This window comes from Engystomops pustulosus, chromosome 7 (genome assembly GCF_040894005.1).
Source record: "Engystomops pustulosus chromosome 7, aEngPut4.maternal, whole genome shotgun sequence".
NCBI classification, from domain to species: domain Eukaryota; kingdom Metazoa; phylum Chordata; class Amphibia; order Anura; family Leptodactylidae; genus Engystomops; species Engystomops pustulosus.
The window spans coordinates 152,013,162-152,077,860 of NC_092417.1; the positions used below are offsets into that span (position 1 = coordinate 152,013,162).

The 64,699-nt window shown below is 43.7% G+C and overlaps 2 protein-coding genes across 6 annotated transcripts; one reads left to right on the top strand and one right to left on the bottom strand.

The window, feature by feature from the left end:
* Positions 1-12,246: 12,246 nt before the first annotated feature.
* Positions 12,247-45,016, bottom strand: SYVN1 (synoviolin 1). 3 transcript variants are annotated; one of them, XM_072118306.1, is made up of 16 exons: positions 44,893-45,016; positions 27,930-28,085; positions 26,328-26,420; positions 25,465-25,617; positions 24,367-24,415; positions 23,223-23,326; positions 20,645-20,771; positions 18,866-18,965; positions 17,867-17,932; positions 17,268-17,384; positions 17,007-17,176; positions 16,785-16,916; positions 16,580-16,702; positions 16,304-16,490; positions 12,700-12,827; positions 12,247-12,611 (listed from the first exon to the last, which is right to left on the bottom strand). In XM_072118306.1, the coding sequence occupies exons 2-16, from the start codon at positions 28,056-28,058 to the stop codon at positions 12,478-12,480; spliced, it is 1,812 nt and encodes a 603-aa protein (XP_071974407.1). In that variant the 5' UTR covers positions 28,059-28,085; positions 44,893-45,016; the 3' UTR covers positions 12,247-12,477. The 3 variants fall into 3 exon arrangements, with proteins under 3 accessions (XP_071974407.1, XP_071974405.1, XP_071974406.1); XM_072118304.1 differs by lacking the exon at positions 44,893-45,016 and adding an exon at positions 31,650-31,822; XM_072118305.1 differs by lacking the exon at positions 44,893-45,016 and adding an exon at positions 31,292-31,421.
* SPDYC (speedy/RINGO cell cycle regulator family member C) lies at positions 44,821-51,146 on the top strand. 3 transcript variants are annotated; one of them, XM_072118307.1, is made up of 7 exons: positions 44,821-44,974; positions 46,878-47,121; positions 47,379-47,437; positions 48,284-48,369; positions 49,183-49,354; positions 49,427-49,727; positions 50,862-51,146. In XM_072118307.1, exons 2-7 carry the CDS (start codon positions 46,914-46,916, stop codon positions 50,921-50,923), a joined length of 888 nt encoding a protein of 295 aa, XP_071974408.1. In that variant the 5' UTR covers positions 44,821-44,974; positions 46,878-46,913; the 3' UTR covers positions 50,924-51,146. The 3 variants fall into 3 exon arrangements, with proteins under 3 accessions (XP_071974408.1, XP_071974409.1, XP_071974410.1); XM_072118308.1 differs by having other exon boundaries at positions 44,877-45,005; XM_072118309.1 differs by lacking the exon at positions 44,821-44,974 and adding an exon at positions 45,165-45,307.
* The last annotated feature ends 13,553 nt before the right edge of the window (positions 51,147-64,699 follow it).

Below are 64,699 nucleotides of genomic sequence, written 5' to 3' on the forward strand. Positions count from 1 at the left end.
TACAGACAACCCCTAGTTACAAAAGGACCTCTGGATGTTGGTAATTTACTGTACTTTTGCCTTAGACTACAATAAACATCTGTAACAGTTATCTAATGTGTCGGAAATTAAGCTTTAATCCTGGTTCGTATGACAACTCAACATTTTTAAAATACAATTGCCACAGAGACCAAAATAAATGCAGCTGGGGTTACAATGATAAAGTATACAACTTACATACAAATTCAACTTAAGAACAAACCTGCAGAATCTATCTTGGGACTGCCTGTACTGTTACCAATTAAAACTAAAAGACCAATATTCCAAACAATAGTATCATAGTATCATAGTATATAAGGCTGGAAGGAGACGCAAGTCCATCAAGTCCAACCTTTAAGAATTAAATAAAAAAAGCAATATATAGAAAGGGAAGCACATACGGGCACAGCCGGCACAGTAAATGGTAGCAAACAGTCAGTAGGAGCAGTAGCAGAATGTGTACGGAGGAAGTAGCTGTGTCACTAAGGTTGTGCTCTAACTTCCAGAAGTCGGCCAGTATATATCGAAAAGGAATGAAGAAAATGGAGTGGCACTCACCATGCGTGATAACAGTCTTCTTTTATTCAAAAGTTCATATAAAAGGGTACACAGGGGGGGCACACAGAGCCGCACAGCCGACGGGCCGTTTCGCGCCAATCGGCGCTTTCTCAAGGCAGTGACGGCGAGTGCGTGCGCCTCACCGGATATAAAGGGGAGGAGGCGCGCACTCGTCGTCATGGAGACAATAAACAATCACACGGAACTCATTCCACCATAATAGAACACCCAAATCTAAACAGTAAAGGTCTAAATCACTACGATACAGGGCGGAGATAGCTATACAGGTAAGAGAAGGTCTAATCCAATGGCAGAAAAGGGAAAGTGTGGATAGGTGTGGGGGACGATGCCTACCCCGTGTTACCTGTTAAAAACACACATTAGTTCTCAGCGGGGACATAGTATCATAGTACTTTAAGAATTAAATAAATGTTTTATCCCCATAACCCGTGATACAAATCAGCCCAATCGGAAGAAGGTTTCATTCGTCAGGCGGTGAAGGAAAAAAATGGACTTTTTCAATGGCGCAATCCGGTAAAAGTTCCAGGCATACTCGATGCCAATTTATTCAAATGACATAGGTTAAAACAATAAAAACATAACAAAAAAGAGTAAAAGAGACAACGCGTTTCGCGTCAACCTATTGGACGCTTCATCAGGTCTGAAGTATGTTGGTAACTCAAAGAGTCTTATAGCCCTCTACCAGGAAATGATGTCATGATTGACAGCGCATCTAGCCATTCATATGTTGTGATTTTATCAACCCATCAATGGCTAATTAAAATAGTAATACTTACATTTATAAAATAACCATGCAGGTGCTCGATATACAGATACAGGTGCTAAATATACAAATAGTTCCTACTAAGAAAGATCAGTCAGCGGAGGGACGATAGATCCCCTAGTAAACGATGCATGTGGACTGCAATAGACATGGTGCACATTGGAACGCTACGGAGGACGTCGGGTGTGCGGAACGCATTACGTCACTCACAGGAATCCTAATGGTTCATGGGTTTGACACGATCGATGAATATACATTTTTATCTTATATTATAGCTTCAGAAATTTCTTTTAGCCCATCAGGGCTAAGTGTCTGCATTTTAAAAATCCAGTAAATCTCCCTCCTACAAAGGGTTTGGTAACGATTATGCACAGTATCTGAAACATGATCAATAGGGCTAATCTTCATCAATTTCTCATTTTTCTGATGTTTACACAGAAAGTGCTTAGACAATCCATGTTTTAGAACTCCTTTTTTAATGTTGCATCTATGTCCCGTGATGCGGTTGTGAAGTTTTTGTGTGGTTCTACCCACATACTGTAGACCGCACGGGCACTCTATAAGGTATATCACATAATCTGACTGGCAGGTCATGGTTGTTTTAATTGGAAAGCTCTCCTGTGTAACATTGGATTTAAAATGGGTAGCATTATTGTTGATGTTTCGGTAGCAGAGACATAATTGATGCCCACACCTTCGTATTTTGGGTACAGTCTCTCGGGTACTCATTTTTACTTTATGCTGTCCTTTGTTGTGTTGTTTTATTTGACTCGGGGCCAACATATTTTTTAAAGTAGTTGCCCTTCGATAAGTTACAATAGGGTTAGCAGGAATGATAGCTTTAAGGATCTGATCTTTCTGTAGGATGTGCCAATGCTTCTTCAATATGCCTGCTATCTCTCTATAATTATCGTTATATCTAGTGATAAAGTTAAGCGGATATTCCTTAGGGTCTTTATCTATGCTTTGTGTTTTATTTTTTGACAAACATTCTTGTTGGGTAAGGGTGCTAGTTTTACGATAGGCTTGCTTTAAAACATGTAGTGGATACCCTTTGTCAAGAAAGCGTTTTTTTAGGATTGCGGCTTGTTCTCTAAAAACATGTGTATCGGAACAATTTTTCCTGATCCTTTTATATTGGATAAAGGGAATGTTGTTTTTCCACTTTTTAAAATGCGAGCTTTTATAATTCAGGTAACTATTTGTATCTACCTTTTTAAAAAAGGTAGAAGTGTGAATAGAATTATCTTTGATGTACAATATAAGATCTAGAAATGTGATGGTGCTCTCATGATGTTCCCCAGAAAATGATATACCCCAGTTATTAACATTGAGATACTCAATAAAGGATTTGGCATCCTCTGCTGTTCCTGTCCAAATGAAGACGAGATTGTCGATATACCGTCGATAGTAGTATATAAACTGTTTGTATGGATGTTCTGACAGCAGATATTGGGTTTCAAAATTCCCCATGAACAAATTAGCATATGCGGGTGCTAGTTTGGTCCCCATTGCGGTCCCGCATTTCTGGTGGTACAGAGTATTATTATACATAAAATAATTATTTTTCAGTACTATTGTTAGTAGTTGAAGAAGTAACAGCTTGAAATTCTCTGAGAGGGAGGAGTCTTCCTTCAGAAATTTCTTTACACATTCAATACCTCTATGATGTTGGATATTAGAAAATAATGAGGTAACATCTAATGTTAGGAATGAATAACTGTTTGGTAAAGTGAGCTCGTTGATTTCATGGATAAGTTGGGTCAACTAGTTGGGAAAAAACCCACTCCCCTTACTACCCAACAGAGTGAGGCACAAGAGGAGCTCCTCCTTCTCAATATTAGTACATACTCCAACACCTCGAGCCCTCAAAAATACCAACCAGAATGTACAGATTGTGAAGAATTAGACACACAACCTCCTAGCAATATACAACTCTCTAGCAATATGCAAGATACCCTGAGATCGGCATTACCGATACCAATAAAAACAAAGAATATAGAATCTTTTTTTCAGCCTCTCCCACAACAAAGAAAAAGAAAAAAACCAAACGGGGGACACGAGGAGGACACAGCACTTATAAAAAAACAACCGGGACAGACAAAACAAGCACGGTAAAAATTTTCAATCTTACCGATTATGTCCTTACCCCTGATGAAATATCCTTGTTGTCCAAAGGCCTGTCTTTTTGCCCCAGCCAGTCAGCTAATGATTTTGAATTATTTTTAGATATTAATTCTTTCATTAGAAAACTAACAATTAAACGGCATTTTGCCATAACAGAAAAATTAGCCAATCGCAATCCCCCATTAAAAGAACGAGATCCCGAGCATAACATTACGGACTCACCATATGAACGCTCGATAAAGGTTCATAACAAATCGAGATTTTATCCCTTACATAATCAGGGATATTACATAAGAACCTTTTATGAAATGATATAGGACGATTTCAAGTCCCTTGTTAAGGGCTGTAATAATAGTGATAGCACCTCTAAGAAAAACAATATTATTCCAAACAAACTGACTAAATCGTCTAAAAACCTTACAAGAAGAGAAACTGAAGCACTGAGAAACCTTTCAGCGAATAGGGACCTAGTGTTTCGTTCAGCAGACAAGGGGGGAGGTTTAGTCATCCTCTCCCACACGTATTATGAATACGAAGCCACACATACAACTATACAGTGGTTAAGGAGAATCCGATTCCTCATCTAAAGAAATACATCAAAACATTATTGGACCAAGCCACCACATCTAAAATAATTACTAAAGATGAAGCCAAATTCTTATTCATACCATTTCCTTCCGTGCCATATTTTTATTTTTTACCAAAAATCCATAAAAATGACAAAGAACCACCTGGACGCCCCATTATTTCTAGTATAGGATCCATCACTAGCAATATCTCCCATTATGTTGACATCTATCTGCAACATCCCCCACCGGGGCCTAGCCTTTTCTTGGGGCCTGGAGTCAGCCGGGGCCCGCAGTACCTGAGTGGCTGGCGGTTGCGGCCTAGGCACGCTAGTGTCACGGTGCTTGGTATGGGAAACCGGAGGGCTGTCCTACAGCCTGGCAGGTCTCCAGCAGGGTGGTGTTGGCAAGAAATGATGAGGGAGAGGCTGCTATAGCGGATCTCCCTGGGGCAACCCTTTGGTGTCTAGAGTATAAGTCTCTGTGTGGTGGACAGGGTGCCTGTGATGATGACAGCCGGAGTAGCAGGGACCAGACGGAGGCAGAGGTTGAACAAAAACAACTTACAGTTCTTTATTGGAACCAACAGGAACCGCAGCAACGTGCTTTTAACAGAGTAGTGGAGTGCTGAGATGTACTTGGAGGGAGCCACAGGAGGTAGATCGCCAGCCTGGATGCAGAGGGCAGGCTGGGAGGTAGCTGTGTCCTAATAGGAAGCTTCAGCTTGTCCTGGAGTGCTTCAGGTATCACCCTTGAAGGTAGGATGATACCCCTTTCCTCTCTCTCTCTGTCTAACTCACTGCTTGGTCTGACTTGCTAGTCTTTCAGACTCACTTCTCTGGCTGAACTGACTGTTGGAAATCTCCAACCGTCACTTTTTCTCAGCTCTTGGTCATGTGGTGGTTACTCCTCCAATTACATCCCAGCTTACAATACATTAGGATAATACATGTGATTGGATGACACATCTTACATCACATCAAAGAATTAACTCCTGCCTTGCCAGGCAGGATCTACCACTGCAGAGTTCATCTGTGTTATCTAGTGTTATGTAGTGACATGCTGTGAGGCTAATCAGACCCTACACAGGCTGCAAGCTACAGGGTGGGACGTATTTGCAAACACAGCTCTGCCTTGCATCGGCGAGGGTGTTGCATATCTCCAACCTTATGTTATCAAACTCTCCAGCTACCTCAAGGACTCTGATCAACTTATCCATGAAATCAACGAGCTCACTTTACCAAACAGTTATTCATTCCTAACATTAGATGTTACCTCATTATATTCTAATATCCAACATCATAGAGGTATTGAATGTGTAAAGAAATTTCTGAAGGAAGACTCCTCCCTCTCAGAGAATTTCAAGCTGTTACTTCTTCAACTACTAACAATAGTACTGAAACAGAACATCCATACAAACAGTTTATATACTACTATCGACGGTATATCGACGATCTCGTCTTCATTTGGACAGGAACAGTAGAGGATGCCAAATCCTTTATTGAGTATCTCAATGTTAATAACTGGGGTATATCATTTTCTGGGGAACATCATGAGAGCACCATCACATTTCTAGATCTTATATTGTACATCAAAGATAATTCTATTCACACTTCTACCTTTTTTAAAAAGGTAGATACAAATAGTTACCTGAATTATAAAAGCTTGCATTTTAAAAAGTGGAAAAACAACATTCCCTTTAGCCAATATAAAAGGATCAGGAAAAATTGTTCCGATACACACGTTTTTAGAGAACAAGCCGCAATCCTAAAAAAACGCTTTCTTGACAAAGGGTATCCACTACATGTTTTAAAGCAAGCCTATCGTAAAACTAGCACCCTTACCCAACAAGAATGTTTGTCAAAAAATAAAACACAAAGCATAGATAAAGACCCTAAGGAATATCCGCTTAACTTTATCACTAGATATAACGATAATTATAGAGAGATAGCAGGCATATTGAAGAAGCATTGGCACATCCTACAGAAAGATCAGATCCTTAAAGCTATCATTCCTGCTAACCCTATTGTAACTTATCGAAGGGCAACTACTTTAAAAAATATGTTGGCCCCGAGTCAAATAAAACAACACAACAAAGGACAGCATAAAGTAAAAATGAGTACCCGAGAGACTGTACCCAAAATACAAAAGTGTGGGCATCAATTATGTCTCTGCTGCCGAAACATCAACAATAATGCTACCCATTTTAAATCCAATGTTACACAGGAGAGCTTTCCAATTAAAACAACCATGACCTGCCAGTCAGATTATGTGATATACCTTATAGAGTGCCCGTGCGGTCTACAGTATGTGGGTAGAACCACACAAAAACTTCACAACCGCATCACGGGACATAGATGCAACATTAAAAAAGGATTTCTAAAACATGGATTGTCTAAGCACTTTCTGTGTAAACATCAGAAAAATGAGAAATTGATGAAGATTAGCCCTATTGATCATGTTTCAGATACTGTGCATAATCGTTACCAAACCCTCTGTAGGAGGGAGATTTACTGGATTTTTAAAATGCAGACACTTAGCCCTGATGGGCTAAATGAAATTTCTGAAGCTATAATATAAGATAAAAATGTACATTCACCCATCGTGTCAAACCCATGAACCATTAGGATTCCTGTGAGTGACGTAATGCGTTCCGCACACCCGACGTCCTCCGTAGCGTTCCAATGTGCACCACGTCTATTGCAGTCCACATGCATCGTTTACTAGGGGATCTATCGTCCCTCCGCCGACTGATCTTTCTTAGTAGGAACTATTTGTATATTTAGCACCTGTATCTGTATATCGAGCACCTGCATGGTTATTTTATAAATGTAAGTATTACTATTTTAATTAGCCATTGATGGGTTGATAAAATCACAACATATGAATGGCTAGATGCGCTGTCAATCATGACATCATTTCCTGGTAGAGGGCTATAAGACTCTTTGAGTTACCAACATACTTCAGACCTGATGAAGCGTCCAATAGGTTGACGCGAAACGCGTTGTCTCTTTTACTCTTTTTTGTTATGTTTTTATTGTTTTAACCTATGTCATTTGAATAAATTGGCATCGAGTATGCCTGGAACTTTTACCGGATTGCGCCATTGAAAAAGTCCATTTTTTTCCTTCACCGCCTGACGAATGAAACCTTCTTCCAATTGGGCTGATTTGTATCACTCGACGCCGGTAGCTACCACTGCCGGTTAGGACTTGGCAGCACCCGACACACACTATACGGTGTTGTGCCCGGACGCACAACCCCAAAAGGTGAGCACCCCTCCTTACGGATTTTAAAATACATATTGGTCGTTTTTATCTGCACCAGGAAGCGCCTGTCTTTTTCTCTTTCCTTTCCATAACCCGTGATATTTTTGCTCTCCAGAAAGGCATCCAGGCCTCTCTTGAACATGTACATAGAGTCCGCCATAACAACCTCCTGCGGCAGAGAGTTCCACAGTCTCACTGCTCTTTCAGTAAAGAACCTTTGTCTATGGTGATGGTAGAATCGCCTCTCCTCTAGGCGCAGAGGATGCCACCTTGTCCTGGTCACAGGCCGAGGTATAAAAAGATCTTTGGAGAGATCCTTGTACTGTCCGTTCAGGTATTTGTACATTGTAATGAGGTCTCCCCTCAGTCGTCTTTTTTCTAAACTGAATAATCCCAAATTTTTTAATCTGTCAGTGTATTCTAGTTCCCCCATTCCCCTAATAATCCTGGTTGCTCTCCTCTGCACCCGCTCCAGCTCTACTATATCCTTCCTATATGCTGGTGCCCAAAACTGTACACAATATTCCATGTGTGGTCTGACCAGGGATTTGTATAAGGGCAAAACTATGTCTTTATCATGAGAATCTATTCCTCTCTTGATACATCCCATTATTTTATTTGCTTTAGCAGCAGCCGCCTGGCTCTGGTCACTAAAATTATGTTTACCATCCACCAATACCCCCAAGTCCTTTTCAGCTTCAGTTTTACCAAGTAATTGACCGTTTAGAACATAATTATACTTTTTGTTTCCATGGCCCAAGTGCATAACTTTACATTTATCTACATTAAACCTCATCAACCATTTATCTGCCCATCCCTCAAGCTTCCACAAATCCCTCTGTAATGCTAAACTATCGACCTCAGTATTTATTACTTTACACAGCTTAGTATCATCTGCAAATATTGAAACTTGACTGTGTAAACCCACTACAAGGTCATTAATAAAAATATTAAAAAGAAGTGGCCCCAATACTGACAACTGTGGCACTCCACTGGTAACATCAACCCAATCTGAGAATGTGCCATTAATGACCACCCTCTGTTTTCTATCACTAAGCCAATTACTTACCCAAATACACAGATTTTCTCCTATTCCCAGCAGTCTCATTTTATATACCAACCTTTTATGTGGCACGGTGTCAAATGCCTTTGAAAAGTCCAGATATACAACATCCACAGCGTCCCCCAGATCCAGTCTTGAACTTACCTCCTCATAGAAACCAATCAGATTAGTCTGACAGGACCGATCTCTCATAAACCCATGCTGTTGCTGTGGGTCGCTCCAAACTGCGACCCACAGCATCACCACAACATGAAGAGAATGCCAACATCCTGATAATGAGCACAAGACTCTATACACAGAGCAGTATTACCAATAATTTACCACATATAAACTCCACCTACTGATGATCTTTACCACCATATTGTTATTATACAAACACCACCGAGCAAAGGGCAATATCACTAATGACACCTCTGTACGAGGCCCGAATAATAACATTACATCCTCATTATCACTTCTACATAATTACTAAATAATACTGCAATACTATATGATAACCTACACACAGAGCAGTATCTACCAGCATATAGTGACCATATAGTAGTAGGTACCAGTCCTGCACAGAGGCTGCAGTGTCATCCAATGACTTACAGGTGACGTCCCTGATGCTGTCTCCTCCCTTCTGTCTGATCTTCCAGGAGACTTCTTCCATCCATGACTCTCTGCGGGTTTATAAAACAGACATGGTCGGCATCATCCTATATAAACCTCACACCTGACCCTCACATACACAACTGACCACACTGTACCCCGACATATATCATATATACCCCTCACACCACAACTTCTGCAAAATCCGCAAAAAACGGCACCACCCAGAGCTCCATACACCAAAGTATAAAAAAGTTATTAGCGCCAGAAGATGGCAAGATCCCCAAAAAAATTTTTGTACAGGAGGTTTTAATTTTTTTAAATGTATGAAAACATTATAAAACCTATATAAATTTCTTATCCCCTAATCACACAGACCCAAAGAATAAAGTAGACATGTCATTTGGGGTGCACAGTGATATCCGTAAAATCCAAGCCCACAAGAAAACGTCACAAATGCGTTTTTTTTTTACCAATTTCACTGCATTTGGAATTTTTTTCCCGCTTCCCAGTACACGGCATAAAATATGAAATAACAATATTTTGAAGTGTAATTTGTTACGCAGAAAATAAGCCGTCACACAGCTCTGTACATGGAAAAATAAAAAAGTTACTGATTTTTGAAGGTGGGGAGTGAAAAATGCAAACGCAAAAACAAACAAAAAAAAAAAGAGCTACGGTGTGTCAACCATTTTATATATTGGGCCTTAAATAATTTATAAATATACTGGTACCCCCATAAAGAATTATTGAATATACTGCCCCCATGATAATTGAATATACTGCCCCCAATAATGTATTATTAATAATTTAATAATACCGTATTATAATTCATTATTGTATATATTCGGCCCCCGGACCCCACCATCTTTTACTGCTGTTAGTAAAAATAAAAAATCTTGTACTCACCTCTGGCTCCCGCGTCTTTATCCTTCTTCCTGCGGCCAGACAGGAAAGGATGCGCGCCCGCGTGGTGACGTCATCACGCGGCCGCGCATCCAAGTTCAAAGAGCGATGTGCGCCAGGGTTGTTCGGAAACGGCCGCATCGAGCACTATAGAATCGCGGGCAGGAGCTTCCTGTCCGGATGGACGGAGGCCCCTGCCTTACTGCTGCTTGTCAGCCGGGCCCATGGTGGCGCCGAGAAGATTATCATTGGCGCTATTGCAGCGCCAGGCCGGGGCCTCTGAAAAATAATCCGGCTCTGGGTGACTGGGACAGGGGCCCACCGGGGAATACCCCGGCCCCCCGCCAGGCCAGTCCGAGACTGGGTGGTACTATGAGGGGTGCAACAGGGGTACATCGAACGCCCGTTCTCATGATCCGTGGGACTCCCATCACTTAGACCTCCATTGATCAGCAAGTTAGAACTTATCCTGTGGGAAAACCCCTTTAACCCTTCACCAAACAAACTTGCTGGTAGTAGCAACCTGTTATATTGTTTAAATAAGGCTTCATGCACAAATCGTGTGTGCACTGCATGCGTTTGCGACCCGTCTGATCTGTTGCCCTCTGGTTTTTAGGTGTGTTTGTTAGATGTTTTTATCACATGGGTGTCAGTACCGCTCACACCGCCAATCTCCATAGCAAATGACAGCAAGCACCGTGATCCTGCCCAGTAGAGGCCTTCCTGGTAGAAAGCAGTGAAATGTTTTGGTGTGCAGTATAAGTAATGTAGTAATTCACAGGCGCCCCCCATTGGACAGTTTTCATATTGTAGCAGATAGATTTTTATGATCTATTATTTTGTCCTCCTATGGACAGTGACATCACGGTGGAGCTCCCTCCGCAGAGGCTGGGGATGGGTGCCATACACTTGCATCCGTCCCCCATATGCTATTAGGCCTTCACTGAGCATAAACTACACTAAGCAGGATAGAAAGATGTTATTTTCTGCAAAAGGATGCCCCCATCCGCCAGTATATGCTATGGATACAATTCAGTGTATATGCCGGGGGCTCTCCAGGCGTATGTATACACTGAAGGTATCCATAGAATATGATGTCAATGTAACCTAAATCGCACAGTGTCTAATGATTTGTGGCTTACTGGTCTCTAACCAAAATCCGACCTGATCTGTAATATACAGGACTGTATATTACCAAGTCACACTCCATTACAATGTTTATATGATTGGCCTCAGGACATACATGAGGCCAACGACCAATTAAATGGCTTTATAAAGGATGAGATCAGTGACAAGCCATTTCCATCCACTCTGTGGGCAGTGTAAATGGCTGACATGTGTATTTGGCCTACAAGAGCTTTATCTATGAGGTTATATTTTGTGATTTATTCATTGGGCGCCTCCAGCAAACTATCAGCGGCACAACTCTAGAACTTTACACATCGCTACATCATTACAGACTCCACTGACGTGTAAGGCCCACTTGTACACGGACATATGCCCATACAGCCGCGTGCACAAGAGAGGAGGGTGAGCACGTCTATGGGGCCGTGAGTTAGTAGTTAGATTACATTACAATCCATGCATCATACATCAAACTTTAACCAGGGACCACAATAGTTAAAGGGGTTGTCAGAGTTCTGAAAAAAAACTAAGGGTGGCCGGGAGGGGGCTGCTTAAAAAAATAAAGTCCTACTTACCTTCCGGTAGCCAGCGCTGCTGTCACTCCGGTCCGGGCGCCATGTAAACAAACATGGCCGCCGGAGCAGCACAGGATTCAGCTTCCGGGCAGACCCGACAACCTTCCGGCCCCCATACACAATGCTGTGAATAGGGACGGGTAGGCGTGGCCGGCCGAAAGCTGAATGCAGTGCTGCTCCGGCGGCCATGTTTGTTTACATGGCGCCCGGACCAGAGCGACAGCAGCGTTGGACACTGGAGGGCAGCGGAAGGTAAGTAGGACTTTATTTTTTTAAGCAGCGCCCTCCCGGCCACCCTTAGTTTTTTTCAGAACTCGGACAACCCCTTTAACAGGTAGGATTGCACCAGGTTCAGACTACAGTGCTCTGGATATGCCATTCATTTGATTTTTTTAGTTTGTACTGTTGCCTCACTCATTGCGGATCCAACTATGGAAAAATAACACATTCCAAAAACATATTCCTATGTTTGGAACCAATGGAAAACCATTCCAAAACATATTCTATTCTTTTGGTGCATAAATGTACATTGAGGATCACATTGCTGGTTCTACTTGGTTCACGTGGGTTTTATTCAGATCCCTTCTATTATTCTGTATGTTCATCTATATAAAAATGTAATTTCGGATTAAATTAAAATTTGTGTAAAGTAAAAACAAACCAGTCCAATATTTAAATTTTACTGAAACAAGTCCAACACATTTAAATGAGGCGGCAAGGTTCCCTCATCTCACAAGCGTTTCCATGAAGAGCCTGAATTGTGTCCTTAAAAAATATATATCTATAGAAGTCCAGGTTAGGTCTCGTCAGGCTCTCATTCAAAAGTCCAAAAGAAGCTCGTCCTCCGATCCGTACACACAGTTCATTTGTGCCATTGAGGTCAGAAGGAAAAGCCTCAGTGAGAATCGGAGGCGCCCGTTTCCAATTTCTGAAGTCTACGTCTTCGGAGCTCTGCAGCGTCTGGTTCTTCTGTTGAAGTTCCGGCTTCGGAATCATTGACAATCTCTTCTATGACGGATTCTTCTGGGGCTGTTACACAAAAGGGATCGTTTTAGGTTAAATAGGAAGTTGCTGCAAAAACATTGACATGCGGTAAGCAAAATGGAGGCATAAGTACCTGGCTGGGAGGAATTGGGGACATCAGAGGGTAGATCCGGAGTAGGCGTTTCCTCAGGCTGAGTAGATGAGACTAGATCTGTGGTGACCACTTCAGTCTGTGTGGAGGGCACAGGGGGGCGGGGAGGTCTGTTGATGGAGAAAAAAAAAATAGAACATAAAAAGATCTAAATCTAATTGAATGGCCTTTCACCATTCCACAGCATAGGAAATCATTTACACCATGTTCATACATAGTAAGCTTATGGCATCCAAAACGTGCAGGTGGAGCAATAGTATAAACTTGTGTCCTACTGCTCCATTCAAAAGTATTGTCAAAATTAATAAGGTGCTCGGGTATCTCCGGCACTCCGACAGCAGATAGTAGTGCCGGAGATAGCAAAGCACTGTGCTCAGCAGTTACTGACAATCTCATAATACTAATAGATCAGCACCAGACATGCTTGACCTGCTGCTCCAACCATTGAAGGAGTTTTCCCACGAAGAAAAGTTAGGTCCTATCCATGGGATAGAGAGCCTAACTTGGTGATCAATAGGGGTCTCAGTGATGAGTCACCCACAGATAGCAAAAACGAGGGGTCTGTTGGACCCCTTGTTGCTCCACAGACTAATGGAATCGACTGCCGCGCATGACTGTTCTGCTCCATTAATCTCTATGGAGCTGATGGAAATTGCTAAGCGCAGCACAGACGGATCGTTTTCTCGATCCGAGGAGGTCTCAGCATTGAGACACCCACTGATCAGCAAGTTAGGCCCTAGCCTAAGGACCTGACTTTTGTTCGTGGGAAAACCCCTTTAATAACAGGACTCCCCATTCTCTAGGATTGCTGGGGTCCTAGTAGCCAGACCCTCACAGATCACCTTGTTATCTTTTATCCGGTCATACAATCCCTTTGCAGCTTTCAAACTGCCCTAAAACTCAGATCATTAGTTATATAGTAGGAAAAGTGGAAAAAATAAAATAAAATTTTTATCATACGAATCAATAATATAGATCTAAAGGAATAGCGCGACTGATAATCCATGTACCAATTACCTAGCGTATGCATTTTCTTACATAACATGGAGAAGACGCTGCCAGTCTCACTGTTTCGCTGCTTTTCTGTTTATAAAAAAAAAAAAAAAAAAAAAAACACAACAAAAACCCCACACCCATATACAGGCGGTCCCCTACTTAAGAACACCCAACTTGCAAAGACCTCTGGATATTGGTAATTTGCTGTACTTTAGTCCTAGGCTACAATAATCAGCTGTAACAGTCACAGGCGTCTGTAATGAAGCTTTAGTGTTATTCCTGGTTCTTATGACAATCCAATTTTTAAAATCCAATTGTCACAGAGACCAAAAAAAAAAAATGTTGACAATGATAAAATATACAGTTCCGACTTACATACAAATTCAACTGAAGAACAAACCTACAGAACCTATCCTGTACGTAACCCGGGGACTGCCTGTATGTATGTATATACACCTAGAAAGAGCATTCTGTTTAATCCGAGGGTGTAGTTTTCACCCCATAACGCCACTGCCCTTTTTCATTTTTGTGTTTCCATTTTTTTCTCCCCAGCCTTAAAAATCCATTACTTTTTTAGTATTCCATGCACAAGGATGTATGTGGCTTGTGTTCTGTGCAACAAATTGTCCTTCCTATACATTGTATTTAATATTACACTCTGTCTACTGGAACGTTAGGGAAAAAAACTAAATTCCAATTGTGGTGAAATTGAGGAAAAACACATTAGTGTCATTTTCTGGTGGGTTTCCATTTTACTGTCACCGTGTGCTCCACGTGACACATTTTATTCTTTGGGTTGATATGATCACGGCCATTTATATAGGTTTTATTAAGTTTTAAAATGAAAACCTTTGGCAGAAATAAAATAAATAAATAAAAATTCAGATTTTGCCCATTTGTAAAGCTAATAACTTTTCCATACTTTGGTGTATGAAGCGGTGTAAGGAGACATTTTTTGCGTGAAATTTTCATGGTTACTAATTTGGGGACTGTAAAATTTTGAATAAAAAGGTTGTATGTTATACAAAATGGCGAAAGAGTGGCGATTCAGACATTTGGGCGCTATTTTCCATTACGGGGGATCACCACCGGAAATAACCATTTTATTTTGGTAGATTTGGCATTTAGGGATGCAGCAATACCCAACAGGTTTATGATTTGACTTATTTTTTATATCAGTTCTAGGAAAAGGGGGTTGATTTGCACTTTCAGTTTTATTTTTTTTAAAAATGACTGTATTTTTAGAACTCATAAGGTTCTTGAACCTTAGGGGGCCTGATGACTCCCACCATATACCACAATACTACTATATTGCAGTAAATGGGGATTTTGCAGTACATCTGTATGGGTCTGTTACTTGCAGATACTGCCTATTGTTTAAAATAAACTCCCAGCTGTCATGGCGATTGTTTGCCGCGCCTTGATGAAGTGATGGGGTGCGATGATTGGAACCTAGATAGCGGCACCCTTGCGCCATCAACATTTAAATGCTCCCACCACCTTTGTTGGTGGCATTTAAATGGTTAACACCCCCAACTGCTGCCAGCACGCATTATGCAGCAAACACACAGTGTGTATAAGGAGGGCTCTTCATACTCCTCCTACTACTGCAAAAGGACGTTCAGGAAAGTCCCAATGTGGGAAGGGGTTAAGCACAAAATTCTATTTTATGCATTTGCAAATTTAAAGTTTATTTGGCTATACAAAATGCCGCCTGCAAGTGCCTCCATTTTTATTACCAAACCCTTTTATGGAGTGTTGCTTTGTTAGCAAGTCAATGCATGCCAGCCCTGTTTGTTAGTTAGCCCCACTCATCAGACTGAAGGCATATGTGGATTAAGTAATGCTCCAGGGTGACCTGTGTGGATCTATACGCAATTATCAAGTGGCCTCCAGGACTGCGGGAATTTTCTCTAAATGATTTAAGCAAAACAGTCCTCTTTGTCTTTTCTGCTCACTTATTAGCCACCCTTTTACTAGACGTGAGCGAGTTCATGAGATCATTAGTGCCGATTTCTTCCAAACAAACTCAATGCTTTTCATTTTAATGAAACTTAAAAAGAGGACCTTTCCTCGCCTCACACATGTGGAGATGGACATGCCCTAATCTAGGGGCTGCTACACAGATTCACAGGCACTTAGAACTGCTGAGATAGCAGTATAGATATCTGACCATTATCATCCTTTCTGCTGTCAGAGAGGAGGGGTTGGAGCAGAGTAGAGGAGTGTGCTGTGATAATCTTCTCTGATATGTAGAAGATTATCATAACACACGCCCCCTCCTAGCTCCTCCTCCCTGACATTGGTCAGATACTGCAACTGATATCTCAGTAATTCAAAGTGCCACCAAATCTGTGTAGTAGCCCCTACAGAATGTCAGAGTGCTAATCCCCTCATGTGTGAGGTGGTGAAAGGTCCTCTTTATATACAACTTATGTTACACTAGAATAGTAACACATACTACTGTATATGAAACATATAATAAAATTGAATGTAATCCGCCACGACAAGTTGCTCTAATTTATGTTCTACAACCATGGTATAGAAGAAGGTTGGGCTACTTGTATTTGAGGTTTCAAATATTTCTTACCCAATGGTTGCCAGCACTGTAAGGTACTGGTTTATCTGTAACATGGCAGCATCTAGAAGTGTATGGATGTTCTGAAGACACTGAAGCCTGGCTTCCAGATTCTGCCTCTCATGACCCTCCATTGCCCTCAACTCCTCATCCGTCATGCCTGCAAAACCAGCAGGAGGCATCGGCATGGGAGGCAAACCTAAGAATATTACAGATAATCAATCATGGCAAAATAGGCATTGCTACATGGTTACACAAAGAGATTGGAACAAAGAAACCTTGCCTTACCAAACGGTGGAAACAGTGGCATTCCCAAAAATGGAGGTGGGAAGGGAAAGCCTGGAAGAGATGTCCCAGCTGATGAATCCGAACCACCGGTGGTAGAGCCATCGCCAGGCCTAGGAGCAGAAGCTGCAATGTACAGAAAATGTCTGCATTGTGGGTCTCCGGGTATAGTTATAGGTTTACAGAGCAGAAACCAGTTATGTCTTACCAGTGGAGCTAGCAGCATTGGCTTCTTCAGAGGCATTGGCTCCAGGAGCCCCAGGGACAGGTGGAAAAGGACCCATCGGTGGCCAAAGTGGAAACATTCCAGGAGGGAAAGGCGGGAGCATTCCTGGAGGAACTGAAAGTGGATGAAAAACATGGCATAAGTATCTAAAGTGCCTGGTAATCTTACAGATATCAACCATCTCGAGCAATGAGTGTGACATACAGTTTGGTGGTGGTGGAATAATTGGAGTCTGTGCAGGGGGTGCGTGTGGCTGCTGGGCAGCGTCAGGCTGATCTGCAGGGGCCGCAGTATGAGTCGGGAGAGAAGCTCTGAGCACATCCATCCGACAAGTGGGACAAGTTTGTTGCCTTTGAAACCAAGAACGCAAACAGCTGGAAGGGAACCAGAAGTCACATTAACATTTAATACAAGCATACATTTTATATAGTATTTGCAGGTAAAGCGTATACATGCTGAACTCACCTGGTGTGGAAGATGTGGTTGCAGGGAAGTCTCTTAGCTCCGGTCACCATCTCTTCCCTGCAGATAATACACACATTGTCCATTGCCTGCAACTCCTCTGGTGTGGCATCTGGATACCTGTAGGTGGCAGGATAAGAAGTCATCATCATTATCATTTGCTTTGTAGCATATACCAAATTATTTATAAAGAGATTCAATACCAAAAAGTATAGAACGGCCCTCAAAATTTTATCAGTTGAGGGCCCAACCTCTGGGACCCTGTATTACAATCACAATGCAGGGGACTTGGCACTCCTAAGGAGGAGGTACAGTCATCCTTATTGTTAGAGCAACCTCTAGGAAACTTAGGGCATATCTTAACAAAAAAGGGGACATACTGCTGCTCCCCTTCAGTTTGCTGATCATTGGGGTTTCTCAGTGAGCTCCTTCTAACGGATGTTAGAGATTTGAGATTTCACAGTTAGGAAACGGATGTGAGATTTTTGACTGTGCATCAAACATAAAATTAATATTTTACGTGTATATACTTATATACTGCAAGTGTAAGCTAAACAGTATTCTTAGGAGAAGTATACTGTAGATATAACCAAGTTACTCACAGGGTGTTCATGTTGCGGATGGCTCTTCTTGACATGATCGCATCAGTGACGGCTTTCTTAAACTGTCTGCAAGGAAATAAAGAGGAGGAGAATGATGATATGGGAAATGTCCTTTTAATCAGGGATATAAGTCACTTTGTACAATTTGCATTTATAATTAGAAAAAAGAAAGGAGAACTCCATTTTAGATTCCTTCATCACGACTATACACAGAGCAATGTAAGGAGATCAGCTCAGTTAAAGCTTTCAAGACATGATAACCAGTCTAATGTCTTATCTAGGCTCCCAATAGCTTCAGCTGGTAAGGAACAGGCATATATAACAGTTCATAATGCTTCTTTTCCACCAAGTTTCTGGATTTGTACCAACAATCCAATGTGGGAACATGACCAACAGCCAATTCTTCCACAGAGCTATAAAGCCCGCTGTGTAGATGTCTCACCCCTGGCTAAGATGAAAGGGACATATCTTGGTAGAAAAGGTCATGGTTTAAAATAAGAAACCAACCACTAAAATTGGGCCACAAAATAGGATTACAGGCAGTCCCGGGGTTACGTACAAGATAGGTTCTTTAGGTTTGTTCTCAAGTTGAATTTGTATGAATGTGTAAGTCAGAACTGTATATTTCTTCATTGATGCAGAATTTTTTTTTGCCCCAGTGACAATTCGATTTTCAAAATTTTGTGCTGGGACCAAGGATTATCAATAAAGCTTCATTACAGACACCTTACAGCATAGGACTAAAGTAACACCCAAAGAGCTTCACCAGAGGTCACATGGGTAGGAGAGGTTTGATTGCTATCTAACAATACACAGGATAGGAGAAAACGCACTGATTGCTGGAGACCCATAGGAGTGTCTGGCTACTGGTGGAAGCAAATATCAATTATTTTTTAAAGGCTCGTAGAAAAAATAAAAAACAGCTAATCTGTTGGACGCCCCCTTTAAATATTTCAGTGTTTGGACACGGCCTTATAACTGTGTAATTAATTCTCTTACCTCATTGCCAGATACATTGGTCGGATTGCAAATAGTGGGAATGTGTGGACTTTTACCATGATGGTCATAAAAGCCATGTACAGCAAAACCTTTATAAAACCTGCGATGGAGAATAGAGAGAGAATTGGTGAGGAACTGTATGAACCGTACTGAGCCTCTAACCCTCATCTCTGCACTGGGGCCAATACCACCACAGCATCTGATACACAAAATGTATAATATTCGCTCACATAGGTAGCATTTATCTGTGGGGGGGTGGGGGTCGCTGGACCAAAACTGCAACTGATGCACGAGGCAGAAAACCTGAGGAGCAGTGCATAAGACAGGGATTTTGGTTTAAATGGGTTTTCTGACAACCCAACATATCTGTAGGACAGGTTCTAATAGGGTTCGCATTGGTAATTAAAACGGTTGTCCCTTCTTCCTTGTTCTTTGCCAACTACTCAATTGTAGTGCTTAACTATACTGCACATGGTGTTCTCAGAAAAATAAAGAGGATTATGGCAAAACTATATAAGCTGTGCCCAAAGGCTCTTTAGATACCGGGGAATGGAGCAGGTTAACTTCTCTGCACTTAAGGGGGGGTTCTGTATTAGAACATTAAGAGTTCATATAGGATATTAATATCACATTGGTGGTGGGGGGATTCGGTCCATTAACAACCCTCCAATTAGCTGTTTAAAGGGGCTATGACACTGTTGATTGTGAATGAGGATGAGTCCATCTGCATGCAAATTGATAGATCCATCAAACTAACATAGGACGTGCCCAGAGTCCTACCCCTACCACCTGTACTAAGAAAACTGCACAAAAAGACATGCTCAAACACTGGAGGGAATTAACTTGGCAAAAATCAAGTCTACTCAGTCCATTGCTATTCAGAAAAGACAAGAGCCAGAATAAGGTATCTGCACATGGTCAGGGTTTGATCAGTATTTGTAAGGCAGAACCAGGAATGATTCAGATACAGATCATTCTATTACACCCCTTCTCCAAGTCCCACTTCTGGTTTCGGGTTACAAATACTGATGCAAAATACTTTTCTAAGAAGCTACATCCTGTTAATTTCTGGCACATTTCTACTGGTTCTTTGTGCAATTCCTTGGGCCAAGTTATACTGAATCCTTTAAGGTGGTTTCACAAACAGTGTAATCCACTTGTGATCAGGAGTCCTGTGTCCCATCCATTGCTGGGATGGGATCCTTGCATCTATGATACAAGTAATCCCTGGTTCCCCATCTGAAGAGTAGTACAGATTCTATAATCAATTACGCTATAGTGCTCCTGCGACTAGATCAATGCCCACATAACGGCCATCTGAATGCACCCGAAGGCTTAGGTGTCTGCTCTGGCTATTTTCTTTTTAGACATATTTTTGGCATAATACCTTTAAAGGAAACCGACAATCACAGATGTACCTAATAAGGTAGACTCAATGGTAGGTTCCTGCTATAATTCTCACACCATAGTGTTTATGTGTAACCATCACATTCAGTAGTTTCAAATAAAATCCTTATCTCAACTCAGGCTACTGTGATCGCGGAGTAGCCCTTACTCCCAACTTCACCGCGAGGCTACTTCATGCCTCCGTAGCCTCTGCCGATCATTTACATATATCAAATATAAGGATTTTATGTGAAAATATAGAATGTGATAGTTACACAAAAACACTATGGGGGTGAGAATTATAGCAGGTACCTACCATCGGATCTACCTTATTAGGTAGGTTTCCTTTAATCAATTCCCTCCACTTGAGTGTTGAGCCGGCGTAGTGCTTACCAGTCAGAAGTTCAGTGTATAACATGTACACGGCTTTATTATCCCATGGGTTCTCACTCTGAAGATCCACAGAATGAAGGACGTATTTTATGAAGACTGTGAGGATCATGGTCATTAGTATGGCATACTGCAAAATTTAGGAGATACATGAAAACAAATTGGAAGATTTTAACAAAATGACACAATTCCATCAATCTGGCATTTGCATACACATTACTGGATTTACAGAACTTCTAGACAAAACAGCAGAAAATCTGGTCATATTATATGTGAAATGATCAATATGATTTGACTTTTGTGCTCACAATAAAAGAATTTAGTTGTTACAGTGTGACATTTTGGGCCAACTCCTTTAACCCATCCACAGGAGATAGCAAAGTGTTGTGTTCCCTGCCTCTAGAAATCCCGGAGGAGAACTACTAGATAGGGTGAGGTTTCCCTGGATCAAGCCTTTCACAACAAGAAACCTAATGTCCAGTGCCTACGTGCAACTTGCTGAGGGCTGGTGTGTGCTTCCCTGCCCAAGGCTACATTCACACATACATACACACTGCACCGTATGCCCATTGCCAGCCAATGGGGGACGTATACCGTATTTTCCGGGCCATTAGGCGCACCGGAATATAAGGCGCAACAGTCCGATGCGCCTTATATATGTAATAATTCCATATATAAGGCGCATCGGACTATAAGGCGCAGGGTCGGGGGCGTGGCGGAGGTCCGGGGGCGGAGCGGAGACCCGACGCCGAGAAGAGACGCGGAACGCGGGGAAGGTGGAGAATGGAATACTTACATAGGTCCCCGCTACCGGAGACAGCAGATCTCCAGCGGGAACTGCAGACCACGCGGCAGAAGTTGTTCGTGCCGCATGGTCTGCAGTTCCCGCTGGAGATCTGCTGTCTCCGGTAGCGTGGACCTATGTAAGTAGGGTCCGCTGCCCTCATATAGGTCGCACCGGACTATAAGGCGCACTTTGGATTTCCAAGGAAATCCAAGGCTTTTAAGTGCGCCTTATAGTCCGGAAAATACGGTATATGGCTGCCTTATATACATCCCCCAACATTTGTGTGAATTCAGCCTAACCCAAGATTTGGGAGGATTTCTGCAAAGCTGTATGGTTGTTGGTGCTCCTCACCTACAATTTCATTGAATAACTAAAAAAAAAAAAAAAAAAAAAACAAAAAAAAAACAACTGTCAAAGTTGGAGTAGCTGAAGTTTCTGTGCAGGACACAGTACAAGAGCTAGAGGAGGGACCTGGTGGGTCTGCAGCTTTGACATTGGGAGACGTCCATCTGCCCTATACTGCACTTCAGCATCGTGGGGGTGAAAAGATTCAGGAAGTCTTCCAGAAAATAGAATATATTTGGAAGTCCATGCTGCAGAGAAACAACCTCTGCTGTGAAAGAGTGGAAGGCATTGTCCAAGAGAGACATGGAGAGAAATATAACGCGAAGTTGGAGGAAGCATCTAACAAGGTAAATAACCAGTGTTCTCTGCAGGCAAACAGTTTGTGCATTGTGCAAAGTTACTTAATTGTTCTATTTATTTATTGGATACATTTCTCTTTCACCTAAAAGTTGTCTGACGGGATAGTAGAATTCCTGGAGTTGCCTTGTGCAAGTCTAACAATCTGCACCATTAAATCTACCAGGGACACTTACTCCTAGATCCAAGCAGTGTGACTGTGATAATCCTCTGATATTTGTTATCCGTGGACTCCATCCTTCTAAAATCAACAACCAGTGTTTTGCATTAAAACGATACAAGACAGCGGGTGAGGAGTTTCCACAAAAACGCATATGCGTTCAGGCCGTGGCGTGTCCCCGTGTGCTTCGATTCCTTGTCTATATGGAGTCAAAGCGCTATGTGTGACAGCACCCTTAAAGTACAACTATGAGCACTACGACTCGTAAAACTGGACACAATGGATTTACAGTCTAAGGCTAAATTCAGAGGAATGTGTGCCCGCCGTACCATAGCACGGCGCGAACACACTGGTGCCGTGGAGAGGAGGAGGGAGTGAGCCCTTCTCCATAGAGAAACATTGCACATGGTGCCATATTCCAGGGGAAAATAGTACATGTCCCATCTCTTCCCTGGCTACGGAACGGTGCCGCACATGTGCTACACCGTACAGATCTATACGGCACTGTGCGCCCATTGCCGGGCTATGAGGGACGTCTGAATGCAGGCTTACATGAATGGCAAAAATTCACATATTGTACATAGTAGTATTGCAATGCGGCTTTCCATAGAAGCAATTCGGAGAACAATTTGTATAAAAATGTGTCCTCCTGGCCAGCCACTGCATCATAGGGATCCTGGGATGAGTAGGGAGGAAAGATCCCCATCATTCATAGTGTTATAAGATAGAACTGTGATATTGAAACAAGGGACATAAGGGGGTGAATCACTCCATTGTTATCAATATGTGATGTCACTGCGGTGCATTTGCTTTATAGTTTATTGATTCACATTGCAATTTATGCCGTTTCAACTTTCATTCCAATGAGATGGGAAGTAGGAATTGCTTGGGCGGTAGTGCATGTGTAGATCTGATAACAAGTAGTAACTTACCTCAAATCCAAATACCAGCTGTACGGAGGCCCCTCTGGTGACCAAACTGTGATATGCATGTGATACAAAGAGTACGTCCAGCACACCCAGCAGAAGCATCAGCGCTACGAGGAATGGACACACGGTAAGTACATATAGTGGAAGCAACAAATACAACTGTGTACAACTGTGATGTGATATCCATTTGGAGATGACTACTGACCACACAACTGTGGTACCCAGCTATACAATTCTATATATAACGAAAACTGTATGCAAATCATAACAGCCGACAGAAAGGGAAGTGATACATCTGGTGGGTTACACATAAGGCTACAGTACTCAGCCTTGCAAATAAAGCAAACAGCAGCACAATATTCTATCCAAAATATTGCCCCTAAAAACAGCAGCGCAGTCATAGACGTTTCTTAGAATAATGTAGTGTGCTGTTCCTCTGTAATCACCCCCCTGGGCACTTTCACATGGCAGTATTCCAATCAGTATTCTACATCAGTATTTGAAAGCCAAAAGCAGCAGATACAGCAGGTCCTTACAAAGTCCTTGTAAGCATTGTCAGCACTCATTGGGGGAAATTTATCAAGCTGCTTAAGAATAGGGCTATATTCACACGACCGTATGGGGGACGTATATACGGCAAAAATCTGTCCCCCATAGACGGCAATAGGCGCACGGCACCATATGGGAGCGGTACGGTTCCCGTAGACTGGAGAAGCATAGGACATGTCCTATCTTTCTCAGGAATATGGCGCCACTATGGAGGCTCACCCCCCCCCCCTCTCCCCGGCGTGGACGTGTGCCCGCCGCTCTACAACTGATTTTCTTGTCATTTGTAGGCTTTTTTTAATAACTTTTTTTTCTTTATAAAACTATTCTATCAAGTTAAAGTCTCACATGTCAAGTAAAAAAATTAAAAAAAACATTTATTTTTGCACAAGTAAAGCGTTTCCAAAGATATGGTCATTTCAAGAAGCGCATAACAGAACTGCAAAAATTGACCTGGACATCCAGGCACCACCGGTCACAAAGGGGTTAATGGTGTCTAACTTTACAGCTCTTATTTTTTATATGGGAAGGCAAATATTTGCTAAAACAGACAATCCCGGAAATGTAACAGAGGATAATCTGCAGAATCCTTGACACTTACCGAGGATACGGAAATGAAACAACCAGGAAATGTTTGGACTGCGCTCCATCTGTAAGAAAACAGAAATATTAACATTCATATAAAAGTGGTCAAATGCATGGCGCTAGTAGCGGACCCGGATATATGTCCAGGTTTGGACTGACCCTCTGGTGAATCCATTGGTGGGGCTTAGGCCCTGCATGAGTTGTGCAGAACCCTCACAGCACATCATACAGATACTATTCAGCATACAGCACCTATGATAACATGGGTAGATTATCTAGGAAATTTCCCAGTTTTTTTTTAGATACTGCAGATGCTTTAGAAGACATATAGTATCTCCCTTGATCTTCAGAATTGTGAATCTTTCTACTAACTAAGGCCTTCTGTATTCCTGGCTCACAGAGCCATCAAAATGTACCATCAAAATCCAGGTTCACTTAATCCAGACACAGTGACTGTGGGAATTGTCTTCTATTTCTTATCCATGGCCTCAATCCTTATAAAATCAAACTTTTATAAATATGATAATGAACCTGAAGGGCTCTGGTGGGCGTTTCCTGAGCCCCTCCATGCTGTGGCTTTACAGCATGTGTCGCTTCCTCCCTCCCCGTGCAAATCCTGCAGCTGCTAGATTACACACATAGAGGTTCATGAACAGACATGTTCTGTATCTACAGCAATGATTGGCCTCTGGCAACACCCCCAGTGTCTTTCCAGGCTAATCAGCATAATTTTAAAGTTGATCTTAGAAGGAAGGAGGCTATGGATGTCAAATAAAAGAAGATTACCACAGTCACAGTGCCTGGATCTATAATGCTTGATTTTTGTAGATTATCTTAAAAGACAAAGGCCAGTCAGCAGGCTACTGACAGGGTTCCCAGGACTAGAACAGTGCAAGGAAAAAGCTAAAAAGCAAGCTATGGAACTTACAAATGGAACTGGATAGCGGAGAGCCCCATGTAATGATTTCAATGGTAGGCCTTAGCACTCCCATTTGACCCTACAGAAAGCTGCACCAATTAAGCCCTATGGTAAGACAGATACACACAAAAAAAAAAACTCATGTTCTTTAAACTACATGAAAAGATGGTAAATGGGAAGATAAATTATTCTTACGAAATCAACACGATCCTCCGCCAACCAGTGGAAACATTTTAGAAACAGCAAAAGAGTAAAGAGGGCCACAAATCTGGGGCTGAAGTCATCCCGAAACACGGTGAAAGCCAGACAGGTCTCTGTGACTGCGTACCACGAGCGCTCCAGGAGATGCTGAGGGCAGGGAGAGACAAGTGACAGCATATTAATGAGCAGGAAAGGCAAATCTGCATGAAATAAAGGGATGGTCCCAATTAGGACTGTGGATGGAGTATAAGCTGCTGATGGGCGGTGCTATGACAAAACAGAGGACTGACCCAACTCCCCTGAGTGAATGGGTTCCCTTCATCGGCAGGGGGTCCCAGGGCTGATCCCCCTGTCACTTGGCAAACTATCCAATACAGAGTTATTCTTGGTTGTATGGGATAGTTATAAAGCCATTACATTACAGTGGACATACCGGTAGAAGTCTGTGTAGTAATCACTACATTATGAACCACTAAATGGACCTTCAAGACCTGAATAATTCATACAATAAGTGGCTTCTTAGCTGGAATCAATATCAATTTTAATGCATTACAAAAATGAAGCAATGATAATTAACCTCTGACCCAAATCAGTAAAAGTGTATAAATCAACAATACTTGCAAAAATAGTTTTTTTTTTTACTTAGATCTTTGATAAACTTAAGCAATTAAAATGGTAACATTGGCAAATCCATGACTTAGTAGCACCAGGGGATTATCTCTATAAGTGGATGTTGTGTAATGCACTGACTATATATGGTCCAATACACATTAATGACATTCACAAAGGTTAATTGTATGATAGGAGTGGGTCCCATACCAGTCTTAAAAATGCGTGACCCCAGACACAAATCTTACCTCCATCTCTGCTGCTCTCAGCTGACCAAAGAACACCTTGCCCATGAACTTTCCCAAGAGGAAGACAAGGACAAAAGCTTGTATATAAAGAACCTAAGGGGAGCAAAAAATATATGCAAGTGAATACATATACTATCCATGTGCTTAATAGAAACTTGGAATCACAAACTAAACATTTTCATGGCAGTTGATGAATGTTGGGCGGGGAAACGCGTCAGGTGTAAATGTCATTGGCATTTTAGGTTCTGTTCACACCGCAGTAGCTTGAAAAACAGTGAACTGTATTTTAGTAGAAGTTATACGACTTCGGCTACATTCACACAACCGTCGGGGGGAGATATACAAGTTCCCCATAGACGGCAATGGCCACACGGAGCGATACACGTGCGGCACTGTACCACTCTGTACACGGGGAAAAGATAGGACATGTCCCATCTTTCCCCGTGTTACAGAGCAGTGCATCTCTATGGAGAGAGGAGGGGTCACCCCTCCTCTTCTCCATCACAGCAAACTTATGCCCGCCACACAATTGATTTTGAGGACATTCACACGACCATCATGAGGACGCATATAAGGCTGCAAGCTAGCGGCTACATGTATGTCCCCATAGCAATAGGCTCCCGAAGGTGGTGAACATGTGCTGTGCGCCCTACAACCCAATAGAGTAAATAAATGAAAATGCAAGGAGCTCCTGTGATGTAGCCAGATCGGCCCAGGGAATTTAGAATAATTTTTATTCTATATTGCCGCGTATGTACTGCGGCGTTATAATTAAAAAAAAAAAAAAAAAAAAAGTCAAACTTTTTAGGATGTCTACCATCTGTAATACTGTTCTGTAAGGATAGGTAATTAAAGGGGTATTCCAGGAATATGAACGTCTGATACAAATACCCATGTTGATATAAATAAATGAAAATAACAAAAATGGAGCTTAAATAGCTTGATTTTATGATTCACAAAATGTTATAACCTCTAAAGTATGCAGTTATCTCCAAGTTGGCCGCCACCGTAAACCACAAGTCCCATGATGCTTTAGTTCTCAGTAACTCCTTCTACCTCTCATGCTCTGCTCCCAGTGATGATGTAACTGCCATCACTGCACATTACCTCAATGATATGACATCTCTCCATATGGCTACATTCACACTGCCGGTGCCCGCTGTAACGTATCACGGTGGGCACACGGCAGTGCCGGCGGAGAGGAGGAGGTGGAGAGCGCCATTCACTCCCGCCCCTCTCCATAGCAATATATGGCGCACGGCGCCGTATTCCAGAGAAAGATAGGACATGTCCTATCTCTCTACGGGGTACTGAGCGGTACGGTGCCGCACATGTACTGCTCCCATTGGGCACCATGAGGCTACAACTGACTACAGCCTAACTAAGTGGTGATCACATGACCTGCAGGTGCTTAAAGGGCCAGCAGCATTTAAATTCTTCATTACAGTCACCAGCATTTTTCTGCTAATATTTTATTTTAAGGACCCATTTGTATATGAATTATGCAGATTCCTGGAATACCCCTTCAATAGTTTTGGTCTGCAAAAACCCCTTTAAGCATCTCAGGCCATCACCTATAAGTATTCCACTGGGTTTACTCACAGCCATACTGGGACTGGACTTGGTCAGATACACAACTGTAGGGTAGAACTGGTGCTTGAGGTAATAAGCGTGGGCCACCACCGCGGCAGTAAGGGCCAGGCTGGCACTCGTCATTACGGCTGTCCTCATCTTGACGGTCAACGGAGGGGCGGGACCCTGTAAAGAATTAGAAATGTAATACTTTATGTACACAACAACCTCCAGAGCCTGGTTATAATACATTTGCCTACAGACCAACCCGGAAGTTGCATGTTGACTGATGCATTTCTAAGATAATCTCTTATGTGCACAAGGTGAGCTCACGTCACTGCCACCAGCAGGTATTCTGTAATCACCAAACATCATAGACTTCACATGTCCGGGTAATAACTAACTAGACTCTTACATGTTCAGCCATGACACTGTGGCTCTTCTTACAGAGGATTCGGATGTGACAGTCACTTCTTTGCTCTGACCACAGAGGGCGCTGTATAATAACTTACAGTTGTTCTTACCCATGTTCTAGCCTCTACCGTACCCAATGGTTGGATGCACCATTTCTCTGTTTGATAATATGGATGACCTATAAAGGGCTGATGATCGGATTGTAGTAGTGCAGTGTAGCTCCCATTATTAGGATAGGTCATCAGTGTCATTAACCTAGAAACCCTTCTTATACACTTTGGAAGGGCACTGGTTCTGGCTCAGTCCATAGTGGATAACAGCTGGTCACCACGGTGCCAGGTGTCACACTCCTATTGGTCAAGTACTAATGACTTCTTCTTAAGTCTGGATAACCCTTTTAAGCCTGCATGGGAACCAGCTATTAGACCACTAAGCTACTAGTACCTACAGGTAGTATATGAAATATCCTTTAAAAAGTAAATTTGCTTTTATGCATTATGAAACAAACATACTTTGAGAATGCTGTAGCTACACTGATGCAGAAACATATCTTGTTTAATCCCTGAACTTAGTGGTTTGCTGAAAAAGATAATTATAAAATTATGATAATGAGGCTCTGTTGCCCAGTCTTCTCACCCTAATTATACACTGCTCCAGCCTTATCCTGTCTAGCATAAGCCGAGAATGATGTAATCACTGTCTTGTCCCTGACAGGCAGAAGTAGTCAATCACCGAACCCTCCGATAAAGCTAACGAACACTGTTGCACCGTACCTTCAGAACGCAGGACCGCAGTCAAAGCGGTCTGGTGTATTCATGAGGGGGAGGGACTAGGAGGCACCAGCCTATGGAGTGGGAGTGGAGGTCGGGGGGAACAATCAGTGCCTCCTTGTTCCGCCCCCTCATGAATACACCAGACTGCTTTGACTGCGGTGCGGCGTAGCAGTGTTTGCTAGCTTTATCAGAGGGTTCCGATAAAGCTAGCATTTTATCACTACTAAAAATTGGGAAACACTTGAAGCTGCTTACTTTAGCAAGCAGCTCATAGTGCGTTTTTTATGGGCGACAGGTCCTCTTTAAAATAATATCAGGATTGTGTTTCTAGTCGGAAGAGAACAGGAGACATCTACTCTTAAAATTATGAGAATTGAAATCTGTATTTAAAAATGCTGATACTATATTAAAGAGGGCGATCTCCTCTTTAATATGACACCAGAATTGTGTTTCTAAATATGACAGTTCTGTAAATATAATTGTGTCAAATTTGACACAATCACCATGTATGTATATATTTGCTATCCGCACAGGCATGTGCAAATAGGACGCACATAACCATATGGCAGTCGTGAAGGGGTTAAGCATCTACACAAACACCACCACAGGTATCGTACATGAATATACACAGCAGTGAGCATCACATCACAATATACCGAAATAAACCCAGCAATCATAAACACCACATTGAAGATACAGAGGCAGCAGCAGAACATACGGATGCAGTAGTTTGCCGTAAAAACACTGGTTTCACTAAAGCATGAAATCCTTGCACCTGCAGGATACATCTGCTAACAGGACAACTCCACATCTAACCACATTGTTTCGATACGTAATAGTCTCACAGGCGGCCTCATCAAAATAAAAAAAATTTCAAAAAAACATTTTACCAGAAATCGAAACAATATTAGAAAATAATCATCAGAACTGTAATAAAAGTATCCATAGCATCTGATATAATAGAGATTATATTTTCTAGACAGATTATCAATCTAAATCAGGATTATCCAAAGAAGTAATTGATCAGCATCAATCAGTAATGGTCAATGTAAATGCACTGACAGACACTTATGTAGCACCTGCCCAATGAGGGACTGTATTCATACTGCTGGTTGGAATAAGGGACATGTGACACCCACCAATCTGGAAGTTGTGGTGGTACCATAAACTGGACTGCTCTACAAGAGGAATAACAGAGTAAGGGCCAGTTCCCATCTGCGTTTTAGCTTACATATAATAATTCCTTTATTTACATAGCGCACACAGATTACGCAGCGCTACACAGAGCTTTGCCAAATAATTAATCAAGGATTTTTTCCCCATTGATGTCAATGGGATTCTGATGGTGTCCATTAGTATCCATTTTTAGATTTTTCAGTTATTTGGGTGGATAGCAAGAATAAATATACAAAAAAAAGAAAGGACGGCTGTAAAATAATGAAAATCAGAAACTAACGAAAAGCAAGCATTGGTTTTAATTAAATGGCTACTTTTCTATCAATGGATTTGTCCAGACATCTTTTTAAATTACAATCCGTATTTTAAATAATACGGAAATTGCAAATGGGAGACCCAAAACGCACATAGGTACTGGCCCTAACAATGTAGTTGGGTGTTACTGTTACTTTGCCAAAGGGGCGTATCTCTATAATCTGAGACTGGCAGCACTTATTGCCTGGACAATGCCAGGCTCTGTGACAGGCAGCCCAAACTTGTAACACCAAGATACCAGCCTGTTAAACTATTTCAAGAAGAATAACAGAAGAACGGAACATTAGAGGTGTAGAAAGCTCAGAAGAGCTACGCCATCCCCCAGACTGAGATGTACACTACCCTGCCAAACCAGATGACCATGATACTTGGATGCTGAACCACTATTGGTAAGACAACCAATGGGTTCTATGCCTGGATTAAAGGGATTGCTCAGAATGTGAAGGGGATATACACACTACACATCAGCACTGCAGCCAGTCATCGGCCTCAGCGGCACAAGACTGATGAGGCCAGTGGTTGCCTGCAGCAGCAATGCATAACCCACTATAATGACAAGAGACATTACTCTGTGTGTGATCATCCTGCAGCCACCCCCTGCACTCTACATCACCAGAATAGATCACATTCCCAAACCCTATTGCCCATCCCATGTGCATCACAGCACTGCAGTAAAGCGCTGCCCCGTGCCCCCGCACATAGAAAAAGCATTACCCCGGCCAGTGACAGATGATCCGCGCTCTTCCCAGCTGTTGCTGTCACTAACACCCCAAAACAGGAAGAGGTTAAGTCAACAGACACCTCACTTCCGGTCGGAATGTTCCACGCGCACAATTCTCAGGGGTGGACACGCCTTTGATTACGAGGTCACTTACCCATTACACAACTTGGCGGGTGTATATTTTGTATGCGAGATATTTATCCCGTGTACCATATAAAGATACACATTTCTGTCCGTTAAACGTTGTCGTAGTTTTCATTAATTTTCCTTTTCTTTCGGAAATGGTATCGTCCCGTCAGTGCCTTACCTGAAAGGAGCGTACCAACTAAAGCATTGATGAGGGGGGGTTACCTGATGCATCAGCGGCAGAGCTGCAGAAGCAGGAAAGTGGCTTTAGTATGTGACAGGATTACGCTGTAGATTGTAAAGATGCCGCCATTTCCTGGGAAGTGGAATAAAACCCTAAATTGGCTCTGCTCTCCTGTCAGGTTTCCTATGAGCCTTGACCGTGGCTGCACATGATTGGTCCGCCTATTAACAGCTGGACCAATAGAAAAAAATATTAAGGATGGAGAAGCTGACGCGGTCTAATAGACGAGGAGATGTTTCCACTGGTTGCTAGGTAGAATAAGGGAAGTGTTACACTAGGTCTCCACACAGTTCTGTATCCATAGTAGATGCAGGGATTGAGCTGAGGTTTCATCATGCAAGAGGTTACCTCACACATTATACAGCAGTGGAAATTAGATAGATTTTGCCTTACAAAAACAACATAAAATAAAACTGTGGCGATACAACGCAGAACACCAGTGAGGGGGAGACATCAAGCTTTGCATTTTAGAAATGCAAACGCCACCGAACAATAAGGGTGATGGCACACGTGGCGTTTTGAACCAGTTTTTGGCCCGTTTTTAAGCAGTCTGTCAAAAAACGCATGCGTTATTGACAGGTTTGACCAGTTATCTTAATCGAAACTCGTTTTTGACAGACTCCTGCGTTTTCAAAGCTTACGAAAAAGGGAAAAAAACCGCCATGTGTCACCGGACTAATGAAATGCTCGTGAATGCGTTTAGAGATGCATTTAACCCCTTAAGGACGCAGGGGTTTTTCGCTCATTTCTCGCTCTCCACCTTCAAAAATCCATAACTTTTTCATTTTTCTGTGTACAGAGCTGTGCAAGGACTTATTTTGTGTGCAACTAATTTTACTTTTTCGTGATGTTATTTATTATAACATGCCAGGTACTGGGAAACTGGAAAAAATTCTAAATGTGGAAAAATGGAAAAAAAAACCCTGCATGTGCATTACGTTCTTGTGGGCTCAGTTTTTTACGACTGTGCACTCCAAATAACACCTCTACTTTATTCTTTGGTTCGGTGCGCTCACGGTGATACCAAATTTAAACAGGTTTTATTGCGTTTTAATACATTTTCAAAAATTAAACGAATGTGTACGAAAAAGAAAAAAAAATCTGACGCTAATAACTTTTTCATACTTTGGGGTACGGAGCGGGGGGAGGTGTATTGTTTTGCGAAATGAGACGACTTTGGGCGCCATTTTCCGTTATGGAGGTCACTGCTGGCTATAACCTTTATTATATTTTGATAAATCAGGGATTTTGGGACGAGGCGATACCTAATGTGTTTGTGATTTTTACAGTTTATTATGTTTTATATCAGTTCTAGGGCAAGGGGGGTGATTTGAATTTTAAATTTTATAATATTTTTTACATTTCTTAAACTTTTTTTTTTCACTATTTCTTAGACCCTCTAGGGTACTTTAACCCTAGCTGGTCTGATCGTTCCTACCATATATTGCAATACTTCTGTATTGCAGTGTGTGGCGTTTTTGCATATGATTCATTACAAAGAGCTACTGGCTCCTTGTAACGAATCGCCTGAAACCATGCAGTCTCGGGCTTAGGCCGTGGTCACAAGTACCGCTAGGCGTCTGTTCATAGCACGACGCTAGCGCCAGGGCCGGCTCCAGGTTTCAGTGGGCCCCTGGGCGAAAGAGCCTCAGTGGGCCCCTAAGCAGTGAAATGTGGTGGCATTAAAAACGCTGAATCTTAAGATACAAATATAGATATACAACATCCCCCCCCATCCCCCACGGCTCCATTTATTAAGTATATACAGCAACCAGGCTCCATTAATTAAGTATATACAGCCCCCTTCTCCATTAATTACGTATATACAGCCCCCCCAGGGTCCATTAGTATACAGCACCCCAGGCTTCATTAATTAAGTATATAAAGCCCTCCAGGCTCCATTAATTAATATACACCCCCCAAGCTCCATTAATTAATATACACCCCCAGGCTCCATTAATTTATAAATATATAACCCCCCCAGGGTCCATTAATTAATATATACCGCCTTGGGGCTTCATTAATTAATATATGACCCCCAGGGTCCATTAATTAATATATACCCCCCCCAGGGTCCATTAATTAATATATACCCCCTTGAGGCTTAATTAATTAATATATACCCCCAGGGTCCATAAATTAATATATACACCCCCCCCCCCAGGGTCTATTAATTAATATATACCCCCTTGAGGCTTCATTAATTAATGTATACCCCCAGGGTCCATTAATTAATATATAACCCCCCCCCCCCAGGGTCCATTAATTAATATATAACCCCCCCCCAGGGTCCATTAATTAATATATACCCCCTTGAGGCTTCATTAATTAATGTATACCCCCAGGGTCCATTAATTAATATATACCTCCTTGAGGCTTCATTAATTAATATATACCCCCAGGGTCCATTAATTAATATATACCTCCTTGAGGCTTCATTAATTAATATATACCCCCAGGGTCCCTTAATTAATATATACCTCCTTGAGGCTTCATTAATTAATATATACCCCCAGGGTCCATTAATTAATATATAACCCCCCCCCCCCCCCGGGTCCATTAATTAATATATACCCCCTTGAGGCTTCATTAATTAATGTATACCCCCAGGGTCCATTAATTAATATATAACTCCTTGAGGCTTCATTAATTAATATATAACCCCCCCCCCCCAGGGTCCATTAATTAATATATAACCCCCCCCCCCCCAGGGTCCATTAATTAATATATACCCCCTTGAGGCTTCATTAATTAATGTATACCCCCAGGGTCCATTAATTAATATATACCCCTCTTCCCAGCCTCCATTAATTAATTAAATACACATTATTAGTGGCCAGAAAAAAAAATAAACGCTAACTTACCTCAAGGGCTGAGTGCGATTTCTTCTTCATCTCTTCTGGGGCTCGACGCTCTTCTGCTACATCTTCAGCACAGCGTCTACTGTGCAGCAGCAGGGACGGCATGCAACAAGCATGCCGATGTAATTGAGTATGCTTGAATTGGCAGCGTGTGCTGTGGGCCCTTTTGAGACCTCTGGGGCCCCGGCACTTGCCTGGGTACGCCGGGTGCTGGCGCCGGCCATGGCTAGTGCACAGGGGGAGGTCCTCGGCCCGAGTGCACATGCGTTTCCAGCGAAACGCATGCGATCGGCTTATCAATCGTATGTGTGTTCGGGCCGAGGACCGCCCCCTGTGCGCTAGCGTTGCGTTATAAACGGACGCCTAGCGGTACATGTGACTGCGGCCTTACAAAGACACAAGGCTGTCATGGCAATCGATCGCCGCCTCCTGATGAGGTATCACCGTAATCGTAGTGATCTGTAGAATAAAGATAATATAGTATTTTTAGTGTACGGTGTACGACCCCCAAAAAATACGAAAAAGACAGTAAACCAAAATTGACAATTTTCTTTTCACCCATACATTCAAGAGTTAATAAAATCTCATCAATAAGCTAATGACCCACTAAAATGAAGTATTTGTAAAGTGCATCTCATGTCGCAAAAAATAAGCCCTTATTTGTCCAAATTGCCAAAAAAAATAAAGATTGTATAGCCAATAAGAAGTTCTCTGAATGGCGCAGCTTCCTCTCCATGCCCTGGCGTGTGCCCATACAGCAGGTTACCACCGCATATGGGGTATTGTTATACACGGGAGGGATTGGGTATCAAATTTTGTGGAGCGTTGCTTTTGTGGAGCATCAACTGTGATGTCAGCCGCTGTTGACGTCACAGAGTGCGCCGGGCGGGCCTTCCGCACGGAGCTGTCGCAGCCCTGAGCCGGCATGAAGACAGAAGAGGCGCGGCCACGGAGCTGCCGCGGACCTGCGGCATGAAGATGAAGATGAAGAGGAGCTGTCCGGGCCGTCGGAATGGTGAGTAGTAAGTTTATTATTTTTTTTTACCGGCAACAGGGGGCTGGCAGGCTGTATACACAAAGGGGCTGGCAGGCTGTATACACAAAGGGGCTGGCAGGCTGTATACACAAAGGGGCTGGCAGGCTGTATACACAAAGGGGCTGGCAGGCTGTATCCACAAAAGGGCTGGCAGGGGGGCGTGTCCTAGCAGCTCATGGAGTAAGACGTGTCCTCTGCAGCTCCCGCACCCGGTCACCTACTAAGCGCTACATCAGCACCTCCACGCTGGCAGGACACACCAGAAAGGGTCCCAAACGGGGCCAGACCACCACGGGATCCTCCACAACTGCCGGGCAAACGATGGACCGCTTCCTTGCCAGTGCCGCAGGATCCAGTCTGCGGACTGCAGCGGCACCACGCGCTCTCCCACCACGTGCGCGGACTGGCGCGAACAGAGCAACAGTGGCGGCTCTCTCACCGTCGGACCTACCCCAGCCAGACGGAGTCAGCCGCACATCCCGGGACCCGCTGTCCTCACCGGACCTGACACCGCAACAGGAACAGGCGGTAAGGTGCTCCCCCCCGATCAAACCTCCCCAGGTCAGAGAAAAACCGGAGGCCCGCTCCCGGCCGCCATCTTGGGCCACAGTGGCAGGGTTGCAGGATGCGATCTCCCCCTTACACATCCATCAGGAGGGTGGAGGTCGCCTAGCAGCCGGGACAAGAGAGGAGGAAGGGGGACCCCCACAGCTAACACCGGGTATTATGGAGGACCCCAACATGGAAGAGTTTCCCCCTCTCCTCTGCAGGCAGGAGACTCCCCACTCCACAGGGCAAACCAAAATGGCCTCCCCCTTACACATCCACCAGGAGGGTGGAGAGCCACATGAAGAGGAACCCCAAACTGGGTTGACCCGCCAGAGCAAGACCTAAGCGCTACCCCATCACTGACGGGGCTGATCACTAGGCCCGATCCATGGCAATCCTCGCAAAGCTCAGAATCATCGGCGGGCTCTCCTGCCAGACTTTCTTATGCCTTACCACCAGAGCTACATACCCTGCTCCAAGATTTACCAACTAAGTCGGATTTCAAAGGGTTAATTACAGATGTCAAAGACACTTTTCGTAGAGAATTAAATTCAGTCAGACATGACCTGCGCTCCCTAGTGGACAGAGTGGAAAGCATAGAGTCGTCCCATGATGATACCAGAACATATGTGGCGCAGCTGCAAGAGAATGTGGCCACCCAAGCTGGGGTGATCCGCGACATGAACCGGCATATCGAAGACCTTGACAACCGGGGACGCCGCAATAATATACGAGTTAGGGGGGTACCTGAACCAAGAGGAGCAGAGAACGTCAAAGGCCTCCTGGAAGCTTTATTTAACCAAATTCTCGACCGACCTCCAGCCCATAAGATAAAGTTTGATAGGGCCCACAGAGCCTTAGGCCCACGCGGCTCAGCGACAAGACCAAGAGATATAGTGTGCTGTGTAACGGACTATGAGCTTAAAGAACAGATTATGATACAAGCCAGGAAAATGGATCCTCTAATCTTTGATGGTGTACAGATTCAAGTCTTTGCGGATCTTTCCTGGATAACGCTTCACAAGCGTCGTCAACTAAAGCCATTGCTACACAAATTGAGAGAGAACGGAATCGCATACCGCTGGGGATTCCCCTTTGCCTTATCGGCTACTAGAGATGGCCACACTGCGCTACTACACACCTATGCGGACTTGCACCCCTTCTGCCAGGCGCTTGATTTGGAAGTCCCAGATATCCAAGATTGGGAAATATCTCCACCCCCAAAAGCCCCACCTCCCGAATGGTCCCAAGTGCAAAGGAAGAGAAATCGTCCACCATCCAAGAGCCCGCCAAAGACCATGAACACCTGATCCCACGACGGCCAGGGAGATTCTGTCCCTCAGATCTTATTCCAAATAGTCCTGTCGGTCCTTCGATGCCATGGTGACCGGAGGGGACTTGTAGAGAGACTTCTACATGAACCAAAGTTCTACATTTTTGAACTATATCCTTAGAAATTTAGATTAAAATTTTTCTTTTTATAGAAGATATGCCTTCCTTCAATACAGGGTGTCTATGGGTGGTCTGGCGGAGCCTGTGGTTTCTTTGCCATACTCACAGACCATTACATAGCATACCCTCACCAACACTAGTTTGTATAACCGGTGCTTGGTTACGGTTAACATTTCATATGTTATTTTGTCTTTACCATATTTCCTCCCCCACCTTCCCTCTTGTATCTACCCCCAGGTATCACTTTCGAGTGTCAAATGACAGATGGATACCAGTTTCCGGCACGAAGCAACTCCTGACTAGCAACAACACCCGTCCCACTGGGGACAAAAGGTACCACTGGCTCCCCCTCCACATACCGCCAGCACAATGGTTAAGTTATTGACGTTAAATGTGAAAGGGTTAAACTCAAATGCTAAAAGACGTATGGCCCTACTAGAGATGCGGACACAAGGGGCTGAAGTGGTGTTCCTACAGGAAACCCACTTCGATGCATCAGGGTCATGTGCATTTGCAAAAAGCACATACCCCATAGCGTATATGACCAAAGGGGAAAAACGTCGAGGAGGGGTGGCTATACTAGTCACAACCTCCTGCCCTCTCCAGATAACGGACACAATACTAGACCCCAAAGGCAGATACATTATCCTTCACGGGTCTTTTGGGGGAATTCCCATTACCTTATGTAATGTCTACGCGCCCAAAACGGGCCAAATTCAATTCCTTAAATACGTCTTCCGGCGACTATCCAAATTTCCCCCAGCAATGCTACTTATGGGGGGTGACTTTAATTTACCGTTCTCAGCATATACAGACCGCCTATCAACACAAAACACCCCTCCCCCCCCTGCACTCCTCAGACTCACAAGAGATTTCCGAACACTGATCAGACAGCAAGGCCTTTATGATCTATGGAGGATAGATAACCCAAGGGATCGCTCCTTTTCTTTCTACTCTCCACCACATGGTACACACACTAGAATAGATTATTTCTTTGGCTCCATACAGACATTACGCATAATGCATAAATCTATCTTGGGCCCAATAACATGGTCAGACCATGCTCCCTTAACTTTAGAATTAAATGCTTCTAATTCACACGTAAGGAGGTGTCATTGGAGGCTTAATGAGTCTCTTCTGAAAAAACCGCTCCAACGGGATGCATTGGCCGCTGTCATCAAAGAGCACTTTCAGTCCACAGCAGACCATATGTCGCTGCCAATGTGCTGGGAGGCCCATAAAATGATGGTCAGAGGGAAATGCATATCATTGGCAGTGGCCATGAAAAGAGAACGCACTAAAACCCAGACAGAACTACAGTCCCAACTACGCTCCCTGGAAAGACAGCTCCTAGTGAACCCGACCAGACCCCTCCTTAAGAAAGTAGTGGAGGTCAGGGCCAAATTAAAAGAATTAGCACTTGAACGCACAGAGAAGCTTTTGCTATATATATATAAGCAGAAATATTACGAGAAAGGTAATAAGGCTCATACCCTCCTAGCTAAACAACTGTCGGAGAAATCCGGCAGATCCGTAGCACACTCTCTCAGGCGTTCAGACGGATCCATAACCTATGATCCACGGGAAATTTCAGACATATTCCATGCCTATTACTCTAAACTATACAATCTGCCTAATTCACTACCGCTAGATCCACTCTTACGGGATTCCCAAATTGATTCTTATTTGCAGTCGTGTGATCTTCCTCGCCTCCCTTCGGAAGCAGTAACCTCCCTCAATGCCCCTATAGATGAGGAAGAGCTGGCGGAGGTAGTGAAATCCCTGCCAACCGGCAAATCACCGGGGCCTGACGGACTTACTTATTTATATTACCAGACTTACCAACCACTCCTGGCGCATCACCTACTTAAGCTATATAACGCCTTTCTACAGGGAACACCGGTTCCGCAAGAAATGTCCCACTCACACATTACCCTAATACCTAAACCCGACAGAGATCCTGTAGACTGCTCCAATTATCGACCGATAGCTTTATTAAATGCGGACTATAAAATTTTCACAAAAATACTAGCCAACAGGCTCATACAATGGATCCCTCAACTAATCCACAAGGATCAGGTGGGCTTCGTCCCGTCCCGCCAAGGAGGGGATAATACTAGACGGAACATAGATTTGATTGAGGTAGTAAATAGAACCAAAAGTGAAGCTCTTCTTCTAAGCCTAGATGCAGAGAAGGCTTTTGACCGCCTAGGGTGGTCTTTTATGTTGCGGACTATGAGAGCCTATGGCATACGTGGGCCATTTCTGAATATCATAGGAAATCTGTATTCCTCCCCCTCTGCCTCAAACTACCCCACATTACGTCCCCTAGATTCCCAATCCGTAACGGGACGCGTCAGGGCTGTCCCTTATCCCCCCTCCTATATATTTTGTGTATTGAACCGTTGGCGGCAACTATCAGACGATCGGTTGATGTTAAAGGAGTGCTAGTGAGGGACAAAGAATTCAGACTCTCATTATTTGCCGATGACATACTACTAACCATCAGCCAACCACATACCTCACTTCCTAATTTACACAGACTACTGGAAGCTTACGGCAGGTTATCTGGACATAAGGTGAACATCAGCAAAACGGAAGCCTCACCCCTCAACCTCCCCCAAAACACTTTGGCCTTACTGAAAACTAACTACAACTACAAATGGCAGACAACAGCCTTGAAATATCTGGGGGTTAAACTCACTTCCACATATAAAACACTTTATTCTCAAAATTACCCTTCCCTTTTTGACTCATTAAAAAGCCTACTACACAAGTGGAACGCATTACCGATCTCCTTCTTTGGAAGAATTACGGCAGTCAAAATGTCTATTCTCCCAAAGCTTATGTATTATTTTGAATCCCTACCGATCCCAATACCCATTAAAATCCTCAGAGGAATGCAAGCCTCGCTTATGCAATTCATATGGGCACATAAGCGCCATAGATTAGCACGAGCACTCATGGTACAACCCAAAGATAGAGGAGGCCTTGGGGTGCCCGATTTAATTAAATATTATTGGGCTGCACATCTGCGAAGAGTCCCGGCCTGGTCCACTCTCCAAGCCTACTCCAAATGGATGGAGATAGAGAAACTGTGGAGCGCCCCGGTTCAGCCCAATGCTTTCCTCTGGGCTACCGCATCGACTCCACCGACTATACAACTTTTAGGCCCCATGAAACATACCAGGTCCATATGGCTAAAATGCTTCAAGTTGTTCCCTCTGGAATCCACCCACTCCCCTATGACTTCATTATTATATAACCCTGGTTTACCATCAAGTCTCACGGGGTCCATGTCCCGACCATGGCACCTCAAGAGCTTGTTCCGTTTTGCTGACATTATTGACGCCGGCACTAAAACTCTGCTTGACTTTCCAGACCTCATGGACAGATTTAATCTACCATCTTCAGCCATGTATAGCTACCTACAAATCAAATCCTTCTACGCTTCCCTACATAGCTCACCGTCTATATCAAATCCTACCGACTTTGAACGACTTTGTAAATTAAATGTCTCTACTGCCGGACTTATCTCCACAATCTATAAAATATTAATTAACCCTGACCCCTCAAAGGTACCAAAACACGAATACATGAGGAAATGGGAAACTTTCCTGGGAAGGGAGCTTCCACTGGAGACCTGGCAGATAGTATGGGAGAGGGCAGCTAAAGCATCTCAATGTGTCCAATACAAAGAAAACCAATATAAACTGTTAATGCTCTGGTACCATACACCGGCATTACTGCATCATATATACCCAGACTCACCTGATGTTTGCTGGCGGTGTGGAGCGGGGGAAGCAGATGTAAAAAACATTTTCTGGCTTTGCCCAACTATACAACCATATTGGTCCACAGTTACAAACATCTTATCCGCGGTTTTCAATTGTCAGATCCCTATAGACCCGAGTACCTGCTTATTGAACCTCTACCCAAAAGGGATGCGCAAACACGCCTCCAGACTACTCCTACATCTCCTCACAGCAGCAAAGTGCCTCATCTCTGTAAAATGGAAACAAGCCACAGCACCCTCCCGGGTAGAGCTCTGTACAAGAATACAAGAGATACGCACCCTAGAATACCTTACTGCACTCTTACATAACACAGTAGAAACATTTAACCGCATATGGGCCCCATGGGATGATTATTGGACGGGTCGGACAGTTTGCTAAAGAGATCGCTTCCACAATGGGAAGCACCCGTTATCCCGCTCTTTTAGATACCACCCTACTCCCCTTTCCTCATGTCTCCAGTCTATTGTCTGTCTTCCCTCACTTTCTCTGTTGATTATATCTGTATATTGGACTTGCGGCCTTAGGATAACACTCTTAAGGGCTTTCATTGTTTTATACAAGGTGGTCTTTGTCAGTTGATAAGACCCTGTTGATTTACTATGTTAAAACCTAGATACTTTGCTAAAAATGCTACCTTTCATCTGTACGTAATGATATGAATGACATATAAACTGTAAAACTGAAAAACTAAATAAAAATACAGTTAAATACAAAGGGGCTGGCAGGCTGTATCCATAAAGGGGCTGGCAGGCTGTATCCATAAAGGGGCTGGCAGGCTGTATACACAAAGGGGCTGGCAGGCTGTATCCATAAAGGGGCTGGCAGGCTGTATCCATAAAGGGGCTGGCAGGCTGTATCCATAAAGGGGCTGGCAGGCTGTATACACAAAGGGGCTGGCAGGCTGTATACACAAAGGGGCTGGCAGGCTGTATACACAAAGGGGCTGGCAGGCTGTATCCACAAAGGGGCTGGCAGGCTGTATACACAAAGGGGCTGGCAGGCTGTATCCACAAAGGGTCTGGCAGGCTGTATCCACAAAGGGGCTGGCAGGCTGTATCCATAAAGGGGCTGGCAGGCTGTATACACAAAGGGTCTGGCAGGCTGTATCCATAAAGGGGCTGGCAGGCTGTATCCACAAAGGGGCTGGCAGGCTGTATCCATAAAGGGGCTGGTAGGCTGTATACACAAAGGGGCTGGCAGGCTGTATACACAAAGGGGCTGGCAGGCTGTATACACAAAGGGGCTGGCAGGCTGTATACATAAAGAGGCTGGCAGGCTGTATCCATAAAGGGGCTGGCAGGCTGTATCCATAAAGGGGCTGGCAGGCTGTATACACAAAGGGGCTGGCAGGCTGTATACACAAAGGGGCTGGCAGGCTGTATACACAAAGGGGCTGGCAGGCTGTATACACAAAGGGGCTGGCAGGCTGTATCCACAAAGGGGCTGGCAGGCTGTATCCACAAAGGGGCTGGCAGGCTGTATCCACAAAGGGGCTGGCAGGCTGTATACACAAAGGGTCTGGCAGGCTGTATACATAAAGGGTCTGGCAGGCTGTATACATAAAGGGTCTGGCAGGCTGTATACATAAAGGGGCTGGCAGGCTGTATACACAAAGGGTCTGGCAGGCTGTATACATAAAGGGTCTGGCAGGCTGTATACATAAAGGGGCTGGCAGGCTGTATACATAAAGGGGCTGGCAGGCTGTATACATAAAGGGGCTGGCAGGCTGTATACACAAAGGGTCTGGCAGGCTGTATACATAAAGGGTCTGGCAGGCTGTATACATAAAGGGTCTGGCAGGCTGTATACATAAAGGGGCTGGCAGGCTGTATACATAAAGGGGCTGGCAGGCTGTATACTGGGAGGCTGTGACCAATGCATTTCCCACCCTCAGCTTATACTCGAGTCAATAGGTTTTTCCCGTTTTTGGTGGTAAAACTAGGTACTTCGGCTTATACTTGGGTCGGCTTATAGTCGAGTATATACAGTAGAACATTTTGAAGTTCGAAAATCAAGAATTTTTCCAAATTTTCACCAAATATCTGATTTTCTCATAAATAAATGCAAAACATACCACCAAAATTTTTCAACTAACATGAAGTACAAAGTGTCACGAGAAAACAATTTTAAAATCACTTGGATATGTTAAAGAGTTCCGAAGTTATAACCACTTGTAGTGACACAGGGCAGATTTGAAAAAATGGGCCGTGTCAGGAAGGTGAAAAGTGGTTTCAGCGTTAAGGGGTTAAAAATGGTCCAAAAATGCGACGTGGGTAAGTAACATTGAATTTTAGCAAATGCAATGGAAACGCAATGTACCTTTGCATGTGATCCAGGCTGAAGCCTTTGGTATGCATCAAAAACGTGACGCAACGTGTTGTGTGAAAGCACCCTGAGGGCGCTGTCCCACGTTGCGTTCGCAAACGCAGACGCATTCAAAACCGCGCCCACCGGGGCGGTCCGCGGTCCGATCGCATCGGCGTTTCTATGGAAACGCCTGCGATCGGGAACGCAAAACACCGGCGGCTCGTACCCGATCGCAGGCGTTTCCATAGAAACGCCGATGCAATCGGACCGCGGACCGCCCCGGTGGGCGCGGTTTTGAATGCGTCTGCGTTTGCGAACGCAACGTGGGACAGCGCCCTGAGGGCGCGTTCACACGTTGAGTTTTGGTCGCGTTTTCATTGCGTTTGAAACGCATTACAACAGCTGATGAAAGGTAATTTGCCTAATTACATTACCGTTTATGTTTGGTAACACAATGTTAACGCATGCGTTAACAAAATGCATGCATTAATGTATTGTTAACGCATGCGTTAATGCATGTGTTTTGTTAACGCATGCATTAACACAGCGCTAACAAATGTAAATAGTAATGTAATTAGGCAAATCAGCTCTCCTCAGCTGTTGTAATGCGTTTTAAAACGCAACGTGTGAATGCGCCTTGAAGGATGCAAAAACACAATGAAAAAGCACCATGTGTCACCGGCCTAATGTAATTAGGAAAATTTCCTCTCTATAGCTGTTATATTGCGCTTCAAAACGCATGCGTTAACACCACATATGAACGCAGCCTGACGGCGCATTCACTCGAAGCGTTGTGTCACGTTGTGTGTCATGTTTTTTGACGCATTCCTCTGGCTTCAGCCTTCATTACATGCTAAGTTTATATTGTGTTTTAGCAGATGCAGTGGAAACGCAATGTAACCTTAGCATGTAATCAAGGCTGAAACCAGTGGAATGCGTCAAAAATGAAACGCACAACACGACGCAACACATATATGAATGCGCCCTAAAGACTTTTTAAATGCGTCAAAACCGCAATTAAAAAAAATGCAACACATCGTGTGAATGTACCCTCACAAGCTGCACTGATTGACTACACCTAGTGGGTGCCACAAGGAGGCCACACAGGGTGTAAGCCTCACACACCTGGGTCCTGATGAGGCTACAAGCCACGCCCCCACGCTCCAGCTGTCACTGGGCGGGGTATAAGAGCCCCAGCGCGAGAACGGGGCGGGATTCTCACCGCTCCTGCTTTTATCCTGTGTACAGGAGGCCGGGTGGGTCACAAATCCATCCATCCTTCTCTGGTTACTTCCTCTGCTCAGGTCAGTGCCTGCGCTGTGTACACGCTGCCCGGTAGGTTCAGTAGAAGGTCAGGACTGTGAGCCGCGTCTTGTGTACTGGGGAGCTGTTACCCTCCAGTGTGATGCTGGGAGTTGTAGTTTAGTCTCCGTACAGTCTGTAGTCTGGCTCCGCCTCCTCTCTGCGAGTCCTGTAGGCGGGAAGCTGCGGCGGCTCAGCGCGGGCAGAGTTCTGTCAGGCTCAGGCCCCGCCCTCTCGCTGTGGCGCGGTATATAAGCCTCCCGCCCGCGGCTTCCTGAGTCTGTGGCAGCCGAGCGCTCGGATGTGGAGGATGCGTAGTCACCCGCTGCTCCTCAGTAAGCGCCGCTCTGTGATTCCGCTACTTATCCTTTACCTCACTAGTTTGGCGTTGCAGGACGTTCCTTTATACGAGATGTATGATGGGGACTTATAATGGATATAATCTCCTTATGGCAGCATAGGTGCTATACCATACAGCGTGGGGTGACTGTGATCCCTGTTTCAGGCTCTACCAATACAAGCTATGGCTTATTCACACAGGGTGGTCTGGGGCCTCTGTTTTTGGGTGTCCCATTGATCATATATAGATGGAGGACACTCTTGTCCATCTCCCCATAAGCCAGGTTATTACTAGCCCTGTATTGCTTTATGGTGGTCATAGGGTCCTATTTCATAATACTCTGCACACGGGTGGAAGTTTCTATTGGACTTATAGCGATCTAAGGTGAAAGTGTATTGTTAGACTTCATAGTATATTAATGTGATTGATTCTGGAAACTCAGGTTATCTTTGGAAAAACAGCACCACACCTGCTCATAGGTTATGTTGGGTATTGCAGGCCACTTGATGGTGCTGAGCTGCAATATCTCAACGGGTCAGGCACCATGTGGTATCTGTTGCACTGCTCTTTAAAGGGTATCTGTCATCAGTAGCTCTTCTGGCTCCCCCATGTTTGCATAGAGAAAAGTGTGCACATTGCTAAAGTGTTTTTATAATAAAACTTGATTTTTCTGATAAGAAAAGTTAGATGAAGCTGTTTTTTATCAGAAGAAGGCAGTTTTGTTATAAAAACCGCCTTTGCAATGTACACAGTATTCTATAGGTAAATGGAGGAGCTTTCTGATAGGTTCCCTTTATCATCTTTGAATATCTATAATGTCATGATCTACTATTCAAGATTGTGAAGGGCATTACCCAAGAGCTCTTGATTTTAGATAACAAAAATAAGAATGTCACTGAGGCTGGATATGAGTAAGTGGTAGATATAGTGTTATAGTATATCAGAGTGTTTAAGAATATGTTCACATCCGTCTGACTATAATTGGGGTTTTCCTGCAAAATAAGTTAGAGCTTAACTTGCTCATGTGTGCTGAGACCCCCACAGAACATGAGGTCCAATGGAATCTGTACCTCCCTCAGAGCTCTTTGGTCCTCCGAGATGCAGAGCAGCCGGTCACATATGGCAGGGCTGCTCCATTTATCTCTATTGATCTGAAGGTGATTGGAGAGCACTGTACTTGGCTATCTCTGGCAGCTCCATAGAGATGATGGGGCAGCCCTGCCATGTGTGACCAGCTGCTCCGCATCTCGAGGAGCGCCGAGGGGTTAGACGGAGGTACATTGGACCCTATCCTGTGGATAGGGCACAACTTGTGTAATGGAAAACCCCTTTAATGTCTAGTAAATGGAAGATTGTTTATTGGACCAGAGACTGAAATATTCCAGCACTCTAGGCTTTTTGTTAATTTGGTCCAAAAATAAAATGAGTACACATTCCAGTGTAGATGTTACCCAGGTCTGATGTGCTTGACAGTGTATAGGTTGAGCTTTGCTTGTTATAATGTATCACTGCTGTTGCATTAGCATCTTGTATTGTTGGGTGATATTTATATCTTTTACTTTCAGATCAACCCTTAAGCTTCCTCCCCTTTCCCTCACACAATGAGGCACGTGCAGCTTCTCCCTCGGGCCGCAGCAACTGCTGGCAGCGTGGTGAAGCAGAGCATGGTAAGGGGACACCAACATGCTAGGGTTAATGGAGCGCGCAAGTCGCGAATCCCTGAGAGAGAGGCTCCTGTAACCAGATCCAAGGTGGCAAGTATTCTTAATCTCCAACCTCAAGAGCGCCAGGCCTTTTACAGACTCCTAGGTAAGAGCAGACCTCCCATGAGCATAAAACATGGTTGCCTTAATGCCAAAACACCACTGCCTCCCTTGCAGTCGACTGTGTGTGGTATTACTGCAAAGGCCTCTCACTTCTGAGCTTGGTCTCTAACCTGGTATTGCAGCTAATCATAGATGGGGTTTATCTATTTCAGAAAGTGGTTAACTTTCAATACTTTACTAACCCCTTTCACCATTTAGGTTACATCTATTTATTGTTAATGGTTTTTGTTTTCCCTGCAGAAAATGAGCTGGTTCAGCAGTTCCTGTCTATGGATGCCTGTTTAAGAATCTCAGACAAGGTATGACTGATCAAACTTGACTATTTCAGCAGCTGGCAGGAAATAAACTTTGTTACACTCTGCAGTCAAATATTTTGTGCCACATATGACTACTGTGTCTTCTAGTCCTCAATTGCTTTGGCGCACCTGTCGGGGCAATTTTGGACACTAAACCACCCTCTGATTCTTATGGACCAGTTGTTTAGTGTCCCAAATTGCACTTTAACGAGTCCTTATGTGCCTGCCAGCAAATAAATTAATACTTGCCTTGGCCTTGCCTTGGCATACTACACCCCAGCTTCAGTACATTGCACTTGTGCACTGAAACTGGGGTGTACAACTTCACTGCACAGGCCAAGGAGCATGAGATTGGTCCAATAAGGCGTCAGACACATCTCTAAGCAAGACTTGGTAAAGGGTGATTTGGGACACCAAATCACCCACGGGTTCTTATGAACCAATGGTTTAGTGTCCCGTGATGGGTCCTTAAAGCCTGTAGCTCTGTGTACTTGCTGGAGTTACTGGACAGAGAGTAACTGAATGAAATGAACTTGGCATGTCTCATTGGTTCTAGGGTTTTGTCTGGTAGATCCTGCAGGTTCATGGAGCTAGTTTATACTAGTTCATACTCGTGTGGGCTCTAGAATGATGGCCTATTCTCAGACCCAAATTCTCACTACTGGTGACCAATCCTAAATTCCCAGACTGTGCACCAATACAATGACTACAGGAACCGATCCAGTTAGTGGAACTTGATACAGAAGGTTCCCTGTCTACATCAGACAATATAGAATGAAGGGATACACTTAACAGTTCAGTGGTTGTGGAAATTGCTCTGATATGTAAATATTATTTTCTAATCCCTAGTATCTTCTTGCAATGGTCTTGGTGTACTTCAAACGTGCAGGCCTCTACACTAGTGAATATTCCACCATGAACTTCTTTGTTGCACTGTAAGTACTTTTTTAAGACAATTTCTTTTTTTCGTCCAAATGCTCCAGTCTTGGAGGAGGTTGACTCTATTGTGGCTCTCATAAGTCTGCAAGATTGCCAAAAGCAGTCTTGCCTTCCGGTCCTGGTGTGCCATTATTGGTCCCACATACCAGTTTTAGATATGGGTATTATGGTATTCAGCTAGCTAAACAGTTCAGCAAAAGGCAGCAGTGTTGCCTGCATGGTCTTGATTCATGTCGAGACATGGTTGGTTCAGCACAAAATAGCAGAATGTCTGTGTACATTCAGTTCTTGCCCTAGACCAACTTCAAGATTGCACTGTAAAGAGAAACCTGTGTTGTGGTACATGCTGTGTACATGAGAATTTCAAGCCCTGCCTTAGAGTAATGGGTTCTACAGAGCTGCATTCCCATGACAATAAGAGACCAATTGAATTTTGGAACTATGAGCAATGTTTTGGTGACTAATTGTACTTCCAGACCTCTCATGTACAGATGCATTCTTTGCCATAGTGACAATGTATCCTTATAGCTCCATAGCCAAAACTAATCAACTCGTACATTTTGCGTGTTATTTGGCCAGATGGCACATTAGTGATGCCAGTTTTTTATACTGTCAGTGAAGGGGTTATACAGTGGAGACTCCTCACTTTCATTATTGGAAAATCAAAAATGGCATACAATAGAAGGATTCTTGGTTGTATCTTAACTGCTGACCAGACTATTCAGGCCACTAAACCTACACAGGATTTGGTTATAGGCAATACAGGGCCTGCACAAATCTGTCACTTTATTGTGTTTCTCTGTTTCTAGTTACTTGGCTAATGACATGGAAGAGGATGAGGAGGATTATAAATATGAAATCTTCCCATGGGCCTTGGGAGACTCCTGGCGGGAGTTATACCCTCAGTTTCTGCGACTACGGGACAGTTTTTGGGCAAAGATGAGCTACAGAGCGGTTGTGAGTCGAAGGTTCTGTGATGAGGTAAAAACATGAATGTTGGAATCTCATTATGTACATGTTGTGGCTATTTGTACTTATATATTGTTTTTGCAGGTGATTTCTAAAGATCCTTCTCATTGGGCCTGGCTACGTGATCGCCCCATCCACCATAGTGGGGCTTTCAGGAATTACCTTAGAAATGAGGATGACCTGTTTCCACGTGGGCCAGGCTTCACCCCTGCCAGCTGTGAACTTTGCTGCAGAACCAGCAGCAGTGGATCTGAAATGGAAACTGAAAGCTGCTCCTCACCAGAACAAGAGATGATTTCTTTTTCTGCTGAACAGTGGCCCCAGGACCTCCTTATTTTGCCTCCAGAGCTGTTGCTGGACCCTGAATCCACTTATGACCTCAACAGTAAGTTGTGTTCCACTTTAAGTCTACATTCACATGGATGTATAGCCACCTGGACATAGGCAGGCATACGGCAGCGCACTGGCGGGGTAATGCCCCATGGCCAAAGATGGAGCATGCCCCATATTTTTTGCACCCACTGCTCAGAATAGTGAGCACTCCTTGTGCTTACTGTCCCAGACCTGGGTGACATAGCTGTCTACTGGGGGGATATACGTTGCCTCAATGCTTGTGAATGTACCCAAAGGTTGGCAAAATTGTATAATCTTGAAAGTACCCAGATTTGGCATAGGCTGTGTTTAGGCTGGTACTGTACTACTAGAGAAGCCAATACCTTGCCTATCATTCTTGTGTTAAATTGGGTTCCTTGAAGATTATAAAGTTATGGCTGTAAAAAATCATAACAGAAGAGTAGGTTTAGTGTTGAGAGCTTGGTGACCCACGTGGCTCAAAGTAAAGCGGTGCCATATCTGGCTAGTGCACAGTCCATGAGTCAAACTGACCATGGTAGTCTTATATGGCCCTTAAACCAACAATTAAATGATTTCTACCACCAGGATGAAGGATTGTAAACAACACACTTACATGCTGATGTGTGCCCCCGTATCAGGTTTGGCTCTTTCAGCTTCTTAGGACCTTGTTTTTACAAGGGGTTTAAAAAAAGTGCATTGGAGCCTGGACCCCCTCAGTCAAAATTTTTAAAACTTATCTTCAGGTCATAAATGCAGATCCTGCCAGATGGGGCACATACCCGTATGTTGTGTGCTTGGTTTACAATCCTTCATCCTGGTAGTAGATTTCCTCTAAGAATGTTCATATGTTGGCTACTATTAGTCTGCCCTCAGATTGTCCCCTTTCTGTGTCTCTGGCAGGATCTAATGGGTTTGTGCTAAGGACAGACCTGGGGTCTTCAGTCCCCATACAGAATCTACAGGAGTATATGGTATCACATAACATTGGATTATCTGCCTTTGACTCTACAATTATCTTTAAAACCAGTAGAAAGTGGGGACTATCAAAAAATCAAATTAAAAACAAAGTTTGGGGATGTTTAGCTTTCTAAATCTACAAATATCACCCAGAGCAGTGGAACACCCACCCCCTTCGCTAAAGTAATTTTACCTTTTTTTACTTCAGTTTTTCAGGAACCATTAGTTGGACTAGATTCTGGTGGTGCGGCTTTGGACTGGAATCTATAGCACCTTGTGTCTGCACTGTTATCTCCTGAAGTACACTAGACCCGAATTCAAAGACTGCAAGCACTTAACACATGTTTTCATCAGCCTGAGTGGCCTTGGTTGGATAGGATGTCTGTATGAAGCTGTTATTTATTGGCTATATATATTATGTCAGTTCTGTGTGTAAATACAATGTGAATGTAACTATATGTAGGGTGGTCACTAATAAAGGTCACCAAATATACAGCTGTATGTTGGCTTTTCTGTACATTGATGGTGGACAGTGTCCACAATTTAAACACGTTCTAGGGAAGTTTCTTTAAAATTTGCACTCAGGGTTTGCTTTGTCCAAGACGTTGCTTAAATTTCAGAAGTCTAGTCCACTGTAATTGCTGTAGTCTCAGAAAAAAAAATTGTAATTGCAAAAAAGTCTTTAAAATATTGGTATGGCATAGGTTTTATATGAGCAATAGCCTTTAACTGCAAGGTTTTCATCTCTTTAATAAAACTAAAAATGCTAAATAAATGTAAGGTGTAAACTCTGACTAAGCTTCGTGGTTTTACTACCTGCTTTAGGTGACCTTGACTGGGAAGGACCCAACCTGGTGTTATCACAAACATATGCAAGTTTTTCCACTATTCCTCCTCTGTGGTTGACTCAAACTGAAGATCTAGAAGAGATGTTAACTGGGCCTGGACTATGGGTCTGAGAACATCATAAGTTGTGTGCAGGGAGCTGTAGTCAAAAGGACTTCTAGTTCTCTGTGCAGAAATACATATTTTGACATTTTCAGTTTACCCCTAGGGGGGCAGCACAACCTCTCAATGCACTTTATATGGAACTTGGTTGCTGATAATTGTCATTACAGAAACCATTGTTCTAAGCCACAGGGGATTTAGTAACAGCTACCACTTCCTGACCATTGTTGCATATTCCAGAATCTGCTCCCTTTTTTCTGACTTCCTTTGTATTTTTCTCAAAAAAAAAAAAAAAAAAAATTATATAGGCTGTCAGTCAAGCACTTGGGTGTGGCTGTTCCTACACTTATGAATAAGCTGCACCGCTGAATATTATAATGACTCGACCTCTCAGGTCACTTGCATACTGCTTCAGTACCTAAGTGTTTAAGTTTGCGGGAATGTAGAGGGAATACTGTGCTATTGTATCACATGGATTCTTTATGTACAGTGCTATTCCTTATGTGGGCCCCAGCATGTCCAGTGCCGTCATCAGCCCTTCTCCTACATACATAATATACTTATACTGTATATACACATAGTATATAATACATCATATACTTGGACATACACAATATACACCATGCATCCAGAATATATACACATACAGGACATACACATCATAAACACATACAGTAACATACACATTAATAAATGTACTCACTGGGCCACATTAATCAAAACTAATGCAGTCTATACTAGGCCCAGTTTGCCTGTGGAGAGTACATACAGGATTCATCAAACATGAATCTGGTGCTCCCTTCACTGCACATGGACACTTCTTTTGTGGTGCTGACACAAAACTGGTGCAGACAATTTATAAATACATGTACAAGCAGAAAACTGGTGCAAAACTGTCAGTCTTCATATTCCAGGCAGGTGTCGGAGGTCACAGATATGATTTCATGCTGCTGCCTATTAGCTGCTGAACACATTTGGGTAGTAGAGACGATACATTTCAGTCCTGCTGTTCTGTTTTGCCCTCCCCTGATACTTTTTGGAGCTGCCGGCTCATCTTCGTACTGTGTATAAATGGTACATTCCACTATTTACTGTGGCCGGGCCCTCTAACACTGCGCCCCAGCCATGGCTACTACCAATGTAATGATACCCTTATATAAAGCACAATAAAATTTCTACAGCAGGACTGATGGATTTCTTTGCCTGCACTTCTCTCTGTATCCACCAGGGGGAGGTTTTCCTTTGTCACTTTTTATAGTCGCACTCAAAGGCAGTGGTGGCGTACCTATGGCACTTGCAGCCCTTTCTGTGGGCACCCAGGCCTTTACCCCAATTTAGAGTTTGCCAGATAGGACTCAAGGCTTTCCCCTGTGATCCAATACAGCCCAGGACGTGCCATTCTTAACACTATTTTAAGGCAACATCCTTGGCTGCCAGGACTACAGGAGGAGTGAGAAGATGTGGATAGAGATGGATAATAATTCTTTACATAGCGCACACAGATTACGCAGCGCTGCACAAAGCATGTCAAATCGGTCCCTGTCCCCAATGGGGCTCACAATCTAAACAACCTAACAGTATGTTTTGGCGTGTGGGAGGAAACCGGAGTACCCGGAGGAAACCCACACAAACACGGAGAGAACATACAAACTCTTTGCAGATCTTGACCTGGGTGGGATTCGAACCCAGGACTCCAGTGCTGCAAGGCAGAAGTGCTACTCACTCAGCCACCGTGCTGCCCTATTGTCATTGGAGCTCCTGCTCTTGGTCCCCTGATCCTTCCTATTCAGGGGACCCTGGAGGGAAGCTACAATCCAAATTTCTCCATCTTTCTATTGTATTGTTGAACTCGGGACCCCAATACAATTTAAACCTGTGATACAGCAGAGTCCAATAAGTTACTGCTTAAATTGTCATGTTGCCCCTTTGCGAGATATATAAGTGGGTTTTGGTTGTAGCTTGGGCACTCTGTTTCCAGAAGGTTCGCCATCACTGCACTAAGGTCTTCAAGAAGCAGGTGAAAGTTTATATAAACTTTTACATTAAAGTTAACATTATTGAATATAGACCAAAGTGCCAAATTCTTACCTTTTTGCCTCACCATATCTTATTGCATCTAGTGCAATATCTGGGTGTCTTTTTTTGCCAATATCCACCCACAACACAATGAAATTTATAATGGATATAAATGTGAAATTATTGTTGTAAATGTAGTATCTTGACTGTGCAGCACATTTTACATTGTGGGTGTTTACATGATTTTCAATATTTGAATGTAGAAATGATTGTATTAGGGGAAAAAAAGGTTTTGTTGCCCCTTTTGCAATTTGAGGGCAAAAAAAAGTCTGTCTTCCGGGGGATCTATCTATACAAATTGTGCAGGTATAACAGTTCTGAGTAATTGGTAGGCCGAGACTCAAACCATAGTCCCAGATTTCCTCAATTTTGCCATTTTCTATATACAGGCAGTCCCCGGGTTACATACAAGATAGGGTCTGTAGGTTTGTTCTTAAGTTGAGTTTGTATGTAAGTCGGAACTGTATATTTTATCATTGTAATCCCAGCCAGAACTTTTTTGGTCTCTGTGACAATTGGATTTTAAAAATGTTGGGTTTTCATAAGAATCAATATTAACACTAAAGCTTCATTACAGACACCTGTGATAACTGTTACAGCTGATCATTGTAGCCTAGGACTAAAGTACAATAAATTACCAATATCCAGTGGTCCGTTTGTAACTAGGGGTTGTATGTAAGTCGAGTGTTCTTAAGTAGGGGACCGCCTGTATTACCTTCTCTGGGTAGAATCTGGTTGATCTACATACAGGTTCTTGCCATCATCCCATAAACCAGGATTCCTGTAGAAATCTTGTGTAGTGCATACATGTACCTTATGCAACAGCCCAAAAGGACATTTCTATCTATACGGCAGGGGGTTCACCAACAGAGTAGAGAGGATGTTACTGTAAATCACACCAAAACCTGGCCAATGGAGGACACATCTAGCTCATGTGCCGCTATCTGCGGCCGTTTTATTTCCTGTAATCTGATGGTTGAGGCAAAAAACCAGAGGCTTTCTCTTTGGGTCTTTCGTTAATTCCTTGTGACTTTCAGAACTTTAAAGTGCTGCTGGATAAGATGTCTTGTCCCTTAAGACACCTGCCTTTTTTTTTTTTCCTCCAAATTCGAAGGTTCTCTCTCTCTCGAGATATGTAGGGCAGTTCAGGTTGAGCCATCATCCATCGCCTATGTGGGTTCTGACAGCATTTTGAAATATCCGGTATCAGTATCTTATGTTTATCATGTTATTGCGTTGCATTGGGTTTACAAGGCTGGTCCGGGGTGGACGCTGAATATGCCTTCTTATTTATTACCCGTACATGTGGTGTCCAATTATTGGGTTGCCAGTTGGATGATGTCTTTTATTAGAACGCGTTTACCAATGGGCGGCTTCATTAATCGTTAATAGTTTTTTAGTACTTGTTTGTCGTGGATCCTGTGGTGCAGAGGTTCTCCTGTCTGGTTACTTATTACCTGGACTGACTCTTCTGGAAGTTACCTGCTTAGTTCCTTTTTTTTCCTTGCACAGTGTTTTTTGGTTGTTGTTCAGCTGATTCTTAGTTCAATTGGAAATGTATTCTGTGGATAGTGTTTTGCACTATGACATTATATGCAGATGACACCCGTTCTGTATAGTGCCAGCTCCGCTCATAAACCGGCACCATAATTTATGGCGCTAGGTGTTCTGTACTATTACGGTGCACATCGTGAGTGGGTTAAGGTGAAGATAACATCCATAATAGCTATAAAATCTTACAAGGCGTATAAAGTCAGATAAATCTCAATGTACATCAAATTCTAAAGTCATTGATACATTGTATACATGCACAACCCCACAATTCCCTCGCTGACTTCCAGCAGTATATGCAGTCAGTCACAAGGGGAAAAAGTGGTTTATTTAGTCTTTGTGAACATAAAGGATGCCTAGAGGATAGTGACCCGTCCACCATTAGGAAAATCTGCCCCTAGCATAGTCATCGGGGAACCCTTGTATGAACCATTGGTCATGAGAACGCCACCTGTATCAAAAACAGAGTCCAAATGGACTGTATCTAGGACTGCAGCTCTAAGAGCATTCTTCGATATGACGGACTGGACGGTTTTAAGGCAGAGGATATCAATGAGTAGACCGAGTGTGATGGCATACCTCAAATTCTGCCTGGAGGAATCGGTCCGCTGTTACCCAACAGTAAATCATGGGTGTCCAAAGAACAGAAAGTCTTATTAAGCAGAAAAAGGCAAAAAGAGAGAAGCATTGAGGGATTCAAAGTTAAGAAAGAAAATACAAGAGGGTAAGGAAGCTTTTTTGGGGGGGGGATTGGAAGCCAAACTTGGAGTGAATTATGTAAAGAAAGTCTGGTCTGGTCTGGGGACAATAATGGATCTGAGAGGGAAATCAGAACAGACAACAGACAGATGGCAGAGGATATAAATATCATCTTCAATCGCATGTCAGAAGAGGATCCAGGAACTGCAACAGTGGAACCCATAGTAAAACAAACAATAGACCCAATTAACATGTGGGGAGAAATAGACAGGTTCTGAGATACAGGGTGTTCTGAAGGTCCTCAAAGCAAACAAGGTTTGTGGATCTGACATGATCTGCTCTTGCTTTCTTAAAACCAGTGCCAATGGGTTTTGTGAAGTTTTAGTGGAACAATTCAATGGCAGTCTAAGTTATGGGCTGGTACCAGTGACTTGGAGAACCTCAAGTATACAACCACTGCAAAAGACCCAAAAACCAACCAGCCCCAATGACTACAGACCTGTTGCCTGACCTTCCATGTCATGAAAGCATTTGAGAGGCCGTCGGAGGGTGTTTAGAGCCACTGAAATTCGTTTACAAGGACAAAATAGGCGTAGACCATGTAGTACTGTTCCTGCTGCACAAAACTTCTTCACATCTAGAACACAGTGAAATCTCAGTCTGAATCTGAGGTACTTTGATTTTTTTTATTGCTTTCAACACTATAGAGCTGATCCGCATGACAGATAATATAACGGAACTACAAATTGACACCACATTAGTAAACTTGATTTCTGATTACAGTAATTTTTATACAGACACCCTGACATTGCAGGACTCTATACATTGCCATATACAAATTCCTCACATTTACCCAGACTGAGGAACATCAGAACAGACACGGGCGTCTGACCTCAAATTGAGGTGACAACCCTGCTTGGTGTCCCTTCGACCAGATGGCTCTTACTACGTTTGCTCACTGGCAATGCTAGAACATCTGCTGACCAACTCCACATTTGAAGATCTCTGCCTCTCTCCTTCTGCTCCTTCTCATGCCATCTCCTTGTTCTATTCCATACTGACACGAGTGGATATGGCAGACTCCCATCCCAGATGCCCAAGTGCCTGGGAGGGGGAACTCAATTAATCATTTACCCCTGATTTTGATGCCGTAGTTAAATTCCAAATTTTTGACTTGGTGGTACAGAACACCAGTAAGGTTGCATAAAATGTTCTCATCCCTCCCAGACACTTGCTGGCGTTATGACAATGAAGTGGGGTCTGTGCTCCACAGTATGTGGGATTGCAGGCCCATACAGAACCTCTGGCGGGCCATCTTTGATCTCTACAACAACATCTACAGGGGAAAAGTCACAACAACCCCTGAGTAGGCACTTCTGTCCATGTTTTCTGGAACCATTGCAAAATACAAAAAAAAGCCTATTGCGCCATTTCCTTATGGCCATGCGACAAATAATCCCTAGATTATGGAGATTGACCGAGGCACCTACCAGATTGCAATGGATAGAGGCGGTAGACTCAATCAGAAACATGGAGGAGCTAAAGGCAAGTGATGAGGGCATTTATGAACAATTCCATACCGTATGGTCTCTCCCTATACCCCATTACCCTCCCCATCCTGTCTTGTCTTTTATTGGTAAAGCATACTTACGGTTTTGGACTATCTTTAACAGGTTAATCTGTTGTTTTGTTATTTTTGTTTATTGATTGTTACAAATGCAATGTATACCATTCTCCAAATCTACATAACCAGATTATTCCTGTATACACACATACCTGAATGTTTCAAGATATGTATTGCTATATCATATGCTGTAACTTAAAACTTAAAGGGAACCTGTCACCAGGATACCCGTTTTTAGCACTCCCCCAGTCCCCACAGAGCATAGTACATACACTGCCAAAGTGTTTTTGTATTTAAAATTGGTTTTACAGAAAAAAAGATATGTTATATTGTACCTTTCATTGGCATCTGCTGTGTGACTAGGCAGTTGCCTATTGGGAGGGGCTGGAAAGGAGCAGTTTCCCCCCCCCCCCACCCTTGGGAAACAGCTACTCCATGTAATCCCGAGTGTTGGGAGTTATTCATATATTTGAAAAGGTCACATGTTTCCCAAGGGTGGGGGGAGGACTGCTCCTTTCTAGCGCCTCCCAATTGGCAACTGCCTAGTCACACAGCAGATTCTAATGATAGGTCCAATATAACATATCTTTTTTTCTGTAAAACCATTTTTTTTTTTAAATCAGGTAGCTTTTAGGTAGCATATAGACTTCACAGTATTAACATACAGAAATCATAAACACTTCTGTGTAGTGTACAATTAGTTTCAAACATTATACAATACAAACCTCCCCCCCCCTTAGGTCTGGCTGTTTCACGATTGCCTCTTGTTCCAGTGTCCCCAGAATTATCATTCCCAGCAATTAATAAAGTTTGATGTTAGACACAACTGTAGCTCCTGCCACTTTCAACAATTTTCTGATGATGGTTGGCTCCATTGCAAATTTGTGGACTGGAATGAAAGAACGATGTTGCGGACCAGGTGGTTTAAGACCAAGGAGATTGTCAGGCACCAGGGGTATTGGACCCACTGGACCACCGTGAACGATCATGTAAGCTGACACCTGGGAACGGAGTCTAAGTGGTACCCGGTTTTTACCAGAGCCCGCCACAAACGGCTTGGACTTGCTGTGGCGTGGTATCACTAGGTCGCTTCACAGACACAGGTGCAGTGGCTGCCAAGATGTAGTACAAAGTTGTAAGGCAAGGTCGGGACAGGCAGGAGGTCAAGACAAGCAGCACAGGATCAGAGTCGGGGACGTAGCAGAAGGTCAGGACAGGCAGCACAGGATCTAAGTCAATAACGGAACCGGGGTCACCACGGGCATTCAAAATACAAGGCAGAGGAAGACGCAGCCCATTTATAGACACCACTAGAGCCAGGAGAGGGAAGAGACGCTGCAGCAGGGCTGCAGGGAAATGAAAGGGCACACAGGTGCACCTGTGACCTGAAACATAGGTCGCAAGAGCAACCCTGACAGTGATGGTGATTTGAGGAGAAACAGGACACCCCCAGAACCGACAAAGATCAAAGAGGAAGTGCAGGCCCTATAAAGGCTCAGCTATGGGAGGCATTGAGCAGCAGCAGGGAGGAGGAAGAGGCCAACGACCACCCCTATTTAAAGTGAAAACCCCCATGTTTTAAATGTAACACCAGGACACCCCCAGTCCGTGAGCAGTTGGGGGACACCCTTCAGGAGCTCTGTTTTCGGTGTACCATCGGTACAACCGATATTCCTACCAGGAGGTAGAGTCAAAAGTAAAACATTCTTATTGACTTCAGTATGTCAGAACAAATCACATGATAAACCCATCCCACTAACAAGTGATATTTTTTGTTTTTAATAGCATCAGCAAACCCGTTTTTGAGAATAATTGTTCTGGTCATGTATTATGCATGAGGCTTGGCAAACAGTCTTCATTAAAATATCTTACATTTATAACTGTGATGCTAGGACTCCCATTCCTGGACCAGTGCCTGGTCATTTTACCTCTTTCTAAATTAATTTAGTCTTCCTGGAAACCCCCTTCACCAGTTCCTAGTCATTCTGGCCAGAAAGGATATGCTGAGGCCTATTTCTGACCCATCAGCACCCAGAGTGTCACAATTGATGTACTATGTATAGTATGATATAGTACAGAGACCATCAGGACTCTGAACCTACAGCCAGGGTAGGGTAAGTAGATCAGACTACAGGCCCTGCTCTGAGGTTTGCTGCTCGGGCATCCGGCTCACACATGGGGCTGGGGAAATCACAGGAATATGTATGAGCCCATAGAAATGCATCTGTTGATTTGATGGATAGCACACAGATGTCAGAGATAGTCACTAACCTGATGGTATCTCCAATAGGTTGTACTTGGTGATATTGTTCTCTTTACTGTATTTATCTAAACCTCATACATTCACCATTCTGGATTGAGTGGGACAATCTAAAATTTCAGGGTCTGCTCTGCCAGGGCAGTGGGAGATATGTCCCAGGTCCCAACCATATTTGCCAAAGGCGCTACCTTTAGACCTCAGCTGAGAAACAGCGCTGCTTAATTATATAGCAACAAGGAATAGGGGGGCTAAGAGTCGGGGCACAATATGTGTATGTGGGGGGCATAATGTGACATGGTGAAACAGCCTTCATTATGTAGACTTGGTACTTGTTTCTGTATATAAGTCTATTCTGTCATGTATGGACTGAAGTTTTGTTGTTTGGCCACAAGAGGTCGCTGTTTATCGGAAAATACAAAAAGTCTCTAGATGTGCTGTGAAAAGAACTGGGACGCCCTGTAGGCAGATCTACCCTGTTTCCCCGAAAATAAGACACCCCCAAAAATAAAACCTAAAGCAATTTTTATCAAGTTTAGAAATATAATGCCTCACCTGAAAATAAGACCTAGCAGGAGTCATTGCTACCGATCCCCTCACGACATACATTAGCATTAGTAGATCATTTAGAGAGGTTGTGACATGGGTGTCAGCTACCTGGACAGGAAGGGCTCATTCAAAAATGTAAGTATTACTAAATAACAGAGATTGGAGCCAGTGATTCTAAAAGAAATGAGTCAAGAAATTCATCATGAAATTCAGGGTTTGGAGAGTTATGATGAGGTTCCAGAAGATGATGATAAGACTTAAAGGGAACCTGTCACCAGGGACCTCATTTTTCACTAAAGACAGATTGTAAAAGCCCATGACACCTGCAGTGCACATCTGCCTTTCTACCTTTTCTAAGCATTTGCATTACAATATAATTGTGTGTTATAACTTACCTTGCTCCCTGACAAAATCCTGGGGTAGTCACAGGGGCTGGACTTTGGTTTGGATGCATTTCAAAAAACAACATGTGCCTTGTCTGTGTTCCTCACTCCTCAGAGCTTGGCCCCCACCTCTGTGCTCCTGTACAGCTCCACCTCCTGCTCCTTCTCAGAGGTCACAGCCTGGTGACCTCAGTGGGGGAGGGACAAGCTGTACAGGAGCACAAACATGGAGACAGCTTGCTGCTCAAACAGGTCACATCTTGTTTTTTAAAATGCATGCAAACCAAAGTCCAGCCCCTGTGACTACCCCAGGATTTTGTTATGGAGCAAGAGTAAGTTATAACACACAATTATATTGTAATGCAAATGCTTAGAAAAGGCAGAGAGGCAGATTTGCACTGCAGGTGTCATGGGCTTTTACAATCTGTCTTTAGTGAAAATGAGGTCCCTGGTGACAGGTTCCCTTTAAAATACAAGGATCTACAAATGTACCATGGATTTTATTCTACATGGAAACAGTCAAAAAATTCTTGATGGAATTCAGAGTTTGGCTGGTTATGCTGATGTTTGTGGTGGTAGGACCACAGTATATGAGCCCCTTAAGGACGGAGGGTTTTTTCTCTCATTTTTCGCTCTCTAACTTCAAAAATCCTTTATCTTTTCATTTTTCCATGTACAAAGTTGAATGAGGGTATATTCTTTGTGTAACAAATTTTACCTTTCAGTTTGTGACTTACGTAAGCCTAAATCCTGCTAGCAGCCTCCCTGAATCTGATGAAGGGGGATGTCCTTCCTTGAATGCGTCATCCTCATATTTATACCTCATATTGTGACCTCCCTCCTCCCTCATATTATGGCCTCCTGTCCTCCATCCTACCTCATATTGTGGCCTTCCTCCACCCCCTGCATATCTTGGCCTTGCTCTTCTTCATATTGTGGCCTCACTCCTCTTTATATTGTGCCCACTTGTCCTCCCTCATATTGTGGCCTCCCTCCTCCATCCTCTTCATATTTGGGCTCCTTCCTTTGCATATTGTGGCTTCCCTCCTCTGCATATTGTGGCCCTTATCCTCCGTCCTCCCTTAATTTGTGGTCGTCCTTTCGCATAATAGGTATTAAACAAAAAAAACTTTACTTACCTTTCCATCATTCCCCATCAGTCCTGCTTCCTCCTCTCCCCGGGGCTCTGAGATGACTCAGATGAGGGGTTGGGCGAGCTGTGGGAGGAGCTATGTCCACAAGTCTCTGTACAGAAATGTGTGGAGGTAGCTCCTCCCCTCAGATGGCCCTGCCCTCTTCAGCCGAGTCAACTCAAAGCCCTGGGGTTAGGAGGAAGCAGGACTGCGGGGGAAAGATAGGTTACTTTCAGTTGTTTAAACTGAGACGGAGACTGCAGGAGTTGCTCCTGCCTCCTGGTCTTGTCTCTGCACCTATAGTGTGTCAGGACATTGCGGGACACCACTGGACATTCTCCAAACCGCCTCGGACAGCGCCCAAAAACTGGGACTGCTCCGCCTAATCCAGGAGGAACACCATGTCACTCCTAGGTACATCAACAGTGCCATTACCCTTCTGCTCTTTTATGGATTACCAGTGCAAAGTTAGACTCCACAGTCATAGGCCTCATTCACATGTGCAACACCCTCGCCGATGCAAGGCAGAGGAGTGGTTGCGAATACGTCCCACCATGTAGCTTGCAGCCTGTGTAGGGTCTAGTCAGCCCCACAGCATGTCACTACATCACACTACATAGTCCTTATAGGACACAGGGGAACACTGCAGTAGTAGATCCTGCCTGGCAAGGCAGGAGTTAAGTGTTTTGTCTGATGTCATATGTGTCAGCCAATCATATGTGTTATACTTTGTCTCTGTGAGCTGAGATGTAAGCTGAGATGTAATTGGAGGAGCAGCCACCACCTGACCAGGGGAGTTACAAGACCCTGTCAGGAAACTTCCAGAAGAGAGCAGTCTCTCCCTGGAGGGAGAAGAGACCAGTTCTAGCCAGACCTAGGAGTCTGCAGAAGCAGACTGGAGTAACCCCAGTCTAAACTCTATACAGCTAGCATACCAGACCAGAGCAGGAAGAGCCTAGCCCCTGCCTGAAGAGTGGAGCTAATAGATAAGAGGTAGTGAGGAAAGGGGTATCATCCTACCTTCAAGGGTTATACATGAAGCACTCCAGGACAAGCTGAAGCTTCCTATTAGGACACAGCTACCTCCCAGCCTGCCCTCTGCATCCAGGCTGGCGATCTACCTCCTGTGGCTCCCTCCAACTGCATCTCAGCACTCCACCATTCTGTTAAAGGCACGTTGCTGCGGTTCCTGTCGGTTCCAATAAAGAACTGTAAGTTGTTTTTGTTCAACCTCTGCCTCCGTCTGGTCCCTGCTACTACAGCTGCCATCATCACAGGCACCCTGTCCCCTACACAGAGACTAATACTCTAGACATCAAAGGGTTGCCCCAGGGAGATCCGCTATAGCAGCCTCTCCCTCATCATTTCTTGCCAACACCACCCTGCTGGAGACCTGCCAGGCTGTAGGACAGCCCTCCGGATCCCCATACCAAGCGCCGTGACACTAGCGTGCCTAGGCCGCAACCGCCAGGCTGACTCCAGGCCCCGAGAAAAGGCTAGGCCCCGGTGGGGGATGTTGCACATGGCTGTGTGCTGGCCAAGACCGGATCCTGGGCATGGCTCATGGCCGGCTGGAAAAGGGAGAAGGAGTGAGCACTCATTACCACTCCCCTCTCCATAGAAAGCCGAGAGGCCGCCTGCCTTGGTCACGATGAAAACACTGTGTGGTGTGACTGCGTCCATAATCCTCTATGGAGTTTGTGATGTGGCCAGATCAATTCCCCCTTAGGGTGATGCCACACATGGCGTTTTGAACAAGTTTTTGGTCCGTTTTTAAGCAGTCCGTTAAAAAACGCATGCGTTTTTGACAGGTTTTAACAATTATCTATCTATAAACGGTTCAAAACGCCATGTGTGGCATCACCCTCACAGTCATACCAATGGGGCCTATCTGGAGTAGTTTAGAAATGTGAAGTCACATTTGATCTAGTTTAGGTCAGAATTTTGGGGGTCCTGGGATAGGCCAAGTCAGAAAATTGCCCTAAAATGGTCTAAAACACTCAATAAATGTGGTGCATGGTATTTCAGGTGGAAATTACTCCAGAATTGTGTCATAGACTGATTGATAAAACTCCCCCCAGTGTGTATAGCAGAGTTCCTACTCGCATCCACGTTATGGTTCTTTGGTATTAGAGGTGTGATATAGATTGTGCCCTGTTCCTCTTTCTTCATTGTAAAAGTTACCAAGTATGAAAAAGGAATTATAAGAGGGTGAACAGCAACTCTCAGCATGTCCATGATATTATGGCTGCTAACGCAAACAGCGGATATTATATAAAGAGAGGTAAGAAGAGTGAACTACCACACCCAACACGTCCGTGCCTCCCAGGAATAATAGTACACTTCTCAATTTCAGGTTCTGGGAAAATATGCAAATAAGTTTTCCAGGATGGGATAAGAAAAACCACGCCTCTTTTAGCTCCCTTGCAAGGCAGCTCCTTGACATCAAGCATGACAGGGCACCTTCCCACGTGGCGTTGCGTGGGACACTGCGTGGGAAGGCGTCCACAGGAAGCCTTATGACATGATGCTAAATTAAAACCAAACCAGTATATCTATGCCAGAAGAAACAGACTCCCACCTGTTGACAGCGCTGTTTCCACCTTGTTGTGTCTCTTCAGTACAGTGTAGGGAACTGGCCATAAGGCTTCTTGTAAGTCATGCTGCATTTCAAGCATGACTTACAAGGTAGCTAAAAGAGGTGTGCTTGTCCTTATCCCACCCTGTAAAACGTATTTGCACATTTTCCCAGAATCCCCTAGTGGACTGTCAATGACTATAAGTTTCCACACGCCTACATAGCGGTCTCCGTGAGGAGAACTCGCA

Excerpts from the sequence above, each read along its gene's own strand:
- SYVN1 (XM_072118304.1), bottom strand. Across the intron at positions 17,177-17,267 it reads AACCACATCTTCCACACCAG|CTGTTTGCGTTCTTGGTTTC; the intron begins GTGAGTTCAGCA and ends GTTCCCTTCCAG. Across the intron at positions 16,917-17,006 it reads TATTCCACCACCACCAAACT|TTCCTCCAGGAATGCTCCCG; the intron begins GTATGTCACACT and ends ATCCACTTTCAG.
- SPDYC (XM_072118307.1), top strand. The coding sequence starts at position 46,914 with ATGAGGCACGTGCAGCTTCTCCCTCGGGCCGCAGCAACTGCTGGCAGC. Across the intron at positions 48,370-49,182 it reads ATGAACTTCTTTGTTGCACT|TTACTTGGCTAATGACATGG; the intron begins GTAAGTACTTTT and ends CTCTGTTTCTAG. Across the intron at positions 49,728-50,861 it reads ATCCACTTATGACCTCAACA|TTTTTCAGGAACCATTAGTT; the intron begins GTAAGTTGTGTT and ends TTTTTACTTCAG.